The following is a 72,089-nucleotide window of genomic DNA, read 5'->3' on the forward strand; positions in this document are numbered from 1 at the left end:
GTCTTTGCCTTTTAGTTTACCACAATCATCCTTGCTGTACACACCTTTTGGGAAAATCCCACTTGATTGAAATTTATTAGAATACTCTATGTGCTTCACTTATATATTTTGAGCTAGATAATTTTTGCTCTAGTGCTTCACTTATATCTTTTAGAGCACGGCGGTGGTTTAATTTTTAAGAAATTGTTGATATCTCATGCTTCACTTATATTATTTTGAGAGTCTCTTAGAACATCATGGTATTTTCTATGGTTATAAAATTGGTCCTAGAATGGTAGGCATCCAAGTTGGGTATAATAAAAACTATCATAGAAAGTGAATTGGATGCTATGATCAATTTTATATTGATAATTGTTTTGAGATATGGAGGTAGTGATATTAGAGTCATGCTAGTGGGTGATTATGAATTTAAAGAATGCTTGTGTTGAAGTTAACAAGTCCCATAGCATGCAAGTATGGTTAAAGTTGTGTAACAAATTTGAAACATGAAGTGTTCTTAGATTGTGCATCCTTATGAGTGGCGGTCGGGGACGAGCGATGGTATTTTGCTACCAATCTATCCCTCTAGGAGCATGCGCGTAGTGCTTGGTTTTTGATGACTTGTAGATTTTTGCAATAAGTATATGAGTTCTTTTGACTAATGTTGAGTCCATGGACTATACGCACTTTTATCTTTCCATCATTGCTAGCCTCTTCGGTACCGTGCATTGCCCTTTCTCACCTTGAGAGTTGGTGCAAACTTCGCCGGTGCATCCAAACCCCGTGATACGATACGCTCTATCACACATAAATCTCCTTATATCTTCCTCAAAACAGCCACCATACCTACCTATTTATGGCATTTCCATAGCCATTCCGAGATATATTGCCATGCACCTTTCCACCGTTCCGTTTTTCATCATGACATGCATTACTATTGTCATATTGCCTTGCATTATCATGTAGTTGACATCGTATTTGTGGCAAAGCCACCATGCATAAATTTCGATACATGTCACTCTTAATTCATTGCCCATCCCGGTACACTGCCGGAGGCATTCATATAGAGTCTTATCTTGTTCTAGTTTCGAGTTGTAATTCATGAGTTGTAAATATATAGAAGTGTGATGATCATCATTATTAGAGCATTGTCCCTAAAGAAAAAAAAGGAAGGCCAAAGAAAAAAAAGGAAAGGCCAAACAAAAAAAAGGCTAAAAAAGGAAAGGCCAAAGAAAAAAAAAGAAAAAGAAAAAGGGGGCAATGTTACTATCTCTTTTCCACACTTGTGCTTCAAAGTAGCACCATGTTCTTCATATAGCGAGTCTCATATGTTGTCACTTTCATATACTAGTGGGAAATTTTCATTATAGAACTTGGCTTGTATATTCCTACGATGGGCTTCCTCAAATGCCCTAGGTCTTCGTGAGCAAGCAAGTTGGATGCACACCCACTAGTTTCTTTTGTTGAGCTTTCATACATTTATATCTCTAGTGCATCCGTTGCATGGCAATCCCTACTCCTCATGTTGACATCAATTGATGGGCATCTCCATAGCCCGTTGATTATCCTCGTCAATGTGAGACTTTCTCCTTTTTTGTCTTCTCCACACAATCCCCATTATTATTCTATTCCATCCATAGTGCTATTGCCATGGCTCACGCTCATGTATTGCGTGAAAGTTGAAAAGGTTTGAGATTATTTAAGTACGAAACAATTGCTTGGCTTGTCATTGGGGGTGCATAAGATGGGACATTTTTGTGTGACGAAAATGAAGCATAGCCTAACAATATGATTTTGTAGGGATGAACTTTCTTTAGCCATGTTATTTTGAGAAGACATGATTGCTTTTATTAGTATGCTTAAAGTATTACTGTTTCTGATGTCAATATAAACTTTTATTTTGAATCATTTGGATCTGAACATGCATGCCACAACAAATAGAAATACATTGATAATTATGCTAGGTAGCAGTCCACATCAAATATTTTGTCTTTACCATTTACCTACTCGAGGACGAGCAGGAATTAAGCTTGGGGATGCTTGATACGTGTCCAACGTATCTATAATTTTTTATTGTTCCATGCCATTATATTTCCTGTTTTGGATGTTTATGGGCTTTACTTTACACTTTTATATCATTTTTGGGACTACCCTACTAATCGGAGGCCCAACCCGTATTGCTGTTTTTTTTGCCTATTTCAGTGTTTTGAAGAAAAGGAATATCAAACGGAGTCCAAACGGAATGAAACCTTCGGGAACGTGATTCGTGGAACAAACCTGATCCAGAGGACTTGGAGTGCAACTCAAGAAGCTCCCTAGGCGGCTACGAGGGTAAATGGTGCCCCCCCCCCCCACAGGGCGTGCCCCCCTATCTCATGGGCCCCTCGGGGCATCCACCAACGTACTTCTGCATCCTATATATACCCATATACCCCGAAACCATCATGAGAGCCAACGAAGAAATATTTCTGCCACCGTAACCTTCTGTATCCGTGAGATCTCATCTTGGAGCCGTCGCCGGCGTTCTGCCGGAGGGGGAATCCACCACGGAGGGCCTCTACAACAACCCCAAGGCCTCTCCGATGAGGTGTGAGTAGTTTACCACAGACCTTCGGGTCCATAGTTATTAGCTAGATGGCTTCTTCTCTCTTTTTGGATCTCAATACCATGTTCTCCCCCTCTCTTGTGGAGATCTATTTGATGTAACTCTTTTTGCGGTGTGTTTGTCGAGATCCGATGAATTGTGGGTTTATGATCAAGTTTATGTATGAGAAATATTTGAATCTCCTCTGAATTCTTTTATGTATGATTGAGTAATCTTTGCAAGTCTGTTCGAATTATCAGTTTGGTTTGGCCTACTAGATTTATCTTTCTTGCCATGGGAGAAGTGCTTAGCTTTGGGTTCAATCTTGCGGTGTCCTTTCCAAGTGATAGCAGGGGCAGCAAGGCACGTATTGTATTGTTGCCATCGAGGATAAAAAGATGGGGTTTATATCATATTGCATGAGTTTATCCCTCTACATCATGTCATCTTTCTTAAAGCGTTACTCTATTCTTATGAACTTAATAGTCTTGATGCATGCTGGATAGCGGTCAATGTGTGGAGTAATAGTAGTAGATGCAGGCAGGAGTCGGTCTACTTGTCACGGACGTGATGCCTATATACATGATCATGCCTAGATAATCTCATAATTATTCGCTTTTCTATCAATTGCTCGATAGTAATTTGTTCACCCATCGTAATACTTATGCTATCTTGAGAGAAGCCTCTAGTGAAACCAATGGCCCCCGGTCTATCTTTTATCATATAAGCTTTCAATCTACTTTTATTTGCATCTTTACTTTTCCAATCTGTATCATAAAATACCAAAAATATATTTATCTTATCATATCTCACTTTCGCAAGTGGCCGTGAAGGGATTTACACCCCCTTTATCGCGTTGGTTGCGAGTTCTATGTTTGTCTGTGTAGGTGTGTGGGACTTTTGAGGAGCCTCCAACTAGATTGATACCTTGGTTCTCAAAAACTGAGGGAAATACTTACGCTACTGTGCTGCATCCTCCTTTCCTCTTCAAGGAAAACCAACGCAAGCTCAAGACATAGCAGATCCCATCTCAGATTTCATGGCCTCAAGCCATTTCGCGGAATCTGGGCTCATCATCGCTTCCTCATAGTTCATGGGTTCATCATGGTCTAGTAACATGACTTCCAGAACAGGTTTACAATACCAATCTGGTGCGGATCTTACTTTGGAAGACCTACGTGGTTCGGTAGTAACTTGATCTAAAGTTTCATGATCATCATCATTAATTTCCTAACTAATTGGTGTAGGAATCACTGGAACTGATTTCTGTAATGAACTACTTTCCAATAAGGGAGAAGGTACAATTACCTCATCAAGTTCTACTTTCCTGCCACTAACTTCTTTCGAGAGAAACTCCTTCTCTAGAAAGGATCCATTCCTAGCAACAAAGATTTTTCCTTCGGATCTGTGATAGAACGTGTACCCAATAGTTTCCTTTTGGTATCCTATGAAGACACACTTCTCCGATTTGGGTTTGAGCTTATCAGGATGAAGCTTTTTCACATAAGCATCACAGCCCCAAACTATAAGAAATGATAACTTTGGTTTCTTGCCAAACCACATTTCATAAGGCATCGTCTCAACGGATTTTGATGGTGACCTATTTAAAGTGAATGCAGCCGTCTATAAAGCATAACCCGGAAAAGATAGCGGTAAAACAAGAAGAGACATCATAGATCGCACCATATCGAATAAAGTACGATTACGATGTTCGGACACAGCATTTCGCTGTGGTTTTCCAGTTGTCGTTAATTGTGAAACTATCCCATGTTGATTCAAATGAAGACCAAATTCGTAACTTAAATATTCTCCTCCACGATCAGATCATAGAAAGTTTATTTTCTTGTTCCGATGATTTTCCACTTAACTCTGAAATTCTTTGAACTTTTCAAATGTTTCAGACTTATGCTTCATTAAGTAGATATAACCATATCTGCTCAAAACATTTGTTAAGGTAAGAAAATAACGATACCCACCACGAGCCTCAATACTCATTGGACCGCATACATCAGTATGTATTATTTCCAGTAAGTCAGTAGCTCGTTCCATTGTTCCGGAGAACAAAGTTTTAGTCATCTTGCCCATAAGGCACGTTTCGCACGCACCAAGTGATTCATAATCAAGTGATTCCAAAAGTCCATCCGCATGGAGTTTCTTCATGCGCTTTACACCGATATTACCCAAATGGAAGTGCCACAAATAAGTTGCACTATCATTATTAAACTTATATCTTTTGGCTTCAACACTATGAATATGTGTATCACTACTATCGAGATTCAACAAAAATAGACCACTCAGCAGGGGTGCATGACCATAAAAGATATTACTCATATAAATAGAACAATCATTATTCTTTGATTTAAATGAATAACCGTCTCACATTAAACAAGATCTAGATATAATGTTCATGCTCAACGCTGGCACCAAATAACAATTATTCAGGTCTAAAACTAATCCCGAAGGTAGATGTAGAGGTAGCGTGCCGATCGCGATCACATTGACTTTGGAACCATTTCCCACGCGCATCGTCACCTCAGCCTTAGCCAATCTTCGCTTAATCCGTAGCCCCTGCTTCGAGTTGCAAATATGAGCAACAAAACCAGTATCAAATACCCAGGCGCTACTTCGAGCATTAGTTAAGTACACATCAATAACATGTATATCAAATATACCTTTTACTTTGCCATCCTTCTTATCCGCCAAATACTTGGGGCAGTTCCGCTTCCAGTGACTAGTCCCTTTGCAGTAGAAGCACTCAGTTTCAGGCTTAGGTCCAAACTTGGGTTTCTTCTCTCGAGCAGCAACCTTTTTGCCGTTCTTCTTGAAGTTCCCCTTTGATACATCTCCAACATATCTGTAATTTATGAAGTATTCATGCCATGTTTATAGTAGTTTTATATGATTTTGGTATGATTTGATTAGAACTAACCCGGACTGATGTTGTTTTCAGCAGAACTACCGTGGTGTTGCTTTTGCGCAGAAATAGAAGTTCTCGGAATGCGATGAAAATCAACGGACAATTTTTCTGGAAAATATAAAAATACTGGAACAAAAATTTACCGGAGGGGAGGCCTGTGGGCCCCACGGGGGTGGAGGGCACGCCCCTTTGCCTCGTGGACTCCCCGTGGGACCCTCCTGACTTGTTCTCGAAGCCAACCTCTTCTATAAATGCCCAAACCTCCAGAAAATAACCTAGATTGGAAGTTCCGCCACCGCAAGCCTCTGTAGCCACGAGAAATCAATCTAGACCCTCTCTAGCACCCTGCCGGAGGGGACCATCATCACCGGAGGCCATGGGGAAGGATCTCAGAGGGGCCATCATCGCCATGAAGGCCAAGGACCAGAGGGGGAACCTCTCCCCATCCGAGGGGAGGCCATGGAGGAAGGAGCACAAGGGGGAGAACCTCTCCTCCTCTCTCTCGGTGGCGCCGGAGTGACATCGAGAGGGGAATCATCGCCGCGGTGATCGTCTTCATCAACATCACCATCATCATCACCATCCTCATCTCTATTACGCGGTCCACTCTCCCGCACCCCGCTGTAATCCCAACTTGAACATGGTGCTTTATGCCACATATTATGATCCAATGATGTGTTGCTATCCTATGATGTTTTGAGTAGGTATACTTTGTCTTTGGGTTGATTGATGATCTGGATTGGTATGAGTTGTATGTTTTATTTTGGTGCTATCCTATTGTACCCTCCGTGTCGCGCAAGCGTGAGGGATTCCCGTTGTAGGGTGTTGCAATACGTTCATGATTCGCTTATAGTGGGTTGCTTGAATGATAGAAGCATAAACCCGAGCATGGGGGTTGTGGCGTATGGGAGAAAGGGGACTTGATATGTTAAAGCTATGCTTGGGTTTTACCTTAATGATCTTTAGTAGTTGCGGATGCTTGCTAGAGTTCCAATCATAAGTGCATATGATCCAAGAAGAGAAAGTATGTTAACTTATGCCTCACCCTCATATGAAATTGCAATGACGACCACCGGTCTTGTTAACAATTGCCTAGGATAATTTCGCACACCGACCCATCATTATTCCACACTCGCTATTTATATTATTTAGTAATATATTCTAAATTTTTATGATAACGGCACCTACTTTTATATTTTAGCTCTCCGATATCATGCAAAGTTATCCTCTTCATACCCACAACGTAGTTTTTATTTTTCGTTTCTAGTTGGAAGCAAATGTTCGGTGTACGTAGAGTCGTATCAGTGGAAGATAGGACTTGAGAGAATATTGATCTTACCTTTAGCTCCTTATGGGTTCGACACTCCATACTTATCACTTCCACCTCTGGGAATTGCTACGATGATTCCGTGCACTTGGGGATTATCACCCTTCTTCCCTTTGCCCTTTTTCTTGAAACTAGTGGTCTTATTGACCATCAACACTTGATGCTCCATTTTGATTTCTACCTTCATGGCCTTTAGCATCGTGAAGAGCTTGGGAATAGTCTTGTTCATCCCTTGCACATTATAGTTCATCATGAAGCCTTTAGAGCTTGGTGGCAGTGATTGAAGAACTCCGTCAATGACAGAATCAACTAGAAGATCAACTCCCAGCCTAGTCAAGTGGTTATGGTAACCAGACATTCTGAGTATGTGTTCATTGACAAAACTATTCTCCTCCATTTTGCAGCTGTAGAACTTATTGGAGACTTCATATCTCTCAAGTCGGGTATTTGCTTGAACTATTAGCTTCAGCTCCTGGAACATCGCATATGCTCCATGACGTTCAAAACGTCTTTGAAGTCCCGATTCTAAGCCGTAAACCATGGCACACTGAACTATCGAGTAGTCATCAGCTTTGCTCTGCCAGACGTTCTTAACGTCATCAGTAGCATCTACAGCAGGCCTGGCACCCAACGGTGCTTCCAGGACATAATTCTTCTGTGCAGCAATGAGGATAATCCTAAAGTTACGGACCCAGTCCGTGTAGTTGCTGCCATCATCTTTCAACTTAGCTTTCTCTAGGAACACATTAAAATTTAAAGGAACGGTAGCACGGGCCATTGATCTACAACAACATAGACATGCAAAATACTATCAGGTACTAAGTTCATGATAAATTAAAGTTCAATTAATCATATTACTAAAGAAATCCCACTTAGATAGACATCCCTCTAATCATGTAGGTGATCACGTGATCCAAATCAACTAAACCATGTACGATCATCACGTGAGATGGAGTAGTTTTCAGTGGTGAGCATCACTATGTTCATCATATCTACTATATGATTCACGCTCGACCTTTCAGTCTCAGTGTTCCGAGGCCATATCTGCATATGCTAGGCTCATCAAGTTTAACCCGAGTATTCTACGTGTGCAAACCTGGCTTGCACCTGTTGTATGTGAACGTAGAGCTTATCACACCCGAGCATCATGCGGTGTCTCAGCATGACGAACTGTAGCAACGGTGCAAACACAGGGAAAACATTTGTACCTTGAAATTTAGTAGGGGATCATCTTATAATGCTACCGATGTTCTAAGCAAAATAAGATGCATAAAATATAAACTTCATATGCAATCAAAATATGTGACATGATATGGCCATCATCATCTTGTGCTTATGATCTCCGTCACCGAAGCATTGTCATGATCTCCATCGTCACCGGCGCGGCACCTTGATCTCCATCGTAGCATCGTTGTCGTCTCGCCAACCATTGTTACTATGACTATCGCTACCGCTTAGTGATAAAGTAAAACAATTACATGGCGATTGCATTGCATACAATAAAGGACAACCATATGGCTCCTGCCAGTTGCCGATAACTTTGTTACAAAACATGATCATCTCATACAACAATTTATATCACATCATGCCTTGGCCATATCACATCACAGCAAGCCCTGCAAAAACAAGATAGACGTCATCTACTTTATTGTTGCAAGTTTTACGTGGCTGCTACGGTCTTCTAGCAAGAACCATTCTTACCTACACATCAAAACCACAACGATAATTCATCAAGTGTGCTATTTTAACCTTCAACAAGAACCGGGCATAGCCACACCGATTCAACTAAAGTTGGAGAAACAGACACTCACCAGTCACCTATATGTGAAGCACGTCGGTAGAACCAGTCTCGCGTAAGCGTACGCGTAATGTCGGTCTGAGCCGCTTCATCCAAAAATACTGCTGAAGCAAAGTATGACATGCTGGTAAGCAGTATGACTATTATCGCTCACAACTCTTTGTGTTCTACTCGTGCATATAACATCTACGCATAGACCTAGCTCGGATGCCACTGTTGGGGAATGCAGTAATTTCCAAAAAAATCCTATGGTCACGCAAGATCTATCTCTAGGTGATGCATAGCAACGAGAGGAGAGAGTGTTGTCTACGTACCCTCGTAGACCAAAAGCGGAAGCGTTATGAAAACGTGGTTGATATAGTCGTATGTCTTCAAGATCCGACCGATCCTACACTACTAGGAAAAGGCCTACTAATGGCGCATCACTGGTGCGCCATTACTAGCATTCCATTAGTAATTTTTACTAATGGCGCACCACTGATGCGCCATTAGTATCTGGTATACTAACGGTGCACCACTGGTGCGCCATTAGTATAGGCCACATTGCGCCATTAGTATAGGCCACTGCTGCGCCATTAGTATTTTTGAATTTTGAAGGCGGGAAAATAGTAGTGGCGCACCGTCTAACCCCCACCGTGCGCCATTGCTATTTTTGAATTTTGAATTTGGATCTGGATCATGATTTTTTTGCCCATTTTTTGCTAGTTTTTTTTGCTCATTTTTTGGCACGATATTATTTCAAATTTTGTTCCTGTTTTTGGATCTTGTACGTTCTTTTGCCGTGTTCTTTTGCCGGAGAGGAGTTCGCCGGAGAGGAGGAGGAGGAGGTCACCGGAGAGGCGCTCGCCTACATCGCCGGAGAGGATGAGGAGGTCGCCAGAGAGGAGTTCACCGAAGCATCGGAGAGGAGGAAGGAGAAACCATGAGGGAATGGGAGGAGAGGAGGGAGGAGGAGCTCACCGGAGAGGAGGGAGGAGGAGGTTCCCGGAGAGGAGGAGGTCGTCGGAGAGGAGGAGGAGGTCGCCGGAGAGGAGAAGAAGGAGAGGAGGAGAAGGAGTGGAGGAGAGGAGAGGAGGAGATGGAGTGGAGGAGAGGAGAGGAGGAGATGGAGTGGAGGAGAGGTGGAGTGGAGGAGGTGCGCCCAGCCATATATACGACATAGTAATGGCGCACCGTGGGCAGGTGCGCCATTAGTAACTTTTTTTTATTTTTTTGACTTATTTTGAATTTTGAAGGCGGGAAGATACTAATGGCGCACCATGGGCCGGTGCACCATTAATAACTTTTTTTTTATTTTTTTGACTTATTTTGAATTTTGAAGGCGGGAAGATACTAATGGCGCACCATGGGCAGGTGCGCCATTAGTAACTTTTTTTTTTATTTTTTTACTTATTTTAAATTTTGAAGGCGGGAAGATACTAATGGCGCACCATGGGCAGGTGCGCCATTAGTGAGTTTGATTTTTTTTGAATTTTTTTGCCTCTCCAGATCTTAAAAGTCACGTATCTTTTTTTCTGTTAGGTTTTTGAGGATTTTGAAAATGTTTAACGGGGTTCCCCCCGTTAAATTCGGATGTAACTTTTCGAGTAGATGATTTTTCATATAAAAAACTTTTTCATCCGAGTTAGTATGCAAAAGTTATGCCCATTTTTACAAATTCTCGAGAGATTTTGCAAATGAAGTCGAAATTCATATTTGCAAATTTTCCCAACAACTAGACCACATATCACATGGGAAACTTATTTTTTTTTATTTTTTTGACATTTTCATCATTTTCTTTTTTTTAAAAACTGAAAAGGCGATCCACCGGGGGGGGTCCATTCGGTGGAAGTGGTGGCCAAGTTACTAATGGCGCACCGTGGCATGGTGCGCCATTACTAGTTCAACTAGTAATGGCGCACCACTCCTACGGTGCGCCATTTGTAGTTTTGACAAAAAAATTTAAATTTTTTTTTTACTAATGGCGCACCCGCGATGTGGTGCGCCATTAGTATTTGGACACTAATGGCGTACCAACACATGGTGCGCCATTAGTATATAGTAGTGGCGCACCACATGTCTGGTGCGCCATTAGTGTCAATTCAATCTATAGCCCTTTTCCTAGTAGTGCTAGCACCGAAGGTACGACACCTCCGCGATCTGCACATGTTCAGCTCGGTGACGTCGCACAAACTCTAGATCCAGCTGAGGTTGAGGGAGATTTTCGTCAGCACGACGGTGTGGTGATGGTGATGATGAAGTTACCGGCGTAGGGCTTCGCCTAAGCACTACGACGATATGACCGAGGAGGAAATATGTGGAGGGGGCCACCGCACACGGCTAAACAATCAACTTTTGTGTTCTAGGGTGCCCCCTGCCCCAATATATAAAGGAGCAAGGGGGGAGTTCGGCCGGCCCCTGTAGGCGCGCCCCAAGAGGGGAGTCCTACTAGGACTACTAGTCCTAGTAGGATTCCACCAAGAGGGGAAGAGGGGGAAGGAAGGAGAGGGAGAGGGGGAAGGAAAGGGGGGCGCCCCTCCCCCTTCCTTGTCCTATTCGAACTCAAGGGTAGTGGGCACGCGGCCTGCCCTATCCGTCCCTCTCTCTCTCCACTAAGGCCCGTCGAGGCACATTAGTTCCCCCCGGGGGTTTCGATAACCCTCCAGCACTTCGGTTTTATCCGGAACTTCTCCAGAACACTTCCATTGTCCGAATATAGTCGTCCAATATATCAATCTTTAAGTCTCGACCATTTCGAGACTCCTCGTCATGTCCATGATCATATCCGGGACTCCGAACAATCTTCGATACATCATATCACACTAACTCATAATACCAATCGTCATCGAATGTTAAGCGTGTGGACCCTACGGGTTCGAGACCTATGTATACATGACCGAGACACGTCTCCGGTCAATAAATAATAGCGTAACCTGGATGCTCATATTGATTCCTACATATTCTACAAAGATCTTTATCGGTCAAACCGCATAACAACATATGTTGTTCCCTTTGTCATCGGTATGTTACTTGCCCGAGATTCGATCGTCGGTATCATCATACCTAGTTCAATCTCGTTACCGGCAAGTCTCTTTACTCGTTCCGTAATACTTCATCCCGCAAATAACTCATTAGTCACAATGCTTGCAAGGCTTATAGTGATGAGTATTACCGCGAGGGCCCAGAGATACCTCTCCGAAACACGGAGTGACAAATCCTAATCTCGATCTATGCCAACCCAACAAACACCTTCGAAGACACCTGTAGAGCACCTTTATAATCACCCTTTTACATTGTGACGTTTGGTAGCACAGAAAGTGTTCCTCCGGTATTCGGGAGTTGCATAATCTCATAGTCTGAGGAACTTGTATAAGTCATGAAGAAAGCAGTTGAAACTGACACGATCATAATGCTAAGCTAAGGGATGGGTCATGTCCATCACATCATTCTCCTAATGATGTCATCCCATTCATCAAATGACTGCACATTTCTATGGTTAGGAAACATAACCATCTTTGATTAATGAGCTAGTCAAGTAGAGGCATACTAGGGACTATATGTTTTGTCTATGTATTCACACATGTACTAAGTTTCCGGTTAATACAATTATAGCATGAATATTAAACATTTATCATGAATTAAGGAAATAAATAATAACTTTATTATTGCCTCTAGGGCATATTTCCTTCAGTCTCCCACTTGCACTAGAGTCAGTAATCTAGATTACATAGTAATGATTCTAACACCCATGGAGCTTTGGTGTTGATCATGTTTTGCTCGTGGAAGAGGCTTAGCCAACGTTCTGCAACACTCAGATCCGTGTGTATCTTGCAAATCTCTATGTCCCCTTCTGACACTTGATGATGGATGGAATTAAAGCGTCTCTTGATGTGCTTGGTTCTCTTGTGAAATCTGGATTCCTTACCCAGGCAATTGCAACAGTATTGTCACAAAAGATTTTCATTGGACCCGATGCACTAGGTATGACACCTAGATTGGATATGAACTCCTTCATACAAACTCCTTCATTCGCTGCTTCTGAAGCAGCAATGTACTCTGCTTCACACATAGATCCCGCCATGACGCTTTGCTTGGAACTGCACCAACTGACAGCTCCTCAATTCAATGAAAATACGTATCCGGTTTGCGACTTAGAGTCATCTGGATCAGTGTTAAAGCTTGTATCCACGTAACCATTTATGACGAGCTCTTTTTCACCTCCATAAACGAGAAACATATCCTTAGTCCTTTTCAGGTATTTCAGGATGTTCTTGACTATTGTCCAGTGCTCCACGCCGGGATTACTTTGTTACCTCACTGCTATGCTTATAGCAAGACATACATCAGGTCTGGTACACAACATTTCATACATAATAGGACCAATGGCTGAAGCATAGGGAATGACTTTCATTTTTTCTCTGTCTATTGCAGTGGTCGGGCATTGAGTCTGACTCAAATTCACTCCTTGTAACACAGGGAAGAACCCTTTCTTTGACTGATGCATTTTGAACTTCTTCAAAACTTTATCAAGGTATGTGCTTTGTGAAAGTCCAATTAAGCGTCTTGATCTATCTCTATAGATCTTGATGCCCAATATGTAAGTAGCTTCACCAAGGTCTTTCATGGAAAAACTCTTATTCAGGTATCCCTTTATGCTATCCAGAAATTCTATATCATTTCCAATCAACAATATGGCATTCACATATAATATCAGAAATGCTACAGAGCTCCCACTCACTTTCTTGTAAATACAGGCTTCTCCAAAAGTCTGTATAAATCCATATGCTTTGATCACACTATCAAAGTGTTTATTCCAACTCCGAGAGGCTTGCACCAGTCCGTAAATGGATCGCTGGAGCTTGCACACTTTGTTAGCACCCTTTGGGTCAACAAAACCTTCTGGTTGCATCACATACAACTCTTCTTCCAAAAATCCACTCCGGAATGCAGTTTTGACATCCATTTGCCAAATTTCATAATCATAAAATGCAGCAATTGCTAACATGATTCAGACAGACTTAAGCATCACTATAGGTGAGAAAGTCTCATCCTAGTCAACTCCTTGAACTTGTCGAAAACCTTTCGCAACAAGTCCAGCTTTGTAGACAGTAACATTACTGTCAGCATCGGTCTTCTTCTTGAAGATCCATTTATTTTCTATGGCTTGCCGATCATCGGGCAAGTCCACCAAAGTCCACGCTTTGTTCTCATACATGGATCCCAACTCAGATTTCATGGCCTAAAGCCATTTCGCGGAATCTGGGCTCATCATCCCTTCCTCATAGTTCATGAGTTCATCATGGTCTAGTAACATGACTTCCAGAACAGGATTATCGTAGCACTCTGGTGCGGATCTTACTCTGGAAGACCTACGATGTTCGATAGTAAATTGATCTGAAGTTTCATGATCATCATCATTAACTTCCTCACTAATTGGTGTAGAAATCACTGGAACTAATTGGTGTAGAAATCACTAAGGGAGAAGGTACAATTACCTCATCAAGTTCTACTTTCCTCCCACTCACTTCTTTCGAGAGAAACTCCTTCTCTAGAAAGGATCCAGTCTTAGCAACAAAGATTTTTGCCTTCGGATCTGTGATAGAACGTGTACCCAACAGTTTTCTTTTGGTATCCTATGAAGATGCACTTCTCCAATTTGGGTTCGAGCTTATCAGGTTGACGTTTTTTCACATAAGCATCACAACCCCAAACTTTAAGAAACGACAACTTTAGTTTCTTGCCAAACCACATTTCATAAGGCGTCGTCTCAACGGATTTTGATGGTGATCTATTTAAAGTGAATGCAACCGTCTCTAAAGCATAACCCCAAAAAGATAGCGGTAAATCAGTAAGAGACATCATAGATCACACCATATCCAATAAAGTATGGTTACGACATTCGGATAAACCATTTCGCTGTGGTGTTCCAGGTGGCATTAATTGTGAAACTATCCCATGTTGTTTCAAATGAAGACCAAACTCATAACTCAAATATTCTCCTCCACGATCAGATCGTAGAAACTTTAATTTCTTGTTACGATGATTTTCCACTTCACTCTAAAATTCTTTGAACTTTTCAAATGTTTCAGACTTATGCTTCATTAAGTAGATATAACCATATCTGCTCAAATCATCTGTGAAGGTAAGAAAATAACGATACCCACCACGAGCCTTAATACTCATTGAACCGCATACATCAGTATGTGTTATTTCCAATAAGTCAGTAGCTCGTTCCATTGTTCCGGAGAATGAAGTTTTAGTCATCTTGCCCATAATTAAGGCACGGTTCGCAAGCACCAAGTGATTCATAATCAAGTGATTCCACATTATCTGACATTTGTCTTCAATTAAGTAAGAAATATTAACTGCACAATATCTGGCATTTGTCTTTGATTAAGTAAGAAATATTAACTGCACAATATCTGGCACTTGTCTTTGATTAAGTAATACATATTGAATGGTTTTCATGGCTCAGATATGGAAGTTTGCGTTCAAGAATATTTCTGGTAAACTGTCGTTAACCTGTTTAAGACTACTGAAATATGGTGCCCCACTTTTTAATCTGTTATGTACATGAGAGGCTATATATATATATATATATATATATATATATATATATATATATATATATATATATATATATATATATATATATATATATATATATGGTTTTTCTACACCCACTCTTGGTGCACCCACGCAAGTAAACATACCAAAACATTTCGAAAAAATCTAAAACTTTGTGAGAATGATCGTCAACAAATGTTAGAGAGGCTTGCAAACTTTGGTGGTCAAATGACATCTGAGGAGCTCTATACAAAAAAGACAAAATTACTGAAAAATTATCAAAATGTACGTGCACTGTTTCACCCAAACTTATAATTTTGTTTTTTTTTTGTACAGTTTTCCTCGAATGTCGTTTGATGACCAAACTTGGAAAGCCTCTCTAACATTTGTTGATGATTATTTCCACAAGGTTTCAGATTTTTTTTAAATGCTTTGGTAGATTTTCTTGGATGGGTGCACCCAGGGGGGTTCGGCCACTACTTTCCCTATACAGTGACAACAGCAGCACAGTTGTTTTTCTTTCCAGTAGGCTACTTGGTGGTGCTAGCTTAATGCATGGCAGTATTCATGTGTCATTTCTCCCAACAACATAACTAATTTGAGGCTTCCTTTATTTGCCATGTAGGCAGCCTACTTTCCTCAGATGCTTTCCCAGTTGTTGACTGATTTAATCTAATTTTGTGCAGAATAAAAGATGTGATCAACCCACTGGTGAGCCCCTCGCCATTAAGTTCTGGGAGGAGAGTCTGGTGCCATTGAGAATGTCGTCTTGCACATCAACCTGGTCACTTTCCGTGAGTTCAAAGGGGATCGAGGTGAGGTTGGCTTCCTGGAGTTCATCTTCCAGAGTGCGCGGGCGCTGGAGATGGTAGCTATTTTCATGGCCAGTCCAAGCTTCACACCGTTCTCGATGGACGAGGCACTTGTCAAGGTGCAATACAGCGCTAGAAACCTGGCAAGTAAATCCTGCAAAAAGTGCATCATCTGGAGTTGCCGTCCTGAAGGCGGCGATCCTTGGAGCCTCAGAGTCGGGGCCGATTTCTCCTTCGAGGACCCGTTCACGGTGAGGTCGGTGAGGGAGGAGGACAGCTGAGCTTATATAGTTTCTGTGGAGAAGTAGACTCGCTTTTTGATGCAAACTATGACGTGTGGTGGTATTTGTTGCTCGATGTGCTGCACTTGCGACGGTCTTTCAAATTTGTGGCTTCGTGCCTGGTAAGCAGCTGATATTTTGACTTGCCGAGTAATGTTTCTTGTTGGCGGGAAACTTGCCTTGTCGATCGCTTGCAGTTGCTGGTTGTGATTTGGTGATGTTAATATCGGTCGTCTGCATCACATGATCAACTGTGAACTTGGAAACTACAAACCTTAACGACTCTTTTTAGGCCTTCTCTAGTTATATATACTTGTGTCACAGAGCTTTTTGCATGCATTGTTTCCTATATATACTGGGCAAATTGATTTCATATAACAATTCGGGGCACATATATTATCTACAAGCAGGAGATGATTAAATCTGGCAAACAGTAATGTCCTAACCTGCATTCCTATTTAGATACAACATTTTGAAAAATTCTCTAGAAAAGGAAGAAAATTGATCTTACATAGACTGGGTGCATACGGCGTGGGGATCTAATGGTGCATGCGTACTCATTAGTCTTAGGCCATGGATGACGAGAAGGTCAACATACCAAATTTGGTAGTAAATGATTTCTTTTTATTATAGTCTTGGTGGTTTCTCTGACTTTTAGAATTCTCTCATCCGATTTTTCTGAATCACTATTTATTAATGAACTGTTTCCCAATTTGTGAGCAGAAAACGTTTATGGGTTACTTTCTATACTTACTAAGTTGTTAAGTTATTGGGTATTTACTTGATCTCTAGAGTTCTATTTTAGTTTTCTCTCCTCGAAAAACATTGCCTATTCACGAACAATCGAGTAAAGTAACTGTTCCAAGAGACGTAGGGTTTCTTTTGTGTGTGCAAAAGGTCCTTTGATCTATTAAGAATATATTCAACAACAACGGTACCAAGTATCACAGAAATAACAAAAATTACAACAAAGTCCATGGACCACGTAGCGACATCTATTAGCACCGAAACGAGCTGAAGGTGTGCCACCAACATTACCCATCCCTTGTCAGAGGCATGTAAACATTGTTGTAGCTGACAATCAGTGAGTCTTTGAGCTATGGCCCCAATTTGCCAACACACAAGAACATGACCCGTGGCCAACAAAGAGAAGCAAAGATAAGGAGGACCACACCTGCAAACACGCCAACAACCACTAACACCCTATGGATCCATGATCCGCCATAAACCAATGCCAACTAGTTCCAAATAGATCTCTTTGTTGGACCACGCACCTTCACGTACCCTCAGTCGATGTTAGGTACACCGCCGGAGCGGTGGCAAGGCGGATATCTCATTATTCCAACTTGGGATGCAACCGCCTCGAGCATGGGACAAATCAAAACTAAATAAAAATGAGAACGCTAATGCTGAGGAGGGATCGGAGTCCGCCGACCCTCTAAAGCCGATAGCTCCATCACAGAGAGGGGGCGACCGTCGAAAACCTCAAGGAGCCCTGTGTCGTGGGCTGCCATCTAACATGTAATGAAGTTTATAGTTAGGGATTACATTTTAACTTAGGTGCATAGATAGTACTGGATGAGTAAGGTACAAGCGGCGAAAAATATACGCACAAGAGAAATGATCCCAAATGGACGACACCTCGCTCTCTTCAAGTAGTGTTTTTTTAGGATTAGTGTAGTGATGTCCGTTCTTATATTATGGGACGGAGGGAGTATACAAAGAGTTATTAGTAAGATAGAAACAAATTAATTTTTAGGAAAAAAGGAACAAATTAGTGACCAGCCATAGTGACAAACTAGTGGGCCCTGAATTTGGCCAAACTAACGCTTTTTTAGACACAGTCACAGTCATAGACGGACACGGACCAATCCCCCATTTCACTCGCCACTCGCTCACGAACCCCAAAATCTCCGAACCCTCGCCACCGGCCACCATGGCCGGCCGGACGCCGTTCACCAACCTGGACCCGGCGACGGCGGCCGGACTCCAGCGCCTGGGCTTCGACCCCCACGAGGTGGACCGCGCCAAGGAGCAGCTGCTCACCTACATCCGCGCCGAGCTCCTCCCCGCCCCGCCCGTCTCCGACGCCCCACCGCGCAGCATCTTCTCCCGCCTCCTCATCACGGAGGCCGCGCACGACCCCGCCCTCCCCACCAGCGCCGACCGTATCAGTGTCCTCCCCGACGCCCTCCTCCGCAACATCGTCTCCCGCTCCCCGTCGCCGACGCCGCGCGCACCGCCGTCCTCGCCTTGTGCTGGCGCCGAGTCTGGCTCTCCACGGAGCCCGTCCTCATCGACGCATTCCTCTGGCCCAACGCGTCGGCCGTCACCGCAACCGTCTCCTGCATCCCCGGGACACTTCCGCCGCGTCCACCTCACGCGCAGCCACATGGGCGCGCAGCAGGCCCGGCTCGCGCGCTGGCTCAAGCTCCTCGCTACCAAGGGCGTCCACGAGCTCGTCCTCGTCAACCGACCATGGCCGTGCGATGTGCCGCTCCCTGCCACGCTCTTCAGCATCAGCTCCCTCGTCCGCCTCTACATCGGCCTCTGGAAATTCCCGGACACGGCCGGCCTGCGTGGCGCCTCGTTCCCCAACCTCCGCGAGCTCGGCATCTGCACGGTCGTGATGGAGCAGGGTGACGTCGACTCCCTCGTCGCCAGCAGCCCCGTCCTGGAGGTCCTGAGCATCCAGGGAAGCCACAAGGGGCTGCGCATCCGCGTGGTGAGCCAGAGCCTCCGGTGCGTGCAAATCTGCAGCTCTGTTGTGGAGAATGTCACGGTGGTGAAGGATCCATGCCTCGAGCGGCTCATCCTGCAGGAAGGTCGGCACGCTGCTAGTGGCCTGTGTACCCGGGTCCGCATTCGTGATGCCCCCAAGCTACATTCTTTTGGATTCTTGGAGCCAGGAAATGATGTCCTGGAGATCGGAGACAACGTCATAATGGTGAGTATCCACTTGCAGTTGTCACTGTAGTATCTTTGTTCTTAAATTGGGTGAATTTCTGGCTGGGATAAAAGAGAGTGCGGCCACCATTGTCGCAAGCGCTAAGATCCTGAGTTTAAATGTGCGTTTTGGAGTCCCCAATGAGGCAAGGATGGTGCCCATGTTCCTTAAATGCTTTCCCAATGTTGTGCGACTGCATATCATGGTAATTTCCACCAATTTAAGTTTCAATTTTACATGTTAGTACTATTACTTTTAAATGTTGTGTGTTCTGATTGAATGCATAGGTCTTTCAAGTCATTTATTCATCACGACTCTTTATGGCGAATGCTGATAATTATGTACCACATGTTAAGGTGCCATTCGTCGTCAGCGATCATGTCTTCTTTATACGTTGACTAGAGTACACAACTATAATTCCAGGGATTGCATGCTCATCTGCTTATGCTATGACATTTGGCAATATTTTTTTTCCGGTGGTACAATTTCTATTATATCTGTTTTTTTTCTATTGCTTTGTTTCTTAAATTCTGGCATGTTTGGATCTTTTTCTGTAACATATCATCTAAATCTTCGTTTGCTTATTTTACACTGATGCATCTGAGCTGTTGCAAGCTAGTAGCAACATAGCAATCCTGCTATGCTTATTTCACACTGATGACAGATACATATGGTAATCTTGCACATTGCTGTCTATTTCTTAGTGGTCTGTATGATATAACATAATACGAAAGTTTTAAATCAAGTGCAATTCCATTTCGCGGCAGATTATCTGAAACGCCCGCAATAGCGGCCGCTAAGCCATTTAGTGCCAGCTAGTACATGGACATTTTCGGCAGGAAAACAGGGCATTTTCAGCAGGAAAACAGAGGGTTGCAGTATATATTTGGACATAAACTGAAACAAGCATCACCAATTACAACTTACAAACATGCATCACGAGTAGTTCACAAACAAGGGAACCAAGAGCCTGCCATGTTCTGGTTCCAAATGAAAACTTTAACGCGATCACGGGCGCCGCGAGGTCTCTGGTTTGAATATTCGTTCATTTTCTTATTTGAATTCAAAATTTAACTATAAAATTCGCTCGAAATATTCTCGGTATTTGTCGGTATTTCTCGGTAACCGTGGTAACCACATTTATCAGTCCCCCTCGGTAAAATTACCTCATTCGGTAACCAAAACCTTGCTCGCGGCAGATCACGTAATTTTGGCCATAGCATCGCCGGAAGCATCCTAGGCACCGATTGTGCCGCAATAGCCGCACTTTCACGGGCGATTTTAATCTTTGCATAATACTAGTTGCATCAGCTCAGGAATGTATATCTAATTTTTTTTAATATTGGAAGTTTGCAGCCTTTCTTCTTTTGGGGAGTGCTTCGGTACAACCCCCCCTAAAACGTATAATGGACAATATGGTAATTTCACATTAGTTATAGGAATACCCACCCGACGCTGTACGCCCGCGCGCGACGTCGTACGCCTGCCCGCATATGCCGCACCCGTCGCTATACGTACGCCCGCCCGCGTACCCGCACCCGTCGCCGTACGTCGCCATCGTACGCCCGCACGTCTCCACGTTGGCGTCGACAGTTGTTGGAGGAAAAAAAGACACGGTAGTCGCCGATGCCCGCCGTCGAAACCCTGAACCCTAACTCATCAACGCCGTCTTCACGTCGGCCCCCGTCTGCACGAAGTCGCCGTCGCCCGGGTCGCCGCCCAAACAGGCCGCCGCACGTGCCCCGCGTCCGCTGCCGCGCGGCCCGGCGCGTTGCCGCCGCGTTCCATTCCCGTCGCCCAGATGGCCGCCCACCCGTGATCTACGTCGCCGCCTCCCTCCGTGCACTACGCCTGCTACGACCAACCATCGTCCTCACGCCGTCGACACCTGCCTCCGCCGGCCAGCAACGTCACGCTGTCATCACGTTCGTCATTGGAGAAAATGGATCCGGCTGAAATCCTCGCCGCCGTGCAAGAGGTTGGTTTGAGACATCGTTGTGCTTGATGAAATAATTGTTTTAGGGATGATGTTACACGGTGTTTGATTGATCTTAGAATTTTTTTAAACATGTATAGTTAGAGGAGGAGGGCGATTATGATGGCGATGATTACGGCGAGGACAACGAAACCTCGTCACTGAATATGGATGAACCTGCTGAGGAGAACTACATGAGTTTGGATGAATCTTATAGTGGCAATGTAAGTGTGATCAATGTTGATAAGAACAATAAATATGATAAACCGCACGGACAATTACATGTTTTTTTGCATCATGCAGCGACATGGCGATGATGATGATGATATGGATATAGATGATTCATTTGCTGAAAGTGCACTCCGGGTATGTTTTTAAAAAAATCAGAGAAGAAATGACATAATAACCATATGAGCGCTTACATGTATTTTTTTGCAATGTGCGCAGATGGACGAGGACGGGGACTTTGTGAGGAATATTGTGGACGATGAAAGTGACAAATCGCACGTTGATGCATCTCATGATGACAGCTCCAGCAAAGTAAGTTTTGAAACTTACATACATTACATATTAAAATAATAACTGACTGACATAAATGGTTTAATGCATTAATTTACAGGGAGATGTAGATGGTACAAGCGGGAAGGATGAGCATGTTGGTGATGATCTGTTTAATTTTGACATCGGATTTGATGAATATCAGCAAGAATCATTGGACATGCATTGGAAGGTCATGAGGAAGACGTTCAAGTCACTAGGAGAGGCTTACAATTTCTATAACCAGTATGCTTACGAGCGTGGTTTCAGCGTAAGAAAGGACTCACTGAAATATTCGAAAGGTCCTGAGGGAACTAAGCGCTTGAGAAAGTATATGTGTGCGAGAGCTGGGAAACGACAGGCAAAACTTTGTACAATGGAAGGCAGGACCCGCAGGCTGAGAGGGGAGACTCGTTGCTTCTGCGATGCGCATATAACTTTGAAACTTGATAAAGAGCGTGACGTTTGGTATGTCAGCAGTTTCAGTGATGATCACAGTCACGTTCTAGCTAGACCGGATGAAGTCACGTTTCTTCGGTCTCATAATCAGATAAAAGAATATCAGAAAGCTGAGATCTTAACTATGGCAGGTGCTGGAATCAGGAAACATATGATTTATGATCAACTCGTCAGTAGGTACGGGTCATATGCAAAGGCTGGTTTTGGGAGGAAGAAGCTTTATAACATGTGTTGTAGATAAAAAATGAAGTTGCTTGCACAAGGTGATGCAGACACTGCCATTGGGATCATGATGACCAGAAAAGAGAGAGATCCAGATTTCTTCTTTGAACATATTCTGGTGTGATTCTCAATCACGTTGAGACTATGTTGACTACGGTGATGTTACAGTCTTCGACAGCACATACAGGATGAATAGGTATGACATGCCATTTATACCTTTGTCAGTCTGACCAACCACCATTACACCACGGTATTCGGTTGTGCTCTTGTGTCTGACGAGACGGAAGATACATATGTCTGCCTGCTTCAGACGTTTTTGAGGGCTCACTGTCAGAAGAGGCCCAGGTCAGCAATTACTGATGGAGATGCAGCTATGATTAAGGCCATAAGAAAGGTACTTTCGGAGGTTTGGCGTCGTCTTTGCTCGTGGCATATTGAGAAGAACATGCAGAAACACCTTCATCATAAGTCTCTAAAGGAGTTCAGGTCTCTACTTTATTATGCCACTTCAAAAAAAGTATTTGAGGAGAGATGGGCAGCGTTTACCGCCAAATGGCAGTCGGAGAAAACAAAGACATGGTTACGTAGGATGTACAAGAAGAAAAGGCTTTGGGCTGCATCATATCTGTCTGGTGGGTTTTTCCTAGGTATGCGAAGTAACCAGCGAAGTGAGAGTCTGAATTCATGTCTTCACTTGCATCTAGACTCCGGTATGACTATTGTTGATATGATTGTGCACTATGAGAACTGCATAGTTCGTCTCCGTGAGAACGAGGCGCATGACGATTACACAAACTCACAGACAGTCCCAGTACCAGTATTGGACGAGTGTAAAGATATTGAGAAATCAGCTGCCCGTGAGTTCACTGCGGCAAACTTTTATATCTTACAGGAAGATATGAAGAAGGCACGGGAGCTTGAGGTCCTTGAGAGACTGAGAGGAGCAGACACTCACAGATTCATACTGACATGGAAGGAAAATAGGGATATCAGATTCACTGTGGACTACACCCCAGGTAACTCCGAAGAAACCGTGAAGTGCAGTTGCAGAAGCATGTATCGCAAAGGACTTCCTTGCAAACATATTCTTCACGTTCTGATTCAGCTACGCTTACGTGAGATACCTAAGTGTTTAGTACTGCGGAGGTTGAGCCAAGTTGCAAGGGGTGGACTTCCCGTGAAGCGCACTAGCGATCTGTTTGCGTGGGGATGGGCAGGTGCAGGGGACAGAGCTAGGTACAGCGAGTTGACTATCTTATCTGCCGAAGCAACTCATAAAGCATGCCATAAACCATTTTTATTCGACAAGTTGAAGGCGGCTCTGAGGGACATAATAGATAATGATTACACTGAGGAGGATGAGCCTGGTGCGGAGGTAAAGTTTGTGAACGACGATGCATTTGAGCCTAATCAAGATCATGGTCTTGTTCGTGATCCCGCAAAAGTTAACACCAAAGGCGCACCAAAACAGAATGTTAAAGGCCGCGGTAAGGATGGTCCTGATGTCACTAAAAATGGGCGACCTAAAGCTTTTGATGAGAAAAGCAAACGTCAATGTGGACAGTGCGGTCTTACGGGTCATTATAAGTCCACGTGCCCTCAAAATCCTAAGTATGATTTTCTTATGTTATTGTAAATCTTATTGTTCAAATCAAATTTATTTGTTTATTATGAATTAACACATATCTTACTGTTTATGTAGGAACTTTTCTTGAATTCTGGAGTATGGAAGATTGCTTCACCCTTTGATTGAAGATAGTTTTCTTATGGATTGCTATGGAAGACTGCTTCACCCTTTGATTGAAGACAGTTTTTTCATGTTTTATCGATGTGATCTTTTATAATTGTTAAGATATGTTATATGAGACTTATTTTACTTTCTTGATGTCAGATGCTACGATACCGACATAAGTATTTGTTTGATGAGAGACTATGTAATGCAAGAAGTAGTTTTACTATGTTTATTTTGATGTTCTCATTATGCACAGTAGTGTCGTCGCTGTTTACTGTTAATTTTCTGCATTGTACGGTCGCCGTCGCTTAGAACCCCGTCGTTTTTTTTAAAAAAACAGCCCGACAAGTGCGCCGGCGGCAGTGTACCACAGGGCAGCGTCGGACGGCGGCACTGTCCCGTAGGGCAGCGTCGGACAGCGGCAGCAGTACGAGGTAATCAGAGGAGTTCGACAGCCTATGAGCCGCTGGGTATATAAGCCGGTCGTCGCGCTCTCCATCGGGCGAGGTGCGACTAAACATTTCCGGTCGCCCCGCGTGGTACTTGGGCCGTCGTCCCGCCGCGTGGTACTTGGGCCGTCTTCGCGCCGCGGGCGGAATAGTGTTATTGGGCCAGACCACGCGGTCATGCGCGTCGCTGCAGGCACGGCGGCTGTGATAGCAAAGGTTTAGTCCCACCTCGCCCGACGGAGCGCGCGACGACCTGCTGATATAGCCGACGGCGCACATGCAATCGAACGCCTCTGATTAAACCGCTATGCTACCCGTCGTTCGACGCTGCCCTGTTGGACAGTGCCGTCGGTCCAGTCTGACGTCAGACTGGCCGGCACACTTGTCGGGCTATTTTTTTACAAAGAAAAACTAAAAACGTCGGTGTTATAAGCGACGACGATAGTGCTTTAAAAATAAAAACTAAGAACGTCGGTGTTACAAGCGACGGTGACAGGCACTACAGTGCATAATAAATACATGTGCATTTTTTTAACATCTGTTATATCCAAACAATTTGACGATGGCAGAACTATGAATATGAATAATTCAAATTTAAAGACAACAGCATGAAGACAAAATAATAATCCAAATTTCATTCTCGACTTAAATATTCAAAATAGTAATGTCTTCTTCGTCACAAGATATCAAAGTCGAAATAAATGTAAACATTATTTGAGCCTACAAAATTTTCTAGTACAAAAATTTTGCCACATTTATTTCTTCTTTGCAAGCCGGGTAACTTTGTCCTTCACATCGTTGAGCGTATTTCTCTCCGAAAAAATAAGCTGCGCAATCATTAAGTCCCTCGATTTATCAATTGACCCCTGTTAGAACTTCATATTAGTACAATCCAAATAGTATACATAATGAATTCAATTGAATATAAGCATTTGAAATAAAACCAGACCTGGAAAAATGGCTTGTCCATTTTTCACCGTTCCAATATTGAAAGCATCAAAGAACAAATATTCCACATGAATTGCTGGACCATACAAACAACGGTTCATAAGTTCGCATTTCAGGTAAGATATTAAAATAATATGAAAGTATTTACTCACCCGTCTTCTTGTTGTGGCATCTTATACGTTTTGATAGGCCAGGTAGACACATCCGGATAATTCACAGCACCGCTTGCATTCGCATTACGTATGTCATATCCAAGTTGTTTTCTCTGTTCATATACATGATAGAACGAAAAGAATTTAACATAGTTCAGTTACTAAATGATAATTTCAATATGCTCACGTAAATTTATGTCGTACCAGCTCCTCAACTTTTTCTCTAATTTCACTGTCAAGTTCGGGTCCCATCAAAGAATCAAGAACCTAGAACTCTTCCTTCGGGCGATGCATGACAACCGAAATCCAGTGGGTATTTCCCTTATTAAGAGGAATATAAATCCGCATCACAACGAAAATATGATGCAATCAACACATACTCTGTTATTACTTATATCCCATATATGCATACATTAAGGCAGTTGAACTTACCATATCTTTTTTTAAATACTCATCGGTGCATCTATTCACAGGTTCATTCTTCTTCGCCACATCTTCGTTGTCATTTTTTCCTGCCTCGGTGTCCGGTCTAAATTCAAGTAACCAATTGACCAATCAGGTCGGGATTATATGACGATCGTCACCAACAACTCCCAACAGATACGACGAATAAGCATTGATAACCTGAAAATAATTTAAATGATGTATAACAATTCCAATTTGCATTAAAAGCTAATAGAAAACACAACAATAACTCACATCACCGGTTAGCCATTGATGGTCAAGAATCTTACAAGCCCTCTCAGCACTGAGACCTTCGCGCATGCCATCATTGAATATTTCCTTCTTTCTATGTTTTGTTGGCCGCTCATAAGCACGAACAAACTTAACACTAGCTTTAATCACATCGTATTCATCTTGAAAGATTTCTTTCTCGAAGAGTTCTGCAATACATGACGGTAATATGTTAATAAGTCAATGATAAGTAGTAAGTTCAGGTCGAAAACAATATGATAAAACTCACTTGCTTTTGCTGAACGTTTTGCACGCTTTGTCGGTATAACTGGAATATAAGGAGACTTTATAAGGTTTGGTACCTTCTGCTTCCGTTTTCCTACAACCTCCCCCTGTACCTCATCTTCTCCAATACAATCTACAGATCCACGTGATGCGATTTCATCTGTTCCTAAAGATGTTACGGATTTCTCATCACATATCTCAGGATCTTCGATAGGATCTTCTTTATTACCCTTGAAACTATCCCAATATTTAGGTGTGCAATAATAAGGTCTCTTCTCTTCAGAATCATTAATATCATCTTCATCATCCTCTTGCACATTCTTTTTTCCTGGTGTTTTGAAATTGTCCACGTCAGGATTATATACAAATTCTTTATGAGGTTTTCCACCATAGTTTCTACTTTCACTATTTTCACCATACTCATTCTTTTCTTCTTTTTCAATATCACCGGCTTTGTAGAATACAACCCTTTTGTTCAATTTCTCTATGACCCTCTGTGATTAAAAATTAGTGTAATTAGTTATGTGACACATCAAAAAACATAGTGAACGGCATAATAAGAAAACTTGTACATGTGCACATAGCTCCGGCATACGAAGCATGTCCTTATGAATGTGCTTCAGCTCAGTCAAAATCCGATCCATAATAGGGTTCTGGGTAGCTGAAGCCTCAGATGTACTCATGCCTGGTCTCCTACCAGTAATGTTAGACTTTCTCGTACTGGACTTGTTGTTATCAGCCTGTTCCATTCTAATTTTGTTTAAGCGGTACTCTTCAGTAATGGTGTCATCGATCTACAACATAAAGAATCATACAATCATATTTAATTAATAATTAATTGCAGACTTTAAATGAAAAAATATATATTTAACGTATTACCATTCCAACACCACGACCATATTGAAAGTCGTACTTGTCTCTTTTCTCCGCTGCCGCTTCTGTCCAATTCCTCATCAAGGGGCTCAACAGCGCTAAAGGATCATACTGTGGACCGGTGCTTGGCTGCACCTTCTCCCAATATAGATACTGCAAAACAAACAAACAACCATTTAGCATGTGTTACACTATTATTACATAATACAAATATTCAACTTAATAAATAAATCATACCTGCAGAAGTGCTAGGTTGCCACGTGGCCATTCCCTAACACGGCCGGGCTGCAGGACCATACCAATCTCCGACAAACAAAACCGCAAAGTGAATGCGTTCTAGTTGAACTTTTTTATCTGCCTGACATCTTGCACTAGTGCATAATAATTCTTCGAATGTACTCATCAGACACTGGTGCAATTATAGTCCCTAACAGGACGAGAAACGCCATCCGAACAAATTCATCGTCCGCGTTTTTATTTCTCACAATCTTCTCAATAAGATCATCAATCAATATTTTACCATTTTTCTTGTTAACAAAACTAGCTAGAATTTTTTTATTGCTTTGCCTTGGTCCATACTCAAAAAACTAGAAACATCCACTCCTTCATTCTTCAAACCAAATATAGCGAACACATCATCAGACCTCAGTGAAATCAACCCTTTTTTTCCGCCTGCCTCTTGGACCATGAATTTTTTACTACTAGGATTGTAACCTTGATTCATAAGCGCAAGCAAATTATCACGCATCTTGACCGAAGGTATTCGTAACATGCCCTCAATCTCTGTTTCGTAAAATGTAAATCGCTGACTTGGTGTTAACTTATTAACAAGACTAATCCACTTTTCTACGGAACATGTAATCACACCACCGATGTCCATACTGCATATAATAATATCTATGTGACGTTGCATCCGGCTAATGTGTTATACTATGATGAAAATATTAAAATAAATACCTATCCGACGGCCACTAGTGCGGGAGACGGCGACCACAGCGCCTGACGGCGGCGTCTGATGGCGAGCACCGTGGATGACGGCGGGCGCTGACGGCGGGTGGTGACGTCGACTAGTGCGGGGTGACGACGGGTGTTGGCGGCGGCGCGACGCTGTCGGGCGGGGAACGACAGTGTGGGCGGCGGCGGGCGACGCCGATCAGATCGGGCGCGTCGTCGGCACGTACGACGCAAAAGTGCATGCGCGACGTGATTGGGCGACGTGCGCGATTATTGGGAATATTCCCTCAGCTAGCGACGGCTCGTGTAGATATTTGCTGCGTCGGGCCCGCGACAATTATTAAGTGGGCGACGGCCCATCTACAGTATCAGTGTGGGCGACGGCTAGTTGACTAGTTTAGTCCCACCTCGGCCGCTGAACGACGCCCCGACCAGCTTAAATAGCCGCGTCATTTAATCCGTACTTGGTCATATTTAATATTGTGATATGGCTCTACATAACAGCCCGGCAGTACAACTGTCCGGGTTGTACTGCCCGGGCAGTTAGGTAAAGTCACATCGCACTATTAAATATGTATTTATTTATTTGTAGATTTTTGTCATTTTGTGTATTTTTTTTAACTTTCCATGAAAAACAAACATGTTTCTAACATTTTTTTACTCCGTCGCATCCGCCAAAGTTGCTCATTTTTTTCCACGGGCGACAGTAACCATGCAGGACACGCACGCCAAAATTTGTCGCGTTCCGACGCTGTACGGATTGTCTATGATTTTCCGGGCCGAAAACCCCAAAAACACTGTCCGGACATGACGCAACGTGCTTTCGTAGTCGGATTTCGTTCATATCTGGCGTGCGGTACCCGGGAGGGTCCCCACACGCGCTGGCAAAAGTTGGGTGCATTCCGGTAAACCGCACTGGCACTTGCTGTGGAACCCGGTGGTTTCGGTATGGGCGAGGGGACCCTTGGTCGTACTTTCTCCGTCGCATCCGTCAAAGTCGCTCATTTTTTTCCACGGGCCATGGAGGCCATGCAGGACACGCACGCCAAAATTTGTCGCGTTCCGACGCTGTACGGATTTTCTATGACTTTCCGTGCCGAAAACCCCCAAAACACTGCCCGGATGTGACGCAGTGTGCGTTCGTAGTCGGATTTCATTCATCTCTAGCGTGCGGTACCCGAGGAGAGTCCCCACATGCGCTGGCAAAAGTTGGGTGCATTCCGGCAAACCACACTAGCACTTGCTGTGGAACCCGGTGGTTTCGGTATGGGCGGAGGGGACGGTCGGTCGTACGTCTCTCCGTCGCATCCGCCAAAGTTGCTCATTTTTTCCACGGGCCACAGTGACCATGCTGGGCACGCATGCCAAAATTTGTCGCTTTCCGACGCTATACTGATTTTCTATGATTTTTCGAGCCGAAAACCCCCAAAACACTGCCCGGGTGACGCAACATGTGTGCTTAGTCGGATATCGTTCATCTCTAGCGTGCGGTACCCAGGAGGGTCCCCACACACGCTAGCAAAAGTTGGGTGCATTCCGGCAAACCGCACTATCACTTGTTGTGGAACCCGATGGTTTTGGTATGGGCGGAGGGGACCCTCGGTCGTACGTTTCTCCGTCGCATCCGTCAAAGTTGCTTATTTTTTCCATGGGCCACAGTGACCATCCAGGGCACGCACGCCAAAATTTGTCGCGTTCCGACGCTGTACGGATTTTCTATGATTTTCCGGGCCGAAAACCCCCAAAACACTACCCAGACTTGACGCAACGTGCGTTCGTACTCGGAATTCATTCATCTCTGGCATGCTGTACCCGAGCGGGTCCCCACACGCGCTAGCAAAAGTTGGGTGCATTCGGGAGAACCGCACTGGCACTTGCTGTGGAACCCGGTGGTTTCGGTATGGGCGGAGGGGACCCTCGGTCGTACGTCTCTCCGTCGCATTAGCCAAAGTTGCTTTCTTTTCATGGGCCACAGTGACCATGCAGGGCACGCACGCCAAAAATTGTCGCGTTCCGATGCTGTACAGATTTTCTATGATTTTCCGGGCCGAAATCCCCAAAAACACTACCCAGACGTGACGCAACGTGCGTTCGTAGTTGGATTTCGTTCATCTCTGGCGTGCGGTACCCGGTCGGGTCCCCACACGTGCTGGCAAAAGTTGGGTGCATTCCGGCAAACCGCACTGGCACTTGCTGTGGAACCCAGTTGTTTCAGTATGGGCGGAGGGGACCCTCGGTCGTACGTCTCTCCATCGCATCCGCCGAAGTCGCTCATTTTTTTCCACGGGACAAAGTGACCATGCAGGGCACGCACGCCAAAATTTGTCGCGTTCCGAGGCTGTACGGATTTTCTATGATTTTGTGGGCCGAAAACCCCAAAACACTACCCAGACGCGACGCAACGTGCGTTCGTAGTCGGATTTCGTTGATCTCTGGCATGCGGTACCCGGGCACGTCCCCACACGCGCTGGCAAAAGTTGGGTGCATTCCGGCAAACCGCACTGGCACTTGTTGTGGAACCCGGTGGTTTCGGTATGGGCGGAGGGGACCCTCGGTCGTACGTCTCTCCGTCGCATCCGCCAAAGTTGCTCATTTTTTTCACGGGCCACAGTGACCATGCAGGACACGCACGCCAAAATTTGTCGCGATCCGACGCTATACGGATTTCCTATGATTTTCCGGGCCGAAAACCGCCAAAACACTTCCCAGACGTGACACAATGTGCGTTCGTAGTCGGATTTTGTTTATCTCTGGCGTGCGGTATCCGGGCGGGTCCCCACACACGCTGGCAAAAGTTGGGTGCATTCCAGCAAACCGCACTGGCACTTGGTGTGGAACCCGGTGGTTTCGGTATGGGCAGAGGGGACCCTCGGTCGTACGTCTCTCCGTTGCATCTGCCAAAGTTGCTCATTTTTTTCCATGGGTCACAGTGACCATGCAGGGCACGCACGCCAAAATTTGTCGCGTTCCGACGCTGTACAGATTTTCTATGATTTTCTAGGCTGAAAACACCCAAAACACTGCCCGGACGTGAAGCAACATGCGTTCTTAGTCGGATTTCGTTCATCTCTGGCGTGTGGTACCCGTGCAGGTCCCCACATGCGCTGGCAAAAGTTGGGTGCATTCCGGCAAACCGCACTGGCACTTGCTATGGAACGCGGTGGTTTCGGTGCGAAAAGGTGTGTACCGAACACCTTTTTTCTGTAACTTTCAAACATACCAAAAATTTTGTATCGCATTGTATCTACATGAGAATCATGCGTGCCAATTTTCTGTGCATTTTGGGTCTGTTTGCATTTTCTACGGTTTTCAGTGTCGACAGTCCAAAAACACTGTTTTTAATTCAAAATTATTTCATACTAAGTTTAAAAAAAATGAATTCCTTCTTCTAGTTTCGTTTTTGTCCTTTTCCTTTCCTCCTCTCTTCATCTTTTTTTATATAATTTTTATTATTCTTTCAATTTTACCGGTAAACTATTTAATTTTAATTTCTTTCTAGTCACTTTTATTTTATAAAATGATTCACTTTTTCCCATAATATTTCATACTAATTTTTATTCCAACATAACGATAGACGACAGTTCATTCAACATAACAACGGTTCATTTTACATTAAAACATAAAAAACTTAATTATACAGGACTTAATTAAACTTAATTAAACAAAACGACCTAATCTAAACCTAATCTACTCATCGTTGTCGGAGGCGGCGAGGTCCACGATCTCACCCGCACCGACGTCACCGTCGCCGTCGTCGCTGCTCATGCTGCCGTCATCCTCCTCCGGAGCAACCTGCGGCTGCGCCGCTTCGATGGCCGACGCCGCATCCAGTGCGGCCTGCAGCTCGGCGGCCTCTGCTGCCGCCGCCATAGCCACCGCGGCGTCGAGTGCGGCCTGCATCTCGACGGCCTCTCTCACCTCCGCGGCGGCGGCCGCCGCCACCGCTTCTGCCTGCAACGCCCGCAGTGCGATGAGATAGCCGGGGCAGTCGTCGGGGTCGCCGTCCTCGCGCAGTGTGAACTGCTCCGGCGGGATCTCGACGACGAGAGCGGACGCGGGCTGGGCGAGGGCGGGAACCGGACGGTGGGACGAGCTCGGAGACGGCGCGGCCGCCGGAGGGGGACGACGGGGCCGGCGCGGGGCGGAAGACGAGCCGCGTGCGACAGATGATGAGCTGCCCGGGCCCGACGACGAGCCGCCGGTCCGCGACTCCCGACAAGCCTGCGCGACGATGGGCCAGTAATCCTTGCCCTTCCAGAATCTCGTGCGGCCGACGATGTTCCACCGGCCGCCCTGGTGCCGGCGCAGCTTGTCCGGCGACGCGCCGGGCCCCCTCGTCGGGTACCCGTCGGCAGTGATGTGGAACGCGTGCGGCAGACGACAGCCCCGGCGGCACCATCATCCCGAGACGGATGAGCTCGTTTGCCTCCGGCGTGCTCAGGATCGTCGGCCACGAGCCGCCGCCGCTGTCGGACACCATAGAGGCCGCCGGGAAGGGAGCTCGTCGGCAGTGGAGCGTGTCGGTGGGTGGGGCGAGCGGGGCGAGGCGCGTCGAGTGGAGTGGGGCGAGCGGGGCGAGGCGCGTCGAGTGGAGTGGGGGGAGGCAGACGGGACGACAAGCGGCGTTTTAAAGACGGGCGTCGGTGGGTGGGGGAGGCCGTCGGGTAGGTGACCGACGCCCGGCTTAATGCCGGCATTAATGGCGCATCGGGCCGGCGGCCGCCTCGGGAACCGCCCTTGACCGACGCTTAGACGGCACGCAACCGCCCATCCCCACACGTCACGTCGTGTTTTTTTGTTTTCTTTTTTTCCCATCCAGCCGACGCCACGTCGCCACGAGTACGTCACTCGACAGGTCGCATCATCTTTTTTTTTTGCTTTGGTCGTCGTCATATGTACGCGGACGGCCGCGTGTATGGGTAGTTGACGTACAGCCCCGTCGCGCGGGTACAGCCCCGTCGCGCGGGCGGCGGCTTTTTTATGTGCTGGGACGATCCTACCCTTTTTAATGAAGGTGTACGGAGCGATCTCAGCCGTTGTTGTATTTAGGGGTTGTACCGAAGAAGAAGTGTTTTCTTTTTTCTTTTATATGCGTGGATGATAATCATGAGAGGCCGAATAATGCACGCACCGTCTTTGTTTTTTTTTTAAAAAAAATTATCTCTGCTCTACTAGCTGCTACTTGGTTGTTGGCACTTTCTGCTAGTTTCATCATGCACATGAAAGCATTTAGTTATGTGTGCATATAGCATCCAGTTTTTAGAGTTGAGCACTGCATGTAATATATGAACCTCAGCTGCCAAAAGTAAATCTCCTTTGTACAGAAAAGATGTACTTTTGTAATACTGTTGCCTTACATAGTTTCTTCTTCGTCCGAACCAGCTAATAGCAACTGTGGACCAATGTATCTGAGGAGCTAATTCATGTTTTACTTACATTCCTACCAATTTCCTCTAGATATTACATGTAATACTTGTTCCTTCATGCTGAAGACTTTGTCATTTGTAGATTGTTTGTTCTAATTGATTTGCATGGACCTGTGAAGTCAATTACCCTGAGAGCTATTTACTGTCTTTCTGTTTTCTTCTGCTGTGAAAAGTGAATCCTGTATCTAGTTATTCAAGCGACACTTGTTGAGGCTTTGTTCATTCACCAAATGTGTGCACCTCCCTCAGTTGCTCTCCAACTACTGACCGGTCTGATCTCCCTTTGCAGTCCAGAAAATGTAATCGGCCTGCTGGTAAGCTCTGTTAAATGATATAGTTGTAGTTGTAACGTGACATGTGTCACGAGGGTGTATATTGTGTGCGTGTTGTAAACTTGGGCAGGTTGTTGTAGGTTAGAGATCCTTATCTTGTATAGTCTTGGATGAGGGGTCAAGCTAACACAACAACCTGCCAACCTCAATGTAATCTTGTTGCTATTTAACATGCACGCGTCCTTGCGTGGAGGCATACGCTTCACCTCTTTCCTTTCATGGTAATCAGAGCCTACCTCGGGTTCATCCATGGCGAGCTCTTCCTCCGCAAATTCTTTCCCCTCGTCTCCGTTTGCACACAATGCAACCGAGAAGCTCACGAGAGGGAACGAGGCCTTATGGCGCGCCACGGTGCTCTCAGCCATCAGGGGAGCGCAGATGGCAAGCTTCCTCGACACCGAGCAGCCGCCCCCGCCCACGACCATTGAGGTCACCGGCGACCACGGCAAGACCAAGACGAAGGGGCCGAACCCGGAGTTCGGTCTGTGGTACGCGCAGGATCAGCAGGTTTTCTCATACCTGTTGACCACACTACCGCGTGAGATGGCCGTCCAAGTGGCAACCCGCCACACCGCGGCCGAGCTATGGAACACGATGCAAGGGATGCTCGCGTCGCACACCAGGGCGCAGACCGTCAACATCAGAATTGCCCTAGCCAATCTTCAGAAGGGCAACTCCACAATCACAGAGTATGTTGGTAAGGTCCAAACTCTGTGTGATGAACTAACTGCTTCAGGGAAGGCCTTGGACGAGGAAGTGGTGATCTCCCACATCCTTGCTGGACTAGATGAGGAGTACGATCCAGTGGTGTCGGCCATGTGCTCTAGGGTCGAACCTGTCAAGATCCCGGAGCTGTTCTCACAGCTCCTGAGTTTTGAGACTCGTCTGAATCTCCGCGGCGGGTCTTCTCAGTCGTCCGCAAATGCGGCGGCGCGTGGGCGCGGCTTCAACAAGAACAACAACGCCATCGGCAATGGTGATCGCGGCGGCGGTCGCGGCTTCAGCAACAAACCAGGCGGTGGTGGTGATCGTGGCCGTGGTGGTGACCACGGCCGTGGTCGAGGCAACTCGGGAGGCAGGGGGAACTACAACAGCAACTCCTCTGCCAAACCGGTATGCCAGATCTGTGGCAAAGTTGGCCACCCTGCTTGGAAGTGCTGGAAGTGCTACGATTCTTCATATCAGGGAGGAGAAGAGCGCTCGGCCAAGATGGCTGCTCATCAGTATGGAGTTGACACCAACTGGTATATGGACAGTGGTGCAACCGACCATATTACAAGCGATCATGAGAAGCTGACCGTCCGGGAATGGTACACGGGCAATGATCAGATTCATACTACAAACGGATCAGGTATGTCCATTGACCATATTGGTTATGCAACTATTTCTACCCCAGATCGCAATCTCCATCTAAAAGATGTTCTTCATGTTCTGGAGGCAACAAAAGATTTGATTTCTGCAAGTAAACTTGCTCTTGACAATAATACTATTGTTGAAATTCACCCTCATTTTTTTCTCATCAAGGATCTGGAAACGAGGAAGCTTCTACTTGGAGGCAGGGGTAGAAGAGGGCTCTATCCTGTTAAACACACCGGGGGAAACGTCCAGGAGCATGTGCTCAATGTCACCAAACCACCTTTGGATTGGTGGCATAGACGTTTAGGTCACCCTTCTTCCACTGTTGTTAGGAAGATTCTTAGTGAGAATAAACTCCCGTGTGTTAATAATGATAGCAATAAACATGTATGTGACGCCTGCCAAAAGGGCAAAAGTCACCACTTACCTTATCCTCAATCCTTGGGTGAATCTAAATCTCCTTTGGAACTTGTCTTTTCTGATGTGTGGGGTCCTGCTGTTGAAACAGTAGGCAGAAAAAAATACTATGTGAGTTTTATCGATGATTTTAGTAAATTCACATGGATCTATCTCATTAAACACAAATCTGAAGTTTTTCAGAAATTCAATGACTTCCAAAACCTTGTTGAACGACGTTTTGATCAAAAAAATCGTTGCCCTCCAAACAGACTGGGGAGGGGAGTATGAAAATTTGAACTCCTTCTTTACCAAAATTGGTATCTCACACCACGTATCATGCCCTCATGCTCATCAGCAAAATGGGTCAGCCGAGCGCAAGCACCGACACATCGTTGAAGTTGGCCTCCCCTTGCTTGCTCAAGCCTCTATGCCCTTGAAGTTTTGGGATGAGGCCTTCCTTGCCGCAACTTACTTGATCAATAGGGTTCCAAGTAAGGTCATAAATCATGAAACACCACTCACTAGGTTATTCGGTGAAACTCCCAACTACTCCTTTCTTAGAATTTTTGGGTGTGCTTGTTGGCCTAACCTACGTCCCTACAACACACATAAGCTCCAATTTCGATCAAAGCAATGTGCCTTTCTTGGTTATAGTAACTTGCACAAAGGCTACAAGTGCCTTGATATCTCTACAGGGCGTGTATACATCTCTAGGGATGTGGTGTTTGATGAAAATATTTTTCCTTTTGCGGCTCTTCATCCTAATGCCGGTGCTCGCCTAAGGGCTGAGATTCTTTTGCTCCCTCCTGACCTACTTAATCCTACTGATCACGGGGGAAAGATAGTTGATGATCAATTGATTAATAGGACTACTAATGGTTCTGATGATGCAGGAAGTCGTGGTAAAAAAATGCAGCAGAAAACACTATTTTTGGTCATGATTTTATGCAGCAGATGCAGCCAAACTGGCCTGGCTCGGAACACGGAGCAGATCCTCCTGCGGACGCGGATCCCAAGAGATCTGGTGGCACGGCAGATTCGCCTACACGTGCGGATACCGAGAGATCCGGCGGCGCTGTTGCTCCTGACGCGTGCACGGACTCGGAGGCGGAACCGCGCACTCCGGCTGGCGCGGCCACCCCACCTGGTGTAGGCAGCCCGTCCACGGGCGACACGCGTCCAGACTCGCGGTCGGATGCGCGGGTTGGCGCGGGTGGGTCCAACGTGTCGTCGTCAGGAATTATGAGGAGGCGCGGACTCCCGGGCGTGTGTCGCCTGGATGTGTTTCTGCCTTGCCAACTGGACCAACGGCGTCGTCTCGGGCTGGCAGGACCGATCCCCAGGCGGATTCTCTAGCTCGATCTAGTCCAGAACTGGCGGCAGGATCTCCTACAGCGTTGGGATCTTCTGTGGCCGTTGAACCGCAGCGACCCAATACACGGTCGCAAAGAGGCATTTTTAAACCCTTGGTTCCTAAAGATGGAAAGGTCAGGTATGGTAAAAATTTCAAGGTAGTAAACTTTGCTGCTACTGGTGAACCTCGTGATCTAGCTGAAGCACTAGATGATAAAAACTGGAAAAAAGCTATGGAGGTAGAATATGATGCACTTATGAAAAATCAAACTTGGCATCTAGTGTCACCTAAACAAGGTAGGAACATTATAGATTGCAAGTGGGTATACAAAATTAAGAGAAATTCTGATGGAACAATAGACAGATACAAAGCTAGACTAGTAGCAAAAGGGTTTAAACAACATTATGGAATTGACTATGAAGACACTTTTAGTCCAGTAGTTAAGGCAGCTACTATTAGACTTGTTTTGTCTATTGCTGTTTTCAGGGGATGGACTCTTCGCCAATTGGATGTACAGAATGCGTTCTTACATGGTATTCTCGAGGAGGAGGTGTACATGAAGCAACCACCTGGGTTTGTGGATGGCACCAAACCACAACATGTGTGTAAATTGGACAAAGCACTTTATGGTCTGAAACAGGCACCTAGAGTGTGGTACTCAAGACTAAGTACAAAGCTTCAACAACTTGGCTTCAGACCATCAAGGGGAGATACTTCTCTATTTTTCTTCAAAAATGAGAAGGTGATCATCTATATGCTTATATATGTAGATGATATAATTGTTGCTAGCTCATCTTCACAAGCCACCTCAACTCTACTTAGAAACTTGAAGAGTGATTTTGCTCTCAAAGACTTGGGAGAATTACACTATTTCCTTGGCATAGAAGTGAAACAGGTACATGATGGTATACTGCTGACTCAAGAGAAATATGCCACGGATATACTCAAGCGTGTAGGTATGAGAGACTGTAAACCCTCCAGTACATCTTTATCTACAACAGAAAAATTATCATTGCATGAAGGAGAATTGTTAAGTCCAGAGGAAGGGACTAAATATAGGAGTGTGGTGGGTGCACTACAATATTTAACTTTGACAAGACCTGATATATCCTTCTCTGTTAACAAGGTCTGTCAATTTCTGCATTCTCCTACTTCACTTCATTGGACAGCGGTTAAAAGGATTTTGAGATATATTCAAGGAAGTGCTGGTACAGGACTGAAAATATGTAAATCACCCTCAACAACTGTTAGTGCCTTTTCTGATGCAGATTGGGCAGGTTGTCCTGATGACAGAAGGTCTACAGGTGGATTTGCTATTTTCTTTGGTTCCAACCTTATATCCTGGAATGCAAAGAAACAAGCAACAGTCTCTCGCTCTAGTACTGAAGCAGAATATAAATCTCTGGCAAATGCAACAGCTGAGGTAATGTGGATGGAAACTCTATTAAATGAGCTAGGAGTAAGAAGGTCAAGTACTTCTCGCCTATGGTGTGATAATCTTGGAGCAACGTACCTCTCAGCTAATCCAGTGTTCCATGCAAGGACGAAACACATAGAGATTGATTTTCACTTTGTCAGAGAGAGGGTTGCTAGGAAACTGTTGGAAATCAGGTTCATCCCAACAGGGGACCAAGTGGCAGGTGGTTTCAGAAAACCATTACAGATTCGGCAACTACAAGCTTTCAAGAACAATCTCAATCTTGACACGTTTAGATTGAGGGAGGATGTTAAATGATATAGTTGTAGTTGTAACGTGACATGTGTCACGAGGGTGTATATTGTGTGCGTGTTGTAAACTTGGGCAGGTTGTTGTAGGTTAGAGATCCTTATCTTGTATAGTCTTCGATGAGGGGTCAAGCTAACACAACAACCTGCCAACCTCGATGTAATCTTGTTGCTATTTAACACGCACACGTCCCTGCCTGGAGGCATACGCTTCACCTCTTTTCTTTCAAGCTCAGCCTCAATTTCCAGGAGGGTCATACTAAAAGTGCTATGTTGCACGTCAAAGTGATGTACTTCCGTGAATTCCGAGGGAGCAAGGCGAGGTTGCCTTCCTCAAGTCGATCTTCCCAAAGGTGCTGGAGACCACGGTGACTATAATGGGAAATCCAAGATTCACGCCATTTTCAGTAGCTGTGGCGTTCTCCAAACTGAAGGAGGCTTGTGAGGTCATAAGGTGCTGCCAAGTGCTGCTTCTTGGGAGTAGAGGCCCCGAAGGAGGCAATGCATGAAGTTTTAAACAAGGAAGTGATTTTTCATGCGAGGACCCTTTTTCAACAGTGGAGAGCAGCTTATTCACTCCGGAGCAGTCGAAGTTTATTGGATTTGATGAAGTAGGAACCAGGCATTGCATCTGCGGCACAATGCCTGTGGCGAGTGGAAGTTTTTTGGATGTGCTGAACTATGAACCAGGCATGGTATCTGCTTCTTCTGGTAGCCGCCCCTGACTTTGGTGGCCTTGCATCGCAAACTTTGCGTTAAATTTGTGGCCTGATTGATATCTTGTTGCGGGAAACAGAAATACGATGAACTGGTATTTTGCTTTCTGTGTAATACTCTGTGCTATCAGTAGTTTTCATAAGTTTGGCCCTTCTAATGTTTGTTCCATCTGGCACCATGTCCCATTGCATCATGCAGAGTTGCATCTTCTCAACCTGATTGAGTTGGCAAAGTTAATTATAATCAGAGCACTCTATGGTTTTGGGATGTATTGAAGTGGTCATACATGTATCTTTGAACTGCGTGACCATGTAACTTTTAATTATACTAACATTGAACTATACAAATGTTAGTATAATTATTGAAGAGTGTTTTAATTAAAATGATATTTTTTGAATTGAAAATCTACAAATATTTGTACTATTTTAAATTATAAAAACATTTTTGTACTATATAGATATTTCTAAAATAATACATAAACAGTTTTAAAAGTAAGTAATTTCTTTGGTATTTACAATATTTATAACATATGAATATTTGAACGTTATTTTACTTACCAAGATCATAATTTAAATGCTATCTGCAAATTCCGAAATAAAACAAAGGTGCAAATGGGCTGCACTGACCATAGCCCATCTCAGTTGATGGGCCCATGTGTTTTAAATAAAAGGATGTGAGAGATAGTAATCCTTTGAAAGCATCAACTATCAATTAGCGGGGTCCGGGTGGTTCACGAGGGAATCGCAACTTCAGAAGGTTGCGTGTTCATTAGAGTAAATTTCTTCTTTTTACACCAAATTTATGCTCATGTTTTAACTTGATAACACAGGATCCGATGTCAAATGAGGTAAAACATGAGTATAAATATGGTGTAAAAAGAGGAAATTTACTCAAACTTTCAATACTCCCGCATCAAGTTATGGCGGTAGCATGTGATCCTCTGTTATCTAATGCTTATACCTATGTGCATCAAACCAAGCATATCTAACTCTCCACGACCTTACATTGACGACATGCCGAGGTATAGTCAATTCATTGGTAACTCAATATAAAATGAATTTGTGCAAATGTCACTGGTACAAGAAAATTTGAGGTTTGTTATATGCTTCTCGATGAATGCCTTGACATTGTTGTCTAAAGTGAAGAGGAATAGTACCCTATCAACACGTGCATACATAATATGCGATGACTATTGAGTGGTTGTGGATAATTGAACCTAAATTCAGCTTGCTAAATACTTAGCTGCAAATTCAGCAATATTCTTGTCGGAACTCCCTCCTTCCTGCATTGCATCCTTGGCCATCTTCATCATTTTGTCGCATTTTTGCGGTACTCAACCTTTCCCTCCCCATCCATCACCTTCCTGATGCACCTCTCCACCTCCTCCCTCCTCACCAAGCCTTTCTCATCTGTCCGGATCCGCACGCCGATGCGCCATGCGCTCTTCATGTACTTTGCCGTGGTTGGTTGGTCAGCCGACCTCGGCATCACCACCATCGGCACACCGGTAACAAGTGCTTCTGTCGTTGAGTTCCATCCACAATGAGTCAAAAAGCAACCTGCACATCCAAAGTAGGCAAATGAATAACTAGTACTGTATTTGTTTAGAACCTACTACTCGGTTTCATAATATAAGGTGTTTTTGTTTTTTTGCGGGGGAATATAAGATGTTTTTGACAGTACATTAATGTTAAAAAACGTTTTACGTTATGGGACGGAGGGAGTACGTATTTATCAAAGATTGACAAATTTTTCATACGTATGGCCTTATGCGCGAGAACCTGAAGCTGGGGACACCAAGGCACAATCAATCGATTATCCTTGCACCTGCCATGCAGCTCTTGAGATATCTTCTGTGCCTCGTTGGACCTCACGACCCAGAGAAAAGGCTTGCCGGAACCGCAGAGCCCATTTCCAAGCTCGTTAAGCTCGCCGGCGTCGAGGCTGTAGACCGTCCCATAGGACGCGACGACTACCGAGCAAGGGGGCTGCCTATCCAGCCATGCCATGCACGGCGTGTCACTGCTGAAGAAGTTGACGCCGTAGGCCTTGTTCGCCGGTAGGCGGCCGTCGTCGAGGAAGAAGGACGGCAGCGTCGGGCCGACAGTCTTGGCGCGCCACCTGGACTCCATGCACTCGGCCTCCTGCGGCTCGAGGTCACGGAAGGAGTTGACGAGCACGTCGCCGGCGTCTTCCAGGCCCTCGAACTGCCGAATCGACACGTCCAGGTACTTCGGGTACAGCTCCGGCGACACCACGAACGGCGACAGGTCCTCCGGTCCGAGGTCCACGCTCACGGCACCACTGCGGCGCAGCGCACTCCCGTCGGCCATGGGCAGCGGCGCGCGCCCCGCCCAGGCCTCGCCGTAGATGAGGTCCACGGCGCACGACTGCGACATGAACGCGGCCTTGGCCACCCGGGGCGCCCAGGACATGTGCGGGTCGTAGACCATGACTGACGGCGTCCTCCCGGCGCGCGCCTCGGCGGCAATGACCTGCGCCAGCGTCTGGGACCCCACGGCCTCGGCCCTGCGGCAGTACTCGACGGGGTCCGGGCAGGAGGCCATGCCGCCGGCGTCGAAGCCGTCAGAGAAGGCGGCGACGCAGAATGGGTCGCCGGGGGGTGGGCCCGTGGAGAGCACGTAGCGCGTGCCGGCGAGCGTGGGGGGCAGGCCGTGGTACGCGAGGCGGCGGCCGAGCTGGAGCATCGGGTTCATGTGGCCCTGCGCCGGCAGCGGCACCAGCAGGACGTGCGCGCCGCCCCCGCCCTCATCGCCGGACGATGAGGTCGCGCTCTCCTTGTCTCGATTTTCAAACTCTGATTTGCTCTGCTTTGGATGTTGCAGTCAAGGGAGTGAGTGTACGATGAAAGTGTTGGCAAATGAAACACATTAAAAGGCGTTAGAATGATGGCCAAGCGGATACGCCATGTGTCGCATGTTGGTTGGTCACGATGAGAACGTTTTTTTAGAGTTTTTAAATGGTATGGAGACTTTTGAGAAAAGTTTTTTTACTTTTTTTAAGATGGTTGTGATGTTCACGTGATGCGAGAAAATTTTATAAATTTTTAAACATGATGGTGAGGTGTGCATGTCTTTCTCTCAAACGGCCCGCAATGACGGGCCCGACCACTAATAGTATATATATAAATGGGAGCAACTAATTAACGAGCGCTCATTCGAGAGCCTCGCAACGATCAGCGCCATTTGGCGCGCTCACAGCCATTCGCCACGTGTCGCGCTCTGGATGCTTCCTCCGAATTTTATTTTATTTTTATTTTTACGCACGCGCTTTCGGCTTTTAAAAAGGTTTTTTCCCGTTTTTTTTTACGTTTTGATTTTTTACCGGTCTTTCCTAGCTTATCGACCAAAAAAAAATTTTAATTTTTTTTCTCAAAAAATACATTTTTTTCGCGAGAGTCACGATTTTGTTTTTGCGAGAGGCACGGCCGTGCCTCTTTCGGAAACGAAAAAAATGCATTTTCTGTTTTTTTTTCTTTAGCGAGAGGCACGGTTTTGCTTCCGCGAGAGGCACGGTTGTGCTTTCGTGAGAGGCACGGGCGTGCCTCTTTCGGAAAGGGAAAGAAACCCGTTTTCTATTTTATTTTCTTTCGCGAGAGGCACAGTTTTGCTTCTGCCAGAGGCACGGTTGTGCTTTCGCGAGAGGCACGGGCGTGCCTCATTCGGAAAGGAAAAAAACGTGCTTTCTGTTTTTCTTTTCTTTCGCGAGAGGCACGGTTTTGCGTCCGACAGAGGCAGGGTTGTTCTTTCGCGAGAGGCACGGGCGTGCCTATTTCCAAAAAGGAAAAAAACACGTTTTCTGTTTTTTTTCATGTTTTTTTTCCTTCATGAGAGGCACGGTTTTGTTTCCGCGAGAGGCACGGTTGTGATTTCGTCAGAGCCACGTGCGTGCCTCTTTCGGAAAGGGAAAAAACCGTGTTCCCGGTCCGGTTTTTTCATTGGTTTTTTTCGTCCGGTTTTTTCGTGAAAAAAAGTTCGTCAAAACCTATCAACATGGGATCTAGTTTTGAAGATCTCGACGCGAGGAATCCAATAGCGAAAGCGGTTTGAGATTTGGACGCACGGTTTAAGAGATAAAATATTTTGAATAAACGGATCTACGAAAAAAAGGAAAACTCCCAGGTTGCGACAAGTGGCACACATACAGCGCGTCACTTGTCGCAACCTGGGGAAGTTGGAGTGATCTCCGCAAGGAGTAATTCTTAATTAGTGATTTCGATATATAGGGGCGCTCGCTGCAGGATTGGAGTAGAGTGTAAGATATGTATGGCCGTGGGATTGGAGTAGAGTACGATAGAGCAACCATAAGATTTTATAGCGTTATTGGAAACACGACGAGATAACTTTACCTCACAGTTCCTTGGAACTTTATCCAGAGGAATTAATTTTGATTGGCACGTCTTACCTCCTAGAGGAAGATCGGGTGGGGTTTTACTAGGGGTTTGATGTGAAACACTTGAGGTGCATAACGTGGTTCGGGGTGATTTTGCGGTCAAGTTTCGGGTGAGATCAAAATTGCATGCTTTCTAGTGTTCTCTCATGGCTGTATATGGGGCAGCACAACCTGAACTTAAACCTGATTTTTTAGCCGACTTGGTACGGATTTATGGAGATGAAACTCTACCAATCCTAGTCGGTGGGGACTTTAATATAATTCGGAGGAGAGAGGAAAAAAATAACGACAATTTTGATGGTCGTTGATGAAGTCATGTACCTAGGGTAGGGTTACGGACCTGTCCAAGGTACCCTCCCCAAGGGCATCTATCAAAAGAAACCGTCTTCCAGTCGACCAAGAGGGATTCCACTCGACCGGCTAGAAGACACTCGACCATGAAGACTCACTCGACCATCAGGAGTTCAATGTCTACTCTGTATCCAAACGGTCTGTAATTAAGTAGTCTTTATGGCCATGATGACACTTATGTAAGGCGCTACTAGTAATGTCTGGTCTTAATGTACTTTAACCCTCCGCTACGTGGGCTGGCTGGGGTCCTGGCGTCCTCTATATAAGCCACCCCCCTCCACTGGTAGAAGGGTTCACACCCCTGTACCTTTCACACACGTAATCCAATCGACCGCCTCCGGGCTCCGAGACGTAGGGCTGTTACTTCCTCCGAGAAGGGCCTGAACTCGTAAAACACTCGTGTGTACAACTGCTCCATAGCTAAGATCTTGCCTCTCCATACCTACCCCCCATTCTACTGTCAGACTTAGAACCACGACAGTTGGCGCCCACCTTGGGGCAGGTGTCTTAGCGACTTGTTGGAGAAGTTGCAATCTTTTCAATTCCCATCGTCATGGTTTCAGGCGGATTTCTGGTTGAGGACCGCGAGATCCGTCTCGGCGCGCTCACGTTCGTCACTGACGACTCTGCCTGGCTGCAGGAGGCTCCGCTCGACGTGGATGCGCTCCCGGTCCGCGGAGCAACGCATTTTCGAGCATGCGTCCGCGGCATCCTTCTGCGGCAACCGTCGACTCCATATCGGTCAGTTTTCGTGCCATCCTCCCTCCCAGCTTCCCGCCTACGTAAGCGCTCTGGTCGATCAAGGCTCCAGCGGTGGCTGAGGCACGCAGTGGCTCGCCAGTCGACCGCTGCCCAAGTCACGGCAATCGAGCCCGACGAATCTCTCTACGGCCTGTTCGACTGGCTCCACAGAGACTGCATCCGAATGCGACAGTAGTGATCCGGCGGCGGAGGTCCTGATGGTCAACGGTCCGCACGTTCCTCTCGGCTTTCCTGGCGCCGAGGGAGGCAACGGCGGGGGCGATCCATCACACGACCATGAGGAGTACCGGCCCCGAGCCCCTCGACTCGCAGCAGAGGAAGAGCTTCGTCGCCGGAACATGGATGCGCTTCATACTCCGATCGTTGGAGAAACCCCTGAGGCCCGCACCTTAGAAGACGCGCGCTTGGCCAACCTGGCTGAGCGCACTCGATTGGAGAACCTTCAGCGAGCACTCGACGAGCGCGCTCGTCAGCGGGTCCCGGACTCCAGTCGACGCCAACTCTTTAAACCTCCGACTCAGGTATACCGCACTCCAATCCAGAATTTGGCAGATGCAACACGTATAGAAGATTCGATTCAGCCTTCCTAGTTAGAGGCTGGCAGAGGCTTGATGCAGATCATGGATTTGCTCCGGGCAGCTAGGGATCAGAATTCGGCTGTGTCGCAGTCGCGGAACAGGATTCATAGCAGGTCCATGGCGGCGAATACTGTCCAGTCAGCTCATAGCCCCAGATCGCCCCCGAGGCGTGAAGGGCATGGCGACCGACACGATCAGTACAGGAACTATGAGCGGGATGACCACCGAGTCGATCGCAACGATCGACGTTGAGTGCCCACCCCTCCCCGGAGAGGTGGATCATATATGCCTCGACAGCAAGATGACAGACGCCAGTACGGTGGCAGACGAAGAATTCCAGTCGACCCCAGAGAACCAGGCTTTGACGCGAGATCCATCATCGTTCAAGGTCTGGTCGACCGGAACAGAGCCCACAGAGAGGGTAATGACAGAGACATACCCACCAGCAGCCGAGTGCACGTCTCCGGACCAATGTGTTTCAGCAGAGCCATCAGAGCCGCGGTGATTCCTCCCAACTTCAGGTTGGCGACTGGAGTCAGCAAGTTCAACGGTGAGTCCAAGCCCGACACTTGGCTTGAGGACTACCGAGTGGCTGTTCAGATCGGTGGTGGAAATGACGAGGTGGCCATGAAGCATTTACCTCTCATGTTGGAAGGGTCAGCCAGGGCATGGCTGAATCAGTTGACGCCCAACAGCATCTACACGTGGGAGGACCTGTCCCGAGTGTTTGTCAGGACATTCGAAGGAACGTGCAAGCGGCCAGCGGGGCTGATAGAGCTGCAATCTTGTGTACAGAAGTCGAATGAGACTCTGAGAGATTACATCTAGAGGTGGATCACACTGCATCATACAGTAGAAAATGTATCCGATCACTAGGCGGTCTGCGCCTTCAAGGAGGGCGTAAAGTACAAAGAGCTAAGCCTGAAATTCGGTCGAACCGGAGACATGTCTCTGAGTCGAATGATGGAAATAGCCACCAAATATGCCAATGGTGAGGAAGAGGATCGGCTCCGGAGCGGCAAACACAAGTCAGTCACCCAAGACACTGGAGGTGGAAATTCCAGTCGAAAGCAAAAGCGTAAAGCTGAGCCAGCCGCACCTGGAGAAGCCTTGGCCCTGAACCAAGGAAAATTCAAAGGGAAACCCAAGGGGCCTTGGAACCCCAAGAAGGTAAAAGATAAGGAAGGAAATGACGTGTTGGATTTGCCATGTCACATCCACACCAAGAAGGACGAAGAGGGTAATTTCATCTACCCGAAGCATACCACTCGACAGTGTCGACTCCTTATACAGCAGTTCCAAGGGAAGCAGTCCAAAGACAAAGAAAAAGAGTCGGACAAAGTTGAGGACAAGGAGGATAGTGACGGAGAATATCCGCAGGTCAATTCCACCTTGATGATTTTTGCCGATGTTGAGAGCAAAAACCGACTGAAAGTTATAAACCGAGAGGTGAACATGGCTGCTCCGTCAACACCCAATTACCTGAAGTATTCTCAGACTACCATTACGTTCGACCAATCTGATCACCCCACGCACATAGCCACCCCCGGGAGGCAAGCGTTGGTGGTCGACCCGGTCGTTGAGGGCACTCGACTGACCAAAGTGTTGATGGATGGCGGCAGCAGTTTGAATATACTGTATGCTGAGACACTGAAAGGGATGGGCATTCCGATGTCCAGACTGAGCACGAGCAATATGAGTTTTTATGGAGTCATTCCTGGCAAGAAGGTTGCGTCACTCGGTCAGATTGCTCTTGATGTAGTTTTTGGCGATTCAAAGAATTTCCGCAAAGAGAAGCTGACATTTGAGGTTGTGGATTTCCAGAGTGCCTATCATGCAATTTTGGGCAGACCAGCATATGCACGTTTTATGGCTCGACCTTGTTATGTGTACCTCAAACTAAAGATGCCAGGCCCTAAAGGCGTGATCACTGTCACTGGAAACCGCAAGAAGGCAGAAGAGTGCTTCCAGAAGGGCTCGAAGATCGTCGATGCTCAGATGGTGGCAGAAGAGTGGCAGGAACACCAAAGGAACGCAGACCCGAGTGATTTGTTGCGAGCCAAGAAGCCTGCCACGGAATCAGCGTTTCAGTCGTCCGATGAGACAAAACCCGTTCACATCCACCCGACCGACCCAAATGCTGCTCCGACTCATATCTCCATAACACTCGATCCCAAATAGGAAGAAGCTCTCATCCAGTTCCTCCGTGAGAACTGGGACATCTTCTCATGGAAACCTTCTGACATGCCGGGTGTACCCAGTGGACTGGCTGAGCATCGTCTACGAGTCGACTCGAAGGCAAAACCTGTGAAGGAACATCTGCGACGGTCCACCGTCCAGAAAAGGAAGGCCATTGGCGAAGAAGTGGCTCGGCTCCTAGCAGCAGAGTTTATCCGAGAGATTTACCACTCCGAGTGGCTCGCCAATGTCATCATGGTCCCCCAAAAGGACAATTTTCTTTGCATGTGCATCGATTTCAAGCATATCAATCGGGCCAGCCCGAAAGATCATTTTCCTCTTCCCCGCATCGACCAAATAGTCGACTCGACTACGGGATGTGAGCGACTTTCTTTCTTGGACCCGATGAGATCAAAACGGTTTCATTGCCCCATTCGGGTGCTTCTGTTATGTCACCATGCCATTCGGCCTCAAGAATGCCGGAGCCACGTTCATGAGAATGATTCAGAAGTGTTTGCTCACTCAAATCAGTCGGAATGTGGAAGCGTACTTGGATGACATTGTGGTCAAGACACGGAAAGGTTCCGACCTGCTGACTGACCTAGCTGAAACATTTGCCAACCTCAGGACGTATGATATCAAGCTTAATCCATCAAAATGCACATTCGGAGTTCCTGGCGAAAAGTTACTCGGTTTTCTCGTTTCCGAACGTGGAATCGATGCTAACCCAGAAAAAGTTGGCACTATACTCTGAATGAAACGCCCCGTGTGTGTGCACGATGTCCAGAAACTTACTGGATGCTTGGCCGCATTAAGTCGATTCATCTCTCGCCTCGGTGAAAAGGCATTGCCTCTTTACCGACTGATGAATAAGTCAGACAAGTTCGAGTGGACTCCAGAAGCTGATGCAGCGTTTGCAGAGTTAAAAACCCTCCTTTCCACCCAGCCGGTGCTTGCTGCCCCAATCAGCAAAGAGCCTTTGCTGCTTTACATTGCAGCCACAGGACAAGTCGTCAGTACTATACTTACGGTCGAGCGGGAAGAGGAAGGAAAAGCCCTCAAAGTTCAGCGCCCAGTGTATTACATTTCCGAACTCCTGACCCCGTACAAGCAACGATACCCTCATTAACAGAAGCTTGTATATGGGATTTACATGACCACGAAGAAAGTTTCCCACTACTTCTCTGACCATATTATCACAGTCGTCACCGACGCCCCCTTATCAGAGATTCTACACAACAGAGAGGCAACCGGTTGAGTGGCAAAATGGGCGATTGAACTTCTTCCCCTTGATATCAGATTTGAGGCAAAGAAAGCTATCAAGTCCCAAGAAATAGCAGATTTCCTTGCCGAGTGGACTGAACAGCAATTACCAACCCAAGTTCACTCGGAGCACTGGACTATGTTCTTCGATGGCTCCAAAATGCTAAATGGTTCCGGTGCCAGGGTGGTCTTGGTTTCCCCCCGAGGAGATAAGCTCAGATATGTACTCCAGATTCACTTTGATTCCTCCAACAATGAAGCAGAATACGAAGCACTCTTGTACGGGTTGCGTATGGCCATTTCACGCGACGTCCGTCGCCTCATGGTCTACGGCGACTCGGACTTAGTGGTCAATCAAGTGATGAAGGAGTGGGACGTCAGAAGTCCAGCCATGACTGGATACTGCAATGCAGTCAGAAAGCTGGAGAAGAAATTTGAGGGATTAGAGCTCCATCACGTTCCCCGACTGAAAAATCAAGCAGCCGATGACTTGGCCAAGATAGGTTCCAAGAGGGAAGCTATTCCGAGTGACGTGTTCCTGGAGCATGTTCACACGATGTCGGTTCAAGAAGATCCTTTCACCGAGGAAGCCCCGCAGCCAAAAAGCGCCACAGATCCGACTGAAGTCGAGGTCCCAGCTGTGGTCGACTTGGTCATGGAAGTTCTGGTCATCACTCCCGATTGGACAATGCCCTATATCGCCTATATTCTGAGAAAAGAGCTCCCGAGAATAAGGAAGAGGCTCGGGAGATCGTCCGCCGATCCAAAGCCTTCACCGTCATGAGGGGACAGTTATACAGGGAAAGTGCGACTGGAGTCAGCCAGAAATGCATAACACCAGAAGAAGGTCGAATGATTCTCAACGACATCCACTCGGGGACCTGTGGCCATCATGCGTCTTCTCGGACCATCGTGGCTAAAGCATACCGAGCTGGTTTTTATTGGCCCAGAGCAAATGAGATGGCGAAAGAGATAGTCGACAAGTGTGAAGGATGTCAATTTTACTCCAATATGTCACACAAACCCGCCTCAGCCTTGAAGACCATTCCACTCATCTGGCCTTTTGCTGTGTGGGGACTGGATATGGTTGGACCTCTGAGGACAGGCAGAAACAGCTACACCCATGTGTTGGTAGCAGTCGACAAGTTCACTAAGTGGATCGAGGCTAAACGCATCAAGAATTTGGATGCCGGCACCGCTGTCAGCTTCGTCAGGGAGTTGGTGTTCAGATATGGAGTTCCCCACAGTATCATCACGGACAATGGGTCAAACTTCGACTCCGAAGAGTTCAGAGCCTTCTGTGCATCCCAGGGTACGCGAGTCGACTACGCTTCAGTCGCTCACCATCAGTCGAATGGACAAGCAGAACGAGCAAATGGCTTAATTCTCAAAGGACTGAAACCCCGACTGATGCGCGACCTCAAACACGCAGCTGGTGCATGGGTCGACGAACTTCCGTCGGTGCTTTGGGGGTTAAGGACCACACCAAATCGGTCGACTGGCAGGACTCCGTTCTTCTTGGTCTACGGAGCTGAAGCAGTCTTGCCGAGTGATCTGCTTCACAACGCGCCCTGAGTCGAACTTTACACCAAAGCTGAAGCAGAGCAAGCCCGACAGGACGCAGTCGATCTTCTAGAACAAGAAAGAGAGATGGCCTTGATCCCATCGACCATTTACCAACAGGACTTGCGTCACTTTCATGCCAGAAATGTGAAGAGTCGAGCTTTCCAAGAGGGAGATTTAGTCCTCCGAGTGGATCAACAGAAACCACACAAGCTTGCTCCTACTTGGGAAGGTCCCTTCATCGTCACCAAGGTTCTTCATAATGGGGCGTACCGCCTTTACAATGTCGAGCACCAGATCGACGAGCCCAAAGCAAGGAACGCGGACTTACTCCGCCCTTTCTGCACTTAAGTTTTCCATTCAGATGAGTTGTAATAAAAGTACTCTTATAGTGTATTCATCAAAGACAAGAGTTTCAGAATTTTCTTAGAGATTGTTACTGCTTTTGCTTTCATAAATCTGCCCCCCAGTGGGTGGCTTAGCTGCGAACCCGTTTCGCCTAAGCTTGTAAAAATCCTGCCGAGTGGTAAGCCAGCCTTCTACTCGGAGGCTTGGTTGCGAATCCGTTTCGCCTAAGTTTCTGAAAATCATACCGAGTGGTGAGCCAGTCTTCCACTGGGATGCTTAGTTGCAGTCCAAGTACTCGCCTAAGTAAACAAAATCCTACCGAGTGGTAAGCCAGCCTTCCACTCGGGGGCTTAGCTGCAGCCCAGCGCTCGCCTAAGTTTCTAAAAAACCTACCGAGTGGAGAGCAAACCTCCCACTCGGGGGCTTAGCTGCAGCCCAGTGCTCGCCTAAGCTTCTAAAAAACCTACCAAGTGGAGAGCAAACCTCCCACTCGGGGGCTTAGCTGCAGTCCAAGTACTCGCCTAAGTAAACAAAATCCTACCGAGTGGTAAGCCAGCCTTCCACTCGGGGGCTTAGCTGCAGCCCAGCGCTCGCCTAAGTTTCTAAAAAACCTACCGAGTGGAGAGCAAACCTCCCACTCGGGGGCTTAGCTGCAGTCCAAGTACTCGTCTAAGTAAACAAAATCATACCGGGTGGTAAGCCAGCCTTCCACTCGGGGGCTTAGCTGCAGCCCAGCGCTCACCTAAGTTTCTAAAAAACCTACCGAGTGGAGAGCAAACCTCCCACTCGGGGGCTTATCTGCAGTCGAAGTACTCGCCTAAGTAAACAAAATCCTACCGAGTGGTAAGCCAGCCTTCCACTCGGGGGCTTAGCTGCAGCCCAGCGCTCGCCTAAGTTTCTAAAAAACCTACCGAGTGGAGAGCAAACCTCCCACTCGGGGGCTTAGCTGCAGCCCAGCGCTCGCCTAAGTAAACAAAATCATACCGAGTGGTAAGCCAGCCTTCCACTCGGGGGCTTAGCTGCAGCCCAGCGCTCGCCTAAGTTTCTAAAAAACCTACCGAGTGGAGAGCAAACCTCCCACTCGGGGGCTTAGCTGCAGCCCAGCGCTCGCCTAAGTTTCTAAAAAACCTACCGAGTGGAGAGCAAACCTCCCACTCGGGGGCTTAGCTGCAGCCCAGCGCTCGCCTAAGTTTCTAAAAAACCTACCAAGTGGAGAGCAAACCTCCCACTCGGGGGCTTAGCTGCAGCCCAGGGCTCGCCTAAGTTTCTAAAATCCTACCAAGTGGAGAGCAAACCTCCCACTCGGGGGCTTAGCTGCAGCCCAGCGCTCACCTAAGTTTCTAAAAAACCTGCCGAGTGGAGAGCAAACCTCCCACTCGGGGGCTTAGCTGCAGCCCAGCGCTCGCCTAAGTTTCTAAAAAATCTGCCGAGTGGAGAGCTAACCTCCCACTCGGGGGCTTAGCTGCAACTCAGCACTTGCCCGAGCATGACGAGCACAGGTCGACGATAATTTGTGCTCCACTCTTACCTGCAAAAAAGCATTACATATGCTAGTATATACTCCAACCCAAAGAAGACGGTTGGCCAAAAGAAGCAAACATATTTCAAACGGCAAATCAAGTTCGGATAACGTCTTACGGACCTAGGAGTGCTCAGGCATCAAGCCTGTTAAAGTTTAGCGGTTACAAAAATCACTCACCATTCCGAGGCAAATTCAAATCGTCAAGCATAACAGTTTTTTACCCCTCCTGCGGAGGGCTGGAAGGCGCAACGAACTCGTCCAGGTCAATCCCATCTGCAACCCGAGTGGCGGCCGCGATGAAGGTCTCCATGAAAGAACGGAAGTCATGCTTCCTAGTATTGGCCACCTTGAGAGACACCATCTTGTCTTCTCTTGATTCTTTGTAGTGGACATGGACCAAGGACAGAGCGACGTCAGCACCGCACCGGGCAGAAGACTTCTTCCACTCTTGCACTCGACTCGGAATCTCGTTCAGTCGGGTCATCAGCGACTCAAGGTCGTTCTGAAGCGTTTCTTCTGGCCAGAGCAATCTGTCGATGCGCGATATAGCGTCCTTCAGTCTTGCGAGGTAATCGACCACTGCAGCAATGCGGGACTCGAGGCGGAGCACGTTCATAGCAGTTTCATCCTTCACCGGAGAATTGATGGGATCCAAGCCAGTCTCCACTCGACTAGTCTCCTCTTCAAAGTATTGGCAGAATTCTGTGGACATGATTCAAGGATAAGCTAACGCCCCTACAGCAAGTCAGTAACTACCAATCGGAGATAAGAGGTTACCTTCAAGCATGAGGAACAGCATTTTGGCGAGTCCTCCCAGATAAAGCTCCAAGTCATTCTTCTTTCCTGCCAGTTCACCAGCTTTGTCGTCCAGGACCATATTGGCATTCCTTAGTCGAGTGACTTCTTGGTTGGCCACGTCAAGAGCGGCTTTCAGATTAGTGTTTTGTTCTTCAAGTTTGTTGACGGAAGCCAACTTGTCTTCTGCAAGCCTAGTCTTCTTTGCAGCCATTTTCTGCGCCTCGGCAAGGTCAAGGTCCTTCTTCTTCAGAGCATCCCTCAGTTTTTCTGCGAAAATCACAATAAGATCAGATACGGAGACAGGCAAGAAGCGAGGACAGTCGTCAAGATCCTCACTAAACATACCTTTTTCCTCCTCCTTCGCCTTCGTGAAGTTCTCTTGGACAAGCTTTTGGTCAAGCTCAAGCTGGATATACTTGTTCTCCAATTCGGTATAACGAGAAACAAGGTCACAAGATTTCTGCGAAAGTTCAGTCGACAAACATCAACGACAGATCACTTCCGAGTGACTAAAGGAAAAATCGTACTATTTCTAAGACAATAGATGAATCTAAACATTCAACTGTAGTCTCGGGGACTACACCCAGTGGGTGCACTCAGCGTGCCCCCGCTAGTTCTATCAGGTAGACTCAGAGTCGATCAGTCGATCGGAAGCAGTTAACTGTCAAAAAAAAATTAGACCATAGCCGATTGCCAGCAATCGACCACGGTCTCGGGGACTACACCCAGTGGGTGCACTCCGCGTGCCCCCACTAGTTCTATCAGCTAGACTCAGAGTCGATCAGTCGACCGGTTTCATTGTTCCACTCGACCATGGTCGCGTGAAACAAGTAAAGTGAGAAATCTCAAGAGACAAAGACTATAGTCGACTGCCAGCAGTCCACTGTAGAATTGACACACCCAGTGGGTGCATGACAAATATCAAGATTTCCAGTCGGTGTTCAACTAACCTGGACATTGCTCTGGAGAGCTGAGCTCGCATCATAAGCTGCTTGGCTGGCGGTTCGGATCGCCTTCACCTGCTCCATCATGATCCCGGCCTGGCGTATGGCTTCCTTGGCAGCGCTTGCTTGGTCCTCCGGGACATGGTAGGTGGAGAAGAGAGAAGGCGGGTCAGCACTCGACGACGAAGGGCGGGCAACCGTCAATGACTCTGCAAAGGACACGGTAGCCCGAACAACATTGCTCCCCTCGGGAATCTGTGGTCCAGGTGCTGACGTAACTTGCGCAGCCTTGCCAACAGTCGCCTTCCTGCTCCTCCTCTGCCTCAGCGACGCTTCGTCGTCATCGTCAGGAAGATTGATGACAATGTTAGGCGGAGCTACAGAAGAAGTTCAAAATCAAAAATAAAGATTCAATCGACCGAAAGTGAAACCGCGCAGATCATACCACGCTGAGAAGTCGCAGCATCTTCCATTTCTTGATCCTCATGCCTGGCTGAAGTCTCAGAAGTAGCAGCACCGCGATTTGCAAATATCAGTCAGTCAGCGATTGAATCGACCAAGAATGGAAAACATGAGTTATGACCGTTACCTAGAGACAGTCGGAATCTCCATCCTCATCTTCGGTAGGGCATTCGCCGGTTTTGACGGGGCCGCTCGGGGTTGCTTCGACGCCTTTTCAGTCGGCGCTGGTGAAGTTGTCCGAGGACATTTCGTCGACTGCCCAGCAGGTGCGACTCCCTTGCCCCGATCAACCGCAGGGTCGTGGGCGAGCTTGGACCTCCTTTCGGAACAAGGAGGCGCAACTTCCTCCTGCTCTTCCTCCTCCTCTTCCTCTTCGTCAGAACCTGCGTCTTCCTCACCCTCATCAGCGTCCGACTCCCACTCCTCTTGACTTTCGCCTCCTCTTCCATCCTCCTCTTCGGCCTGTGCCTGCGCCCCGTTGGGCATCGAGTACAACTCAGTGGTTTCCTGAAAGACAGCAAGCAAGACAAAGGTCAATCGACTGATTTACGACGAAACAGAATGGATGGAACAATCGGAGGAAAATAGTTGTACCTTGTCCACCTCATAAGATTGGTCGAGTGGAACGATCCTCCTAGCTCCACGAGGGTTGTCCTTGTTCCCCGTGATGGCAGTCATCCACCTCTCCAATGTAGCATCGTCGACCTCCTCTGGGTGGACCCGACTGGTGTCTTCAGTACCAGAATACAGCCACATCGGGTGTCCCCGGTACTGGAGTGGTTGGATGCGCCGCCGAAGGAAAACCTCCAGAAGGTCCATGCCGGTCACGCCGTCACGAATCAATTGAACTACTCGCTCCATCAACATTTTCACCTGAGCCTTCTCCTCCGGAACTACTTTCAGAGAGGAGGGCTTGTTCACTCGGCTCATAGAGAAGGGAGGGAGCCCGGTCGACTGCCCTGGCGTCGGCCGGTCTTGGCAGTAGAACCAGGTCGACTGCCACCCTCTGACCGACTCGGGAAGGGTCATAGCAGGGAAAGCGCTCTTATTCCTCATCTGGACCCCGAGACCCCCACACATCTGGATCACCTGGGTTCTTTCGTCATTGGGGCTGGCCTTTTTCACCGTCTGGGAACGACAAGTGAATATATGTTTGAAGAGGCCCCAGTGCGGCCGACAACCCAAGAAATTCTCACACAAAGATACAAAGGCGAAGAGATAGGCAATGGAATTTGGAGTAAAATGGTGAAGCTGAGCTCCGAAGAAATTCAGAAATCCTCGGAAGAAAAGATGCGGCGGCAGAGAAAACCCTCGATCTACATGAGTCGCCAAGAGGACGCACTCACCCTCCTGAGGTTGCGGTTGCCACTCCGCCCCCGGAAGCCTCGCTGCTCCGTGCTCGATCAGCCCCTCATTGGCTAGGTCATCCAGGTCCTTCTGGGTGATGGTCGAGCGGATCCAATCCCCTTGGATCCAACCCTGCGGCAAGCGAGACCGCGATTAGGATCCACCCCGACTGGGCGCTCTCCCCGTCGCTTGCGCCGTCGCAGTCTTCGCCCGCTCCAAAGCCACCGTCTTCTCCTTCACCACTGTCGCTGACGAAGCGGGAACGGAGCAGCGGCGTTGGGCAGTTGACGAGCGCAGCAGATGAATCTGGAGACGAGGGAGGAGAAAATGAGGAGGCACTGTTCGGAAAACCTCCGCCTGGTTCCTTATATGGGGTCACTTCCGAGTGGCTGACGGGTAGGCCCAGGCAATCCTGTCAAATCCCGAAACAGTCGTGCACGCGATACGTGGCAAAAAAGGCGGCGCGGGAATCGAGGCGTCCCTGCCTTATCCCATCCGAGTACCGCGGCCTTCTCCGCTTCGCGCGCTTCCCAAAATTCGGATCCCACTAAATCCACTAACCACCGGGCAACTTGTCAGACGGAAGATCTCCTGCGGTCCGCCACTCGAAAATCTCCAAGTTCATAAAGTTCACTCGACAGATATAAAGAATGGATCAAGGCGACTGAACAAAAGTTGACACCCTCACTTGAAAGTCATTGATCCAGAGCAAAAACACCTCGTAGTACCAGAAAACCTGTCGGAAAGATTGCCAACTCCGTCCTCACTCAAACCTCGATCCATTCGAGGGCTACTAATGAAGTCATGTACCTAGGGTAGGGTTACGGACCTGTCCAAGGTACCTCCCCAAGGGCATCTATTAAAAGAAACCGTCTTCCAGTCGACCAAGAGGGATTCCACTTGACCGGCTAGAAGACACTCGACGAACCTGAAGACACTCAACCATGAAGACTCACTCGACCATCAGGAGTCCAAGGCCTACTCGTATCCAAACGGTCTGTAATTAAGTAGTCTTTATGGCCATGATGACAATTTATGTAAGGCGTTACCAGTAACGTCTGGTCTTAATGTACTTTAACCCTCCGCTACGTGGGCTGGCTGGGGTCCTGGCGTCCTCTATATAAGCCAGCCCCCTCCACTAGTAGAAGGGTTCACACCCCTGTACCTTTCACACACGTAATCCAGTCGACCGCCTCCGGGCTCCGAGACGTAGGGCTGTTACTTCCTCCGAGAAGGGCCTGAACTCGTAAAACACTCGTGTGTACAACTGCTCCATAGCTAAGATCTTGCCTCTCCATACCTACCCCCCATTCTACTGTCAGACTTAGAACTATGACAGTCGTTGGTCTATGAAGTTTAACATGATTATCAAGAGTCTTAATTTGAGAGAAATTGAGCTCACTGATAGACAATTTACTTGGCCAATATGTTGCCCACTCTGACTTATGAGAAGTTGGACAGGGTTCTCGCCGGTGTGGATTGGGAATAAAAATACCTTTTGGTGTTGGTCCATGCGATGCAGAGAGCGATCTCAGACCACACACCACTTCTTATCGACTCGGGAGAGGCTACTCATATCGCAAATAAGAATGCTTTCTCTTTTGAACTATGTTGGTTCGAGAAAGAAAACTTTTTGGAGATCATTGCACGAGAATGGGAAAAACCTGTTAGTGGAAGAACTAGTATTGAGAGATGGCAAAATAAAAGCATACATCTGCGACAATTTTTACGAGGTTGGGCCAGAAACGAGAGTGGGATTTACAAGCAAGAAAAAGAGTGACTCACTCAATTAATTGACGTGCTCGATTTAAAAGCTGAAAGTAACCTCCTTACGGTGGATGAACAAAGTTTCCAAGCCTGAAGTTGAACAAGGCCTACGAGCTCTTCTTAGAGAAGAAGAGCTCAAGTGGGCATTGCGTGCTAAAGTACTTAAAGTTGTCCAAGGGAATGACAATACACAATTCTTCCATATGATTGCGAATGGTCAACATAGGAAGAAGAAAGTCATAGAGCTTGAGTAGGACGAGGGGACAATTGTGGGGCATGAGAACCTGAAAGCTTATATCTCTAATTATTATGAACAACTGTTTGGGCATCCGGAAGCAAGCACGGTGACCCTGGATGAATCCGTTATTAGAGATATACCTCAGCTCCAAGTGGAGCAGGGTGATATTCTCTCTACACCCTTTACCAAGAAGGAGGTTCTGGATGCAATCTCGCTGATGAAACCGAATAAAGCACCGGGATCAGACGGGTTCCAGCCGAATTCTATAAGAAATGTTGGCACATTGTTAAGGACGATCTTATGCCTATGTTTCATGATTTCTTTTGCGGAATTTAGAGCTGTTTCGTCTTAACTTTGGCATGATTACGTTGTTGTCAAAGAAAGAAGAGGCAGTTCGGGTCGAGCAATTTAGGCTCATATGTCTTCTCAATGTGAGTTTCGAAATTTTCACAAAGGTGGGTACCAATAGATTGACACAGATTGCTCATTCAGTGGTACTACCGAGTCAGACAGCATTCATGCCAGGGTGACACATACTTGAAGCGGTGGTCGTTTTGCATGAGACACTTCATGAAATTCATTTGAAGAAGCTAGATGGGTTATCTTCAAAGTGGATTTTGAGAAGGCATATGATAAAGTTAAGTGGCCTTTTCTTCAGCAGGCAATGCGCATGAAAGGATTTAGTGAAGCCTGGCGGAACCAAGTGGGGTCTCTAGTCCAGAAGGGTAGTGTCAGCATTAAGGTTAACGATGATATCATTCATTATTTCCAGACACACAAGGGTTTGATACAAGGGGACTCCATGTCTCCTCTCTTGTTTAATATAGTGGCCGATATGTTGGCCATTCTCATTGGTAGGGCCAAGCAGCATGGTCAGGTGGAGGGGTTAGTCCCTCATCTAGTTGATGGAGGAGTATCCATTTTCTAGTACGTTGACGACACTATCTTATTCATGGAATATGACATTGCTAAGGCGCGCAATATGAGACTCATCCTATGTCTTTTCGAACAATTTTCAGGTTTAAAGATAAACTTTGGCAAGAGCGAGTTGTTCCTCTTTGGGCAGGCCAAAGACGAGCAAGACACATATAAACAATTGTTCGGGTGTGAATTAGGTTCTTCACCTTTTAGTTATTTGGGCATACCGATTCATCACCGTAAGTTATCCAACAAAGAATGAAAGTGTATAGAAGATCGAATTGAAAAAAAGCTGAGCTGCTGGAAGGGAAAGCTTATGCCTTATGGAGGTCGGCTAGTGCTAATTAACTCTCTACTGACTAGTATGCCGATGTTTCTGTTATCGTTCTTTGAAATTCTGAAAGGGGTTTGGAAACGACTTCATTTCTTCAGATCTCGGTTCTTCTGGCTGTCAGATGAGGCCAAGAGGAAATACCGTCTCGTGTGATGGGATATCCTTTGCTGACCTAAAGACCAGGGGGGTCTCGCTATTGAGAACTTAGAAATCAAGAACAAATGCCTTATGAGGAAATAGCTCTACAGGTTAGAGACTGAGCCAGATGGCATGTGGGCCCAGATTCTATGCAATAAGTATTTATAGCCGAAAACGCTCACCCAGACCATACGACCAACTGACTCGCCATTCTGGAAGGGGCTAATGAAAATGAAGGACTTGTTCTTTTGTAGGGTCAAATTCTTGGTTGGAAATGGGATGTAACAAGATTTTGGGAGGACACATGGTTGGGAGAGACTCCACTGGCTATACATTATCCCACCCTTTATAACATTGTGCAACGTAAAGAGGATTACGTTGGCACAGTGTTCCAAATGATTCCCTTGAATATTCAGTTAAGACGCGCGTTAGTTGGTGAGCGATGGAATGCCTGGATGCACTTGGTTTGGAGATTGATATATGTTCAACTCTCCGACCACCCAAATTCGACGCAATGGAAATTAATTAAAAATGGGGTTTTTAAGGTCAAATCCTTATATTTGGATTTAATTAACTCTGGCCCAATCTCACGATCATTGCATATTTGGAGGGTTAAGGTGCCCTTGTGTATCAAAAATTTTATGTGGTTCGTCCACAAGCAAGTAATACTCACCAAGGAGAACTTAATCAATAGGCGATGGATAGGCAGTTCATGTTGTTGTTTTTGTGATCATGATGAAAAAATACAAAATTTATTCCTTGATTACCCACTCGCCAAATTGCTTTGGAGAATGATTCATATAGCCTTCAACATCAATCCTCCAGTTGACATTGAGTCGTTGTTTGGAACGTGGTTAGCTGGGGTTGAGCATACTACTGTGGCTTGTATTCAGATTGGAATATGTGCGCTTTTATGGGCTATATGGAACTGTCAGAATGATTTCATATTTAACAGACAACACACTTTAACTTTCTTGCAGGTCATCTTCAGAACTACCGCTTGGATCCGTACGTGGTCCTTACTCACTCCTACGGACTCCAATGAGCCTTTGGTTACTAGGTGCAACCAGTGGGAGATGGTAGCACGGGCTAGCACGGGCTATGTTCAACCTATTCGAATGGCGGTCGCATAACAATATAAGAGATTAGGGAGCTTATCCTTCATATTGCCATACCGGTTGTGATCGTCAGCATTATTTTTTATATTTTCTCTCCACTTGTGAGCTGTAATACTTTTATGACTTTGTGATACTTCGTGGATCTTTTAATAATATGGTTGCATGCATCATTATGATGCAGAGGCCGGGGGTATGCCTCCATTTCCAAAAACAATGTAGGGCTAGTTCTTTTGTTCTGTTATTATGGGATGGGAAGCTTCTCCAAGCATGGTTGTGACCTACCAACTCACTTTCATGGTTAGTTAATCACGTTGACAAGAAAGGTGCTCATGTTGTTGAAGGAAATATTCCCTAGAGGCAATAATAAAGTTATTATTTATTTCCTTATTTCATGATAAATGTTTATTATTCATGTTAGAATTGTATTAACCGGAAACTTAGTACATGTGTGAATACATAGACAAAACAAATTGTCCCTAGTATGCCTCTACTTGACTAGCTCGTTAATCAAAGATGGTTATGTTTCCTAACCATAGACATGTGTTGTCATTTGATGAATGGGATCACATCATTAGGAGAATGATGCGATGGACATGACCCATCCGTTAGCTTAGCATTGTGATCGTTACAGTTTCATTGCTACTGCTTTCTTCATGAGTTATACAAGTTCCTTAGTCTATGAGATTATGCAACTCCCGAATACCGGAGGAACACTTCCTGTGCTACAAAACGTCACAACGTAAATGGGTGATTATAAAGGTGCTCTACAGGTGTCTCCGAAGGTGTTTGTTGGGTTGGCATAGATCGAGATTAGGATTTGTCACTCCATGTTTCGGAGAGGTATCTCTGGGCCCTCTTGGTAATACTCATCACTATAAGCCTTGCAAGCATTGTGACTAATGAGTTAGTTGCGAGATGAAGTATTACGGAACGAGTAAAGAGACTTGACGGTGACAAGATTGAACTAGGTATGATGATACCAACGATCGAATCTCGGGAAAGCAACATACAGATGACAAATGGAACAACGTATGTTGTAATGCGGTTTGACTGATAAAGATCTTCGTAGAATATGTAGAAACCAATATGAGCATCCAGGTTCCGCTATTGGTTATTGACCAGACATGTGTCTCCGTCATGTCTACATAGTTCTCGAACCCGTAGGGTCCGCATGCTTAACGTTCGATGACGATTGGTATAATGAGTTTCTATGATTTGATGTACTGAAGATTGTTCAGAGTTCCGGATAAGATCAGGGACATGACGAGGAGTCTCGAAATAATAGAGACATAAATATTGATATATTGGACAGATATATTCAGACACCGGAAGTGTACCGGAGAAGTTTCGAATAAAACCGAAGTACCGGGGGATTACCGGAACCCCTTGGGGGGGTTAATGGGCCTACATGGGCTTTAGTGGAAGAGAGGAGGAGGCGGCCAGGTGCAGGTGCCCCCCCCCCAAGCCCAATTTGAATTGGGGAGGGGGTCAGCCCCCCTTTGCGTCTCTCCATCTTCCTCTTTCCTTCCCCTCCTAGTTGGACTAGGAAAGGGGGAACCTACTCCTAGTAGGAGTAGGATTCCCCCCTTGGGGCGCGCCCCATGAGGCTGGTAGACCCCCTCCTGCCCTCCTTTATATATGGAGAGGGGGCACCCCGTAGACACACAAGTTGATCTTTAACCGTGTGCGGTGCCCCCCTCCACAGATTTCCACCTCGGTTATATCGTCGTAGTGCTTAGGCGAAGCCCTACGCCGGTAACTTCATCATCACCATCACCACGCCGTCGTGCTAACGGAACTCTCCCTCGGCCTCAGCCGGATCTAGAGTTTGAGGGATGTCCCCAAGATGAACGTGTGCAGATCGTGGAGGTGCCGTGCGTTCGGTACTTGATTGGTTGGATCGCAAAGACGTTCGACTACATCAACCATGTTACTTAATGCTTCCGCTTTCAGTCTACGAGGGTACATGGACACACTCTCCCCACTCGTTGCTATGCATCACCTAGATAGATCTTGCGTGATCGTAGGATTTTTTTTGAAATTACCACGTTCCCCAACAGTCGCATCCGAGCCAGGTCTATACATAGATGTTATATGCATGAGTAGAACACAAATAGTTGTGGGCGATAATAGTCATACTGCTTACCACCAACGTCTTACTTTGATTCAGCAATATTGTTGGATGAAGCAGCCCGGACCGACATTACATGACTGCGTTCATGAGACTGGTTCCACCGACGTGCTTATGCACAAAGGTGGCAGGCGGGTGTCTGTTTCTCCAACTTTAGTTGAATTGAGTTTCACTACGACCGGTCCTTGTTGAAGGTTAAAACAGCACACTTGACGAAAAATCGTTGTGGCTTTGATACGTAGGTAAGAACGGTTCTTGCTAGAAGCTCGTAGCAGCCACGTAAAACTTGCAACAACAGAGTAGAGGACGTCTAACTTGTTTTTGTAGGGCTTGCTGTGATGTGATATGATCAAGGCATGATGTGATACAAATTTTTGTACGAGATGATCATGTTTTGTAATAAAGTTATCGGCAACTGGCTGGAGCCATATGGTCGTCACTTTATTGTATGCAATGCCATTGCCATGTAAATTTTTTTACTTTATCACTAAGCGGTAGCGATAGTCGTAGTAACAATAGTTGGCGAGACGACAACGATGCTACGATGGAGATCAAGGTGTCGCGCCTGTGATGATGGAGATCATGACGTTGCTTCGGTGATGGAGATCATGAGCACAAGATAATGATGGCCATATCATGTCACATATTTTGATTGCATGAGATGTTTATCTTTTATGCATGTTATTTTTCTTAGTTTGATGGTGGCATTATAAGATGATCCCTTACTAAATTTCAAGGTATAAGTGTTCTCCCTGAGTATGCATCGTTGCTATTCGTCCTGCCGACACACCAGGTGCTGATCGGGTGTGATAAGCTCTACGTTCACATACAACGGGTGCAAGCCAGTTTTGCACACGTAGAATACTCGGGTTAAACTTGACGAGCCTATCATATGCAGATGTGGCCTCGGAACACTGAGACCGAAAGGGCGAACGGGAATCATATAGCAGATATGATCAACATAGTGATGTTCACCATTGAAAACTACTCCATCTCACGTGATGATCGGACATGGTTTAGTTGATTTGGATCACGTGATCACTTAGATGACTAGAGGGATGTCTATCTAAGTGGGAGTTCTTAAGATATATGATTAATTGAACTTTAATTTATCATGAACTTAGTCCTGATAGTTATTTTGCATGTCTATGTTATTGTAGATCAATGGCCCGTGCTACCTTTCCTTTGAATTTTAATGTGTTCCTAGAGAAAGCTAAGTTGAAAGATGATGGCAGCAACTACACATACTGGGTCCGTAACTTGAGGATTATCCTCATTGCTGCACAGAAGAATTACGTCCTGGAAGAACCGTTAGGTGTACCACCCGCGTCAACAACTGCAGACATTGTGAATGCCTGGCAGACGCATGTTGATGACTACTCGATAGTTCAGTGTGTCATGCTTTACGACTTAGAATCGGGACTTCAAAGATGTTTCAAACATCATAGAGCATATGAGATGTTCCAAGAGTTGAAGTTAATATTTTAAGAAAATGCCCGAGTGGAGAGATATGAAGTCTCCAACAAGTTCTACAGCTGCAAAATGGAGGAGAATTGTTCTGTCAGTGAATACATACTTAGAATGTCTGGGTACCATAACCACTTGACTCAACTGCAAGTTAACCTTTCTAATGATAGTTTCATTGACATAGTTCTTCAATCACTGCCACCAAGCTATAAAGGCTTCGTGATGAACTATAATATGCAAGGGATGAACAAGACTATTCCCGAGCTCTTCGCGATGCTATATGATGCGGAGGTAGAAATCAAAAAGGAGCATCAAGTGTTGATGGTCAACAAGACACTAGTTTCAAGAAAAAGGATAAAGGGATGAAGGGGAACTTCAAGAAGAACGGCAAAAAGGTTGCTGCTCAAGAGAAGAAACCCAAGTCTGGACCTAAGCCTGGAACTGAGTGCTTCTAGTGCAAAGGGACTGGTCACTTGAAGCGAAATTGCCCCAAGTATTTGGCGGATAAGAATGATGGCAAAGTGAAAGGTATATTTGATATACATATTATTGATGTGTACCTTAGTAAAGCTCGTAGTAGTGCCTGGGTATTTGATATTGGTTATGTTGCTCATATTTGCAACTCGAAATAGGGGCTACGGATTAAATGAATATTAGCTAAGGATGAGGTGACAATGCGCGTGTGAAATGGTTCCAAGGTCGATGTGATCTCCGTCGCCATGCTACCTCTACATCTACCATCCAGATTAGTTTTAGACCTGAATGATTGTTATTTGGTGCCAGCGGTGAGCATGAACATTATATCTGGATCTTGTTTGATGCGAAGCGGTTATTCATTTAAATCAGAGAATAATGGTTGTTCTATTTATATGTGTAATATATTTTACGGTCATGCACCCTTGTTGAGTGGTCTATTTTTGTTGAATCACGATAGTGATGATACACATATTCATAATATTGAAGCAAAAAGATGCAAAGTTGATAATCAATACTAGGAAAAACCTTATCGGTAGCATGGGTTTTTTGCATACCAGTAGCGTGGGTGCCCGCGCTACTGCTACGGCGCTACAGCTAAATATTAGCAGTAGCGCGTTTTCCCCCCCACGCTGCAGATATACTAAGTACTAGTAGCGCTGCTTTCTCTACACACGCTACTACTATGGTATGTACTAGTAGCGCTGCTTTCTCCACCCCACGCTACAGCTAACTAATTAGCAATTAGAAAAAAATAAAATTCAAATGTAGTATTCATGGATGGAAATTCAGATGCATTTGCTTCATCAACAATGATTAGCAGTAGCATCAACATAGCCTCTAATTCAGCATAGGAGTTGCAAGTAAGGCAAAATTACCACCAACACTAGCTAATAATCATCATAGCTAGTCATTACCACCAACATTGTCTAATCATCATAGCTACATAGTGTAGCACATCATCATCATCTTGAAATTCATTCTAGCTAGCTAATCACTCCTACTGCTCTCTCTCAGGTAAAATAGCATAGAACATGTGGAGCACTCCTGATTCGTCATATTGAAGCATGCTGATGAACTTGTCTCCTAATTGTGGCCTACGCTTCTGATTGATGCCTCTAGTACTTCTCTGCGATCCTTCATAATTTTGTTCCAGTCTTTGACTATTAAGACTTGCTCGCTTCTAGATATCCTAAATACACTCATGTGCAATGTAGGAAGTCTTGGTTGTATGCTAACCATGGACATGCGACCTTTAGCTTCGATCCACTGAGGCACAACTATCATCGGGAGTCCCTGTTGAATAACATCGTAGTAACATACTTAGCAATGAAGTTTAGCTTGAAAAATAATGTATGCAAAAGATGCAGTTAGGACAAATAGTAAAAATCTTACCATCTTTCCTGAATAGATGTGACCGTAGTTCAGTACGAACACTATTGGCCGCAAGTTTTGAGTAGTAAGATTTCTAAGTCCAGGAAAATAATTTGTCTTGATAGTATGAAGATCCTCAAGCCATGAAACATAATGACTTGTCTCCTCGAAGTTTAGTTCAGCCCCGAGATAGTAGTACGTCATGTCTACCAAGTGCCGGACATGTTTGCTTGAATGGAAATAAGCTGTCAATAGAAATTAGTTGTCAACAATTTTGGAATAAACAATATCCAATACATAAATATGATTGAGAAACTTACATAATGGTAGAACGGGAGGCATCTGCACATCGACCCAGATGTCGATATTATCTTCAATATCATCTTTCGGACGAATATCGAAGGTGATAAGCATATCAGGCTCAAATGCATAAGCCTTGCATAGTGCTCTCCATTGTTTGCATTCAAAATGGGTGTAGGTGTTTATATTGTATAATTTTGGGAGAAAACTATAACCATGCTCGGTCCTCAAGTTAACTCTTTTTACCTCCATAGTTTCCATAGTACTGAAACCAACCTTATCCAACACATATATTCTTGCATGGCAGGGGATACGCTAGTAGAATAGTAAAAAAATTAAATTATAAGTTGAAGCAAAAGAAGCAGAAGTCATGCTTAATTACAAAAAAAGACTTGTCGTTGTGACTTACTGTATGCACTTCGAAGTCATCCAGCTTGATGCTGAAGCGCGTACCACCAACTAGGTGAGGCATGTCGCACAGGCCGCGCTCGTCTTCGCAATACTCGCACATACCGAATTCCCTTTCGCTATCGTCGTCAAACATTTCCTATGTTCATATAGTTGAAATAGACATGCATACAATAAGCAAAACTAAATCATAAAACAAATTAGTATTCAAATTAGCATGCATTCAATAAGAAAACTAAATCGTCTCTTGCGTCCGTACATCATCGAATATTATCACTAATACATCTCGAATAGTATCATACATATAACATCACTAATACAGCTTGAACCCTAGCGAACGACGGGTATCGGCGCGGGCGGTGGACACCCAAAGAGAAGGAACCATCACAGGATCATAGCTCCAGTGAGATCCCTGAAGAACCATAAAGGTACTGTCGAACCTGCCCTCCAACACAACCATGTAGCGACAGACGTGCTCATCCTCCTCGCCGACACGGTGAGAAACCACCTCCGCGGTGGATGAAGGCCTCCCCACCGTCACTGGCCCACGTGACCGCCACCGAAGAAGGTCTGGGTCGACGAAGGTCTTCCTCCTCACCAAGCTGCACGCCCCGGAAGGTAGCACCTCCCAGTACCAGCCCGGCGGAGCCCAGTCCTGGACATGGCCCCTATAATCAAGCAAGGCTCCTCCACCGAGTTGACGACGAGGATGTGGGCCAGACATCGTCGACGTCAAGAACAAATGCTTAATTATGAAAACAAAATTAATAAGCACTTAGCAAAATTCTTCATGACCTTTGCTAAAAGCAGGACATATCGAGCACCTGAAATTTGCCAGAACATAAATGAATCGACATTCTGGCAAAACATAGGCCATTCGGAAAAATATGACATGTCCAAAATGTGACATGTTCAAAATATTACATGTCCACTGCAAATTTACATATAACAGGAAAAATTGCTTTAACTAAAAGAATAACAACAATTGCTTTAACTAAAAAAATACCTAGAATTCTGTTAACTACACCTATAAAACTACTAATACACCTAAAACTACCTAATCTGTCCTAGCTAGGGTTCGATCATAAACTACATTATTCTAAGAACCTACATTTTTTCAACTAGGTAGGGTTCAAAGTAACTACTCTCTAATAACTAGGGAGGGAGGAGCAGGGAGTAGGAGGAAGGAGGGAGGAGTACCTCTCGGTGGAGGAGGGCCGGCGTGGGGGGCGGCGGGGGCGGAGGGCCGGCATGGGGGGAGGGAGGGAGACGGGGGAGGAGGGCCCGCCTGGGGGAGGGCAATCATCGAGGGAGGAGGGCCGGCGCGGGGGGGGGGGGCGACTGTCAGGGAGGAGGGCCGGCATGGGGAGGAGGGTTAGCGTAGGACGCGGGGGCGGCGGCCGGAGCGGGGGATTGAGGGAGTATGTTAGTGTGAGCATGTGTTTGTGAGTGAGTGAGAGAGAGGGGGCGCGCGGGCCAGCGCGGGGAGGAAGCAGAGGTGGGCTTAGCAGCAGCGCAGGGTTGGAGGGCCAACGCTATAGCTAAAGGTGCAACAGGGGGCCGAGAGCGTGGCCCATTAGCAGCAGCGCTGTGCGGGAAACCACGCGCTACTGCTAACATGAGCTTGCAGCGCTGGTTTTGTCCGGCACTACTGCTAAATAGCAGTAGCATGGGGTATTTACCCAACGCTACTGCTAAATGTCTACCTATAAGCATTTTCCTAGTACTGAATGATAGTGCAACTTATTTTGTGGCACTGTCGTTTGGGTAATATTGGTGTAAAGCGCATGAAGAAACTTCATGATGATGGACTTTTGGAATCACTTGATTATGAATCACTTGGTGCTTGCAAACCATGCCTTATGGGCAAGATGACTAAAACTCCGTTCTCGGGAACAATGGAACGAGCTACTGACTTGTTGGAAATAATACATACCGATGTATGCGGTCCAATGAGTGTTGAGGCATGTGGCGGGTATCATTATTTTCTTACCTTCATAGATGATTTGAGAAGATATGGTTATATCTACTTAATGAAGTATAAGTCTGAAACAGTTGAAAAGTTCAAAGAATTTCAGAGTGAAGTGGAAAATCTGTAACAAGAAAATAAAGTTTCTACGATCTGATCGTGGAGGAGAATATTTGAGTTACGAGTTTGGTCTTCATTTGAAACAACATTGGATAGTTTCACAACTAACGCCACCTGGAACACCACAGTGAAATGGTGTGTCCGAACATCATAACCGTACTTTATTAGATATGGTGCGATCTATGATGTCTCTTACTGATTTACCACTATTGTTTTGGGGTTATGCTTTAGAGACGGCTGCATTCACTTTAAATAGGGAACCATCAAAATCCGTTGAGACCACGCCTTATGAACTGTGGTTTGGCAAGAAACCAAAGTTGTCATTTCTTAAAGTGTGGGGCTGTGATGCTTATCTGAAAAAGCTTCAACCTGATAAGCTCGAACCCGAATTGGAGAAGTGTGTCTTCATAGGATACCTAAAGGAAACTGTTGGGTACACCTTCTATCAAAGATCTGAAGGAAAACTCTTTGTTGCTAAGAATGGATCCTTTCTAGAGAAGGAGTTTCTCTCGAAAGAAGTGAATAGGACCGACGCAGACGTTAATGTTACTGTTTACAGAGCTCGACTTGTTGCAAAAAGTTTTCGACAAGTTCAAGGAGTTCACTACAATGAGACTTTCTCACAGGTAGCGATGCTTAAGTCTGTCCGAATCATGTTAGCAATTGCCGCATTTTATGATTATGAAATTTGGCAGATGTATGTCAAAACTGCATTCCTGAATGGGTTTATCGAAGAAGAGTTTTATATGTTACAACCAGAAGGTTTTGTCGATCCAAAGGGTGCTAACAAAGTGTGCAAGCTCCAATGATCCATTTATGGACTGGTGCAAGCCTCTCGGAGTTGGAATAAACACGTTGATAGTGCGACCAAAGCATATGGTTTTATACAGACTTTTGGAGAAGCCTGTATTTACAAGAAAGTGAGTGGGAGCTCTGTAGCATTTCTGATATTATATGTAGATGACATATTGTTGATTGGAAATGATATAGAATTTCTAGATAGCATAAAGGGATACCTGAATAAGAGTTTTTCTATGAAAGACCTCGGAGAAGCTGCTTACATATTAGGCATCAAGATCTATAGAGATAGATCAAGACGCTTAATTGGACTTTCACAAAGCACATACCTTGATAAAGTTTTGAAGAAGTTCAAAATGGACCAGTCAAAGAAAGGGTTCTTTCCTATGTTACAAGGTGTGAAGTTGAGTCAGACTCAATGCCCGAACACTGCAGAAGATAGAGATAAAATGGAAGTCATTCCCTATGCTTCAGCCATAGGATCTATCATGTATACAATGATGTGTACCAGACCTGATGTGTGCCTTGCTATAAGCATAGCAGGAAGGTACCAAAGTAATCCCAGAGTGGAGCACTGGACAGCGGTCAAGAACATCATGAAATACCTGAAAAGGAATAAGGATATGTTTCTAATTTATGGAGGTGAAAAAGAGCTCGTCGTAAACGGTTACATTGATGCAAGCTTTGACACCGATCTAGATGACTCTAAGTCACAAACCGGATATGTATTTTTATTAAATGGAGGAGCTGTGAGTTGGCGCGGTTCCAAGAAGAGCATCGTGGCGGGATCTACGTGTGAAGCGGAGTACATTGCTGCTTCGGAAGCAGCAAATGAAGGAGTTTGGATGAAGGAGTTCATATCCGATCTAGGTGTCATACCTAGTGCATCGGGTCCAATGAAAATCTTTTGTGACAATACTGGTGCAATTGCCTTGGCAAAGGAATCCATATTTCACAAGAGAACCAAGCACATCAAGAGACGCTTCAATTCCATCCGTCATCAAGTGTCGGAAGGGGACATAGAGATTTGCAAGATACATACGGATCTGAATGTTACAGACCCATTGACTAAGCCTCTTCCACGAGCAAAATATGATCAGCACCAAAGCTCCATGGGTGTTAGAATCATTAGTATGTAATCTAGATTATTGACTCTAGTGCAAGTGGGAGACTGAAGGTAATATGCCCTGGGGGCAATAAGAAAGTTATTGTTTATTTCCTTATTTCATGTAAATGTTTATTATTCATGCTAGAATTGTATTAACCGAAAACTTAGTACATGTGTGAATACATAGACAAAACATATTGTCCCTAGTATGCCTCTACTTGACTAGCCGTTAATCAAAGATGGTTAGGTTTCCTAACCATAGACATGTGTTGTCATTTGATGAACGGGATCACATCATTAGGAGAATGATGTGATGAACATGACCCATCCGTTAGCTTAGCATTGTGATCGTTACAGTTTCATTGCTACTACTTTCTGCATGACTTATATAAGTTCCTCAGACTAAGAGATTATGCAACTACCGAATACCAGAGGAACACTTTGTGTGCTACCAAACATCACAATGTAAATGGGTGATTATAAAGGTGCTCTAAAGGTGTCTCCGAAGGTGATTGTTGGGTTGGCATAGATCGAGATTAGGATTTGTCACTCCGTGTTTCGAAGAGGTATCTCTGGGCCCTCTCGGTAATACTCATCACTATAAGCCTTGCAAGCATTGTGACTAATGAGTTAGTTGTGGGATGAAGTATTACGGAACGAGTAAAGAGACTTGCCGGTAACGATATTTAACTAGGTATGATGGTACCGACGATCGAATCTCGGGCAAGTAACATACCGATGACAAAGGGAACAACATATGTTGTTATGCAGTTTGACCGATAAAGATCTTCGTAGAATATGTAGGAACCAATATGAGCATCCAGGTTCCGCTATTGGTTATTGACCAGAGATGTGTCTCGGTCATGTCTACATAATTCTCGAACCCGTAGGGTCCGCACGTTAACGTTCGATGACGATTCGTATTATGAGTTTATGTGATTTGATGTAACGAAGATTGTCTAGAGTCCTGGATAAGATCTCATACATGACGAGGAGTCTCGAAATGGTCGATACATAAATATTGATATATTGGACGGATATATTCGGACACTGGAAATTTTCCGGAGAAGTTTTGGAGAAAACTGGAGTACCGGGGGGTTACCGGAAACCCCAAGGTGGGGGGAGGGTTAATGGGCC

The 72,089-nt window shown here is 45.9% G+C and overlaps 1 protein-coding gene and 2 pseudogenes across 1 annotated transcript; 2 read left to right on the forward strand and 1 right to left on the reverse strand.

Annotated features, from left to right (window-relative positions):
• Positions 1-18,180: 18,180 nt before the first annotated feature.
• LOC123158477 (uncharacterized) lies at positions 18,181-25,077 on the forward strand (annotated as a pseudogene).
• A 9,874-nt stretch (positions 25,078-34,951) lies between these two features.
• LOC123163377 (uncharacterized) lies at positions 34,952-35,090 on the forward strand (annotated as a pseudogene).
• A 5,979-nt stretch (positions 35,091-41,069) lies between these two features.
• Positions 41,070-49,963, reverse strand: LOC123162367 (UDP-glucosyltransferase UGT13248-like). Its single transcript, XM_044580155.1, has 3 exons — positions 49,928-49,963; positions 41,521-42,556; positions 41,070-41,320 (listed from the first exon to the last, which is right to left on the reverse strand). Exons 1-3 carry the CDS (start codon positions 49,961-49,963, stop codon positions 41,070-41,072), a joined length of 1,323 nt encoding a protein of 440 aa, XP_044436090.1.
• Between the last annotated feature and the right edge of the window lie 22,126 nt (positions 49,964-72,089).

This window comes from Triticum aestivum, chromosome 7B (genome assembly GCF_018294505.1).
Source record: "Triticum aestivum cultivar Chinese Spring chromosome 7B, IWGSC CS RefSeq v2.1, whole genome shotgun sequence".
Classification (NCBI taxonomy): Eukaryota; Viridiplantae; Streptophyta; class Magnoliopsida; order Poales; family Poaceae; genus Triticum; species Triticum aestivum.

What these genes read in the sequence shown, in the direction of transcription:
- LOC123162367 (XM_044580155.1), bottom strand. Translation starts at nt 49,963, where the DNA reads ATGACCAAGTCGACCACAGCTGGGACCTCGACTTCA. An exon ending in CAGCTGGGACCTCGACTTCA is followed by an intron (nt 42,557 to 49,927) that starts GTCGGATCTGTG and finishes CGAGACAAGGAG; the next exon opens with AGCGCGACCTCATCGTCCGG. An exon ending in TCTCGCGCATAAGGCCATAC is followed by an intron (nt 41,321 to 41,520) that starts GTATGAAAAATT and finishes TTGGATGTGCAG; the next exon opens with GTTGCTTTTTGACTCATTGT.